The sequence below is a fragment of the Mytilus californianus genome, unplaced genomic scaffold, assembly GCF_021869535.1.
Source record: "Mytilus californianus isolate M0D057914Y unplaced genomic scaffold, xbMytCali1.0.p SCAF_8, whole genome shotgun sequence".
NCBI lineage: Eukaryota > Metazoa > Mollusca > Bivalvia > Mytilida > Mytilidae > Mytilus > Mytilus californianus.
The window spans coordinates 21913327-21975162 of record NW_026262734.1 but is presented as its reverse complement, the minus strand read 5'-3'; the positions used below and the strand labels follow the sequence as shown (position 1 = coordinate 21975162).

Here is a 61836-nt window from a genome sequence, read left to right as displayed (position 1 = left end):
TATAAAAACCTATAAGCATGATTTTTTTTTAAATCCAAAATATATGCCTATACATCTCTAATAACAAGACGAAATCCATTTTTCATAACATTTCATTCACTAATGAAATAGGAAATTCATTCTTTTGATACATTTATATTGTTATTGACTTCATCAGTATTGAACTAATATATATTGGATTCATATATTTGACAGCAAACGTACGATTTTTACGATTTTTTAAAGAGGGAATGGGGGATGGAATGACACATCCTGCATTTTCTCAACAAAAAAAGGATCAAGCCTGTTTATTTTAAATTTATTTTCCCCCTCCCCCCTTTCCGTTTTTCCCCAATAAAAATCAAATGGTAGCTTGCTTACCTCTGAATTTTTTTTCGTACATTCCTTACTTGCGAAGTTGCATTTTAAAAAGTCTCAAATATGTGCAACATTCATCTTTTACTTGGTTATTTTTTATAAAGTTATCAGATTCTTGAATTTTTGAGAAAGAAAAACTCGGCTGAAGGGAAGTGAAATAAAATTGTTTTAACTGTTACTTTGTAACTTACATTAACTTGTATATGGTCATTTAAGTTTCTAAAATGTTTAGTTTTGCTACTTCTTCTAAATGCAAAATGTACTTTTTCTTTCTTGAAACGTCGTACAAGTCAGATACAAAACAAAGGTAACAAAAAAATAGGCCGGAAACAACCTGCCGTATAGTTTTTCTGCACTTGTAGTCAGGTCAAGGTCCTCGGCTATCGACTCGGACCTTGACCTGACTACTCGTGCAGAAAAACTATCCGACAACGGTTGTTACCGGCATGTTTCTTTGTTACCTTTGTATTGTATCTAAAACTTGTAATGACATGATTGATAATTAACGTGAAGAAATCTAGCAAGCTGTATGAAGAGAATATTTACTTTTAAATAGAACATAGGTAAAATTGGACAAGGTAAGATAACACAAAAATATTAATGATAACGACAATTTTACATTATAATGTTTCAAATAAATAGACATTTTTTAAGCCAGACAAAAATCCACAAGTTTATGACTGTGAATAAAAGGAATTAATAAAATGTGAGTATTATAAACTTTAAGACAAGTTATTCAAATTTTCACCTGGTTCTTATCAACTTATATATATGGCGAATGAAGGACGGAACTTATGTATGCATTCAGTATTATTTGATTCGTTGTTTGCTTATCATCTTCGTCATAGCGGAGAATTTATCTATCTATCTAACAAATATAATTTATTGAACACCTTCAATTTATTGGGGTTTGTTTAATACTGATGACGGTTTACTAACAATTAGGCATAAATCGGGCAGTTAGTTTTCTTGTTTGATTTTTTTCACATTTTTCTTTTAATAGCTTGCAATGTGGTATGGGCTTTACCCATTGCCGGAGGCCGTAATATGATTTGTAGTTGCTCAATTCTATGTCAATTGGTCTATATTTGAGATGGAGTTAACTCATTGGCAATCATGCCACATATTCTTAGTTTTATATATGATGCTTTGTAATATGCAGAAACAAGTCAACAATGAATCAAACAAGTGGAGTCTGAAAAATCGGTCGATCAGAACAGAGTCTGAAAAATCGGTCGATCAGAACAAAAGGTGGAAAATTTGGTACAAATAAAGGCAACAGTAGTATACCGCTGTGCAATAGTCATAAATCGATGAAGCAAAAACAAATCCTGTCCCAAGTCAGGAGCCTGTAATGCAGTGGTTGTCGTTTGTTGCTGTGTTACATGTGTTTTTCGTTCATTATTTTGAACATAAATTAGGCCATTAGTTTTTTTCTTTTGAATTGTTTTACATTTGTCATTTCGAGGCCATTTATAGCTGACTTTGCGGTATGGGCTTTGTTAATTGTTGAAGGCCGTACGGTGGCCTATATTTGTTAATTCCTGTGTCATTTGGTCTCTCGAGAAGGGTTGTCTCATTGGCAATCATACCACATCTTCCTCACATCTTCCTGTTAGTAGCAGAGAGGTTGTATTTCAACGAATCACTCGACAATTCTAAAAAGTAGTTATAGCAATGGGTTCTAAAGCATGTAGGGAGATTTACATTCTCCTCAGGTTTGAATGCGTGTTAACTTTTGGTCACAAGAGTACTTGATTTTTTATTAAATCTTGTCGTTTGCATGGCAATTTGTATCTTAAAACGTTTATTCTATTGCATTGTGGCATGATGTAATGGCCTATGGTTGTACAAATTTGGCAGTAAGAAATGCGTCATTTAACAATCAAATCTGGATCAAACTTTAAATCACTTGAATTAAGCATGACATGATATAAAATGTATGATATTTCCACTCAATTTCAGATGATCATTCATTTCTTCAAGTTAATGGGTTGTATCCTACAAATGATTGGTCTATCAATCTATGTTTTGCTATCAATGTGCTTTCCTTCTATCAAAGAATCAGTAGCAGCAAAATTTAGAAAAGTAAATAAAGGAACTAATCTGACTGATGAAGACTGTGTAAACACAATTTATACACTGGCATTTTTCAAACAAATGTGGAGAGCGACGTATCTAGATGTTGTCAAAACTGCTAAGTTATATAGCAAACCTCCAAACGTCGAAGTGATCAAGATAGACAATTTTATGAAAACGAGACTGTTAGACTTCCAGCGAAAAGGAAGACCTTTGGTATTAAATTTTGGCAGTTGTTCATGACCACCCTTCATGGCTAAGCTTGAGCACTTCAATAATGTTATTGCTCGCTTTTCTGACATTGCCGACTTTTTAATCATTTATATTGAGGAGGCGCATCCCTCCGATGGATGGAAATTTGGAAATAATATAGAAATACATTATCACAGAAAGTTGCAAGATCGAATAGAAGCAGCAAAACGGCTATTATCATTTAGACCACAATGTTCCATTGTTGTCGATAACATGTTAGATGAAGCTAACATGCAATACGGCGGGCTTTCCGATCGTTTGTATATAATCTTAAATGACGTCATAGTATTTGAAGGTAAGAGAGGACCATTCGGATATCGTATTGAAGAAGTAGAGAAATGGTTAGAGAACTTTTATAATTAGTTCATTTGCATATGTAATTACTAGTGAAACAAAATAAAGTTCGAAATATAACATACGATGATAACTTCCATGAGGCTAAGAAGAGGGTAAAATATAAGGTTTTAATCATTTCAAATATATTGCAAACTCTGTGTTACATTTCATGAACATGTTTTGGAAATGTTTTCAGGTGACAGGGTTTCTCTATCAGTATGTCAAGTACGTTAGAGTGTTCATAGATCATCTCCAGTCAAAAGTATGAAGACAAATTTGTAAATAATGTCAGATTTGTTGGAAGTTATTGTTTTGAAATACAGATTTTGCTGAGAGGAATGTACTTTGAAGAAAATACTGGATTTGTTTTGCTTTCTAGTGCTTTGTATTGGATACTACTAGATTGGTTAATATATAATTATATCGCACCGTGTTTGTTGGTCCACATTCTTTAGTTGTTCAATTGTCGTCTTAACTTCTGTTGAGACAAACCGACACAGGAGAAACACTCTTTTATTGAACGCGATTAAAAAGAGAGGCGAAAGATACCAATGAGACATTCAAACTCAATAGTCGAAAATAAACTGACAACGCCATGCCAAAAAAGAAAAAGACCAAACGACAAACAACAGTATACAAAACACAACATAGAAAACTTAAGACTGAGCAACACGAACCCCACCAGTCAGGTCAATTTAAAGAAGATCCTCTGTGGGTCATTTTTCACTCGATAATGCCCTCTTCATTGTTAACTAAAAATGTTTATTACTCTAAATTCAGAAATTATGACTTGCACGTCACAATGAAACTTCTTGCTTTTCAAAATAATAGGCGGTCCATAGATTTTGAATTTTTGAATAACAGTACGTACGATGCAGTAATTGTTCTCTTCTCCATCGTCGTTTTTTTCGTAAATCAAATTGTCTTTATACATTCAATAACATAAAATGTATTCGACTTTAAGACGAGTTCATTAGATAGTTACTGAGGTATAGCAATACATTTTTGTAGGACAACACAATAATGGTGCTCCCACATCCGGTATTGCTCCTTTTGCAGTTCATGCGATTTGTATCGACTAATTGTTTCTTCCTTATGAGATGTTTCTTGAGGTAACGAAAATAGAGCACTATATTAAACCACAAGTTGCATTCAAAAGTCGATGCATTTATGTGTTCAATTCATCACCATTTGTTTATAATACTTCAAAACTAGTTCATCATAGACTAGTACATTACATGTGTTAATGGACTTAAGCAATTAAACAATCAATTTCAACTTCTTCTGATATCTCAGTGAAAGCTTCCATATAAGTCGACCATGTATGATATTATCCTCAAATTTCCAGCTGAGTTTTGGTTTATTATAATTTGAAAATTGAGGGAACCTATTTATTCCGCATTAATATTAATTGAAAAAAAGGATTGTGAGCTAAAACATACCATTGTACATTATAAAATAGTATTATTTTTAAAAATGACATGTTATATAATTTGTAATTAGTTATTATAAATTGTACAAACGTGATGTGACGAATTCATCTACATTTTTTTTAAATATACATGTTACACCATTTTTTTATGTTAAGAGCACATTTAGTTTTTCAAGGTAAGTTTATAAGAACAAAATTTTATAAAACTATAAATTATAACATCACTATGATGTTTGTCTACCGTGCTAAATGTAGTTACAATGTCAAATAGGGTTAAATACATAAGCTTTATATAGTCTACAAAATTTAGATATTTATAGCTTTGTAAAACAAGGACATAACTAAAGCTCTATTGAGCTTTTAACCGACATGTATAATATGCATTATATGTATAAGTGTACATGTATAAGTTTTAAAACCGTCGCACTGCAAATTTAGGATACTACTTACATCAAACATTAATTTATACTTGGATCTTGTATTTTATAGAGTTCTATCGATATTTAAATATAAAATAAATTAAATGGAAAAAACATCACTTCATATTGCTAGTTGGAATATCAATGGGTATAAATCAAAAGATTTTATTAAGTTTGAAGACCCAGAGTTTGTTAGTCTGGTCTCTGATAAGGATGCATTCTGTCTAAAAGAAACTCATTGTGATTTGCAAAATAGCCTAAAAATACCCGAATTTGTTGTGATTAACTTAATTAGGCCTAAATATCAAAGAAGTAGAAAGCGATCTGGAGGGTTATCTAAGTATATCAAAAACCATATTCGAAAAGTGGTAAAATTCCTTGAACATGAAACCAGTGATTACATCTGGTTAAAATTAGATAAAGAAAATTTTGGAATATCAAGATATATTTATATATGTTTCTTGTATGACCCACCAGCGGAATCAACTTATAGTCGCCAATTAGATGCTGACATTCTCTCACTGATTGAGAAAGATATTTCAAAACACTCCAAAGATGGGGATATAATATTGGATGGGGATTTTAATGCCAGGACCGGAGATGAACCTGATCTAACTCAAGGGGATAGTTCAAATCACACACACCTTTTTAATTCATTCAGCCCAGATTTAGATTTACCCTCTAGAAGTAGTCAAGATAATATACTTTCTCAAAGGGGAAAATATTTAATTGATTTATGTATTCAAGATAAATTAAGAATTCTAAATGGTAGAACATTCGGAGATCATTTTGGACACCTCACATCAACATAATGGTAGTAGTGTCATAGATTATTTCATTGTATCTGAATATTTAGTAAAATATGTTTCATTTTTTCATGTACATGATTTTATTGGAACCATGTCTGACCATTGTCAAATATCTATGATGTTAAATGTGAAAAACTCTGTCAAATATGATTGTGACTATGATGGCTGTCCTCTTGAACCTCTTTCACCTTCGTATATATGGACAGATAAATCTTCTGCTGAATTCCAAAATGTGTTGTCTTCATCAGAAATTCAGAATGATCTGTCCAATTTCATGAAATTACATGTTGATCAAACAGAATCAGGAATTAATTCTTTTATTATTAATTTTAATCATGCAGGTAATTTATGATGTAGCAAACAAAAGTCTAAGAAAGAAACATCAAAAAGAAAAAACCTAATTGGGAAAATCAATCTCTATCAGCCCTTAAAAAACAACTTATTGATAAAGAAAATTTTCAATTCAATAAAGATCCTTATATAAGATCATCTTATTTTAGTGCTTTAAAGCATTATAGAAAATGTAGGAAAACCACGATACGACTCTATAGACAAAATCTGGCCGTATTAAAGATGCACAGCTTTCATATAAAGACACATACATCCAAAATTCCCAACATTATACTTTTAGTTCATCTGGCATCTTTTCAGAAGCCAAAAATATGTTATATAAAAAAGGTTTAAAAGCTTTCTTTAAATGTACTAAATATTTTACTAATTATAAACCTAATATCTCCACTCTAATGCACATTTTTGATCACACAGTGAAACCCGTATTAATATATGGTACAGAAATATGGGGTTGTTTTAATTCAAAGAAGTTAAACAATGACTTAAAACTTAGTCTAAATTAATTTTATAGACTTTGTATAGATCTAAACAAGAGTACACACGCTGAAATGTCTCGCCTTCTTTACTAACCATTGATATTATGTCCTAAATATAAAGCTTTACTACAACTATCACATAAACTTAACATGATCCAAGAAAATGAGGTCAAGGTCATATAAACCAAACGAGAAATACATGTACACCTTACAATGATTCAATACACTAAATATAGTTAACCTATTGCTTATAGTTTCTAAGAAACAGACTTAACCAAGAAAACTAAACATTGACCAATGAACCATGAAAATGAGTTCAAGGTCAGATGAACAATGCCAGGCAGACATGTACAGCTTACAATCCTTCCATACAACAAATATACTAGACCTATTACTTATAGTATCCGAGATATGGACTTGACCACCAAAACTTAACCTTGTTCACTGATCCATGAAATGAGGTCGAGGTCAAGTGAAAACTGTCTGACGGGCATGAGGACCTTGCAAGGTACGCACATACCAAATATAGTTATCCTATTACTCATAATAAGAGAGAAATTAACATTACAAAAAATCTTAACTTTTTATCAAGTAGTCACTGAACCATGAAAATGAGGTCAAGGACAATGGACATGTGACAGACGGAAACTTCGTAACATGAGGCATCTATATACAAAGTATGAAGCATCCAGGTCTTCCACCTTCTTAAATATAAAGCTTTTAAAAAGTTAGTTAACGCCGCCGCCGCCGCCGCCGCCGTCGATCACTATCCCTATGTCGAGCTTTCTGCGACAAACGTGGCAGGCTCGACAAAAACGAGAAAGTGTATCTAAAATTCTGCAGATTTACATTAGGAGTGAATAAGCACGCAACAAATTTGGCCATATTTGGTAAATTAGGTTGTTATCCCCTAATGTTAGATATTTTAACAAACATGATCAAATATTGGAAAAGATAAAATTGAGAATGGAAATGGGGAATATGTCAAAGAGACAACAACCCGACAAAAGAGCAGATAACATATTTCAAATAATATTTTATTAACAAATGCATACTCTCTCTCAGATATATTATCAAAAGCTGGGTAGAATTCTTGGACTAGTTGTATTCATGCTATGTTGAAATTGCTTGATTTACAAGAGTATCAAGTACTCTCATCTAAAACAAACATTAAGAATATGGTGAAAAAGAAAGTATGTTTAAAATATTGTAACAGATGGAAGAAAGAATTATTCAATGATAAAAGATAAAATAAGACCTCTGGTAATAAACTTAGAACTTATCGATTATTCAAAACAAACTTTAATTTTGAGCCATACTTATTGAAATTACCATATCTTGAAAGATGTGTTTTAACAAGATTTAGAATTGGAGCTCACAAACTTGAAATGGGAAAAGGTCGTTACTTTAATATATATAAAACTAGAAAATAGAATATGCAAACTCTGTAATGAGGAAATAGAAGATGAGATGCATTTCCTTTCAACATGTAAAGCTTTGGTTAATGTTAGAAATCCCTTTCTTAGCAAAATATTTAGAAAAATAAAAATATTTCAAAATCTTGATAACAAATCTCTTTTTATTTGGTTAATGGGAAATGAAGATAAAAAAATTTTGATAATAATTTGTCAATTATTAGAGGTTTTAAATAAAAATGAGAATACAATATTAAATTAGATTATTTTATATAGATGTATAGATATATATGATCATATATGCATTAACGATAGTTATTTATTAAATTTAATTAACAATTAGTATGTTACATGTATGAGGTGTGCTGTCCAATAAAGGGTCCAGAATAACAAACAATGGGTCATATTACATTTTTTATTATTACAAATTACTTATTTCAGTTACTTTGATATTATATATTAATCAATTAAATCAAAATTAATCATGTTAATATGTACTTTGTTTAATATGGCATGGTATTGGTTGCAAAAATTTGATATTTTTCATTTAAATGCAATATTTCTTATTTAATTGGTATATTTCTTCATTTAAATGCAATATTTTTTTTTATTTGAATGGTATATTTTTTCATTTGAATGCAATATTTTTTATTCAGATGGTATAATTTTTCATTGAAATGGTATAATTTTTCATTCAAATGGTATAATTTTCATTCAAATGGTATAATTTTCGTTCAAATGCAATATTTTTTATTCAGTTGGTATAAAATGTCATTTGAATGCAATATTTTTTATTCAATTGGTATAATAGTAGTTTTTTATTTATATGCAATAATTGCATTATGGGAAATTCTTTGACGTCATAAAGTCAAATTTGCAACAACGTTTGTGTTTGGTCGGTAATTGTTTGGGTTTCTCCCCTTTCTTTCTAAACTTGAGTGACCAAGAATTAAAAAACGCGTCAGAATATCGCCCTGTAACTAAATTTGGCGTTCGTGCGAGTTCGTGCACTGGCTGTTAATGCCCATAGTGGCCAGGACGAGCAAAAAATGCGAGTGACAAGTAATAATAATTAATTTGACACACAACTTGTTCATGGATAGAAACAGATGACTGCGTGCATGGCAAAAACACCTCCAATGAAAACCTTTTCTGAAGAAACTCTCCTACAGTCTACACATTGAAATAAAAAAAAAATACATAGCTATCCCCCTCCCCCTTCTAAGTCCAGATACATGTAATCATGACGTTCTTTAGTGCTATATCATTTTTTACTTTTCTTGATCCTCAGAGACGTTGCAGGAAGGCACACATGAAAAAAGAATAAAAAGCATCCAGGACGTTACAATTATTTGGACTAAGCCCCCTCTTTTTTACTACATGTAGAAAAAAAAATCACCTAATTACGACAAAGAACCAGAAACCCACAAGTAGAGACATAAGCTGTTATACTCCGGAACTAATTTTTTAATAAAGACATTCAGGATAAATTGGAACCAGTTACTAACCCATGTTACAACAATAGTCCTATGACATAGGACTTCACTATATAAGGCGTGAACTTCATATCTAATACTATCTATAATATGTGCTCTTAGGGGGGGCAGGTTCAAATTTAGATATTTGTATACAGATGTTTATATGCGAGTATTGGCAGTAATGGTTATGGTGTGTGTATGAGGGTAGGGGTTTCAGATCAAAGATCGTTTCTATAATTCTATATCTTTTAGTTTTTACCATTTCACTTTATCCTTTGATCTCTATTATATTTGTCCTAAACATGCGTGACATATTTGCTACTGGACATAAGGCAACCAAAAGTCAATCAACGTATTCTGTATATTTCATCATTTCTTTATTATGTTATCTATAGGTTTGGTCCCGCCCCTTATCTATTTTTTTGCACATTAGGGACGACATCAAAAGTTCAATGTAGGATAAAAAAAACTTAATTCATATAGTTTTTTTTCACTGACCCCCTATCCCCCCCCTCTTAACTTAATTTGGGAAACATTGATTGACCAATAAGGATATATATAAAATCGATGTTAATTAAACAAAACTTGCAGCAATTTTGACACCCCCCCCCCCCCCCCCCAAAAAAATCTATTTGAATTAAGTGTTTTATCCTTCATTGATTTTCTGATGTCCGCGTCCCTTATCCTCTCTATGTAAACCCAATTCATGTCCTGATAAATGGTGACTCATGCATAGCATCATATGTGGTTATTAAAACAAGAAACATGTTCATATTATAATAATTAATGTATTCTAGGACTTATAGATAGATGTCATTAGTCCCAGGTCATGTAATAAAGTAGGTCTTATAAAAATACAATAGCATTTTAATTTTGATGATTATATATATGTTTATATATTTAATAATGCCATTTTTTTTTTAAAAGGGTAGGGGCAAGGCGTTTTTAAAACATATCAATGGGGCGCGTTTTTTTTTTTGTTCTTCAGAAGTGAGCCAGAAGAAGTCCATTTCTGTTTTTTTTTTTTTTTTGCATTGGGAAGATCTTCTGGCTCTCTTCCACCTCTTCTTATTTGATAGGTTGACGGCAGAGGCACATAACAAACATGGCGTCGTTTAGTCTAAATGAAATTAATAAATTTATGAATGCAGATATATTAGAATGTGAGCTGTTTTATAAACGTTTTTATGGCATGACAGCCCATGGAAATAATTACTTCCAAGGTCTGATTCAATACACCTGTGTCCTTACAGCAACGACAAAATTTTGAAGAAAATTGTTTTCTCCTGTTTTCCATTAATAACATTTTTTTGTTTTAGAATACGGCAACCATCATACATGTAGATAAACAAGGGGAAAGATACGTTGAACGACTCAGATTTTTGTTATATAACATCGATATCTATGATCAGGTCGTTTTTATATGGTTTTTAGGAGGGGTCTTCTAAATTAAAAAATAATAAAATTTCAGTATTTTTCCTAACTTAAAATGTATTTAAAAACAATGTTTGCTTTTATTGTTTCAAATTCTCTGCAGTATAAGTAAAACTACAAGATAATATCGCTTTAGATAATGTTGAAGTTGAAAAACTTCTTGAAATTCATATTGATAAAAATCTATCATGGTCAAATCAAATTGATAAAACATGTGAAACTATTTCAACCAGAATATACCTGTTAAAAAGGTTGAAACGTTATTTACCATTAAAGGGTCTTATTCTTTTTACAATAGCTATATATTACCCATTATTGACTACTGTTGTACAGTATGGGGTCTTACCACAAAATGTAATCTGGAGAGGATACAGATCTTTATAATTATTGTCTCAGGTCGACAACATAAGGGCTTCTTTATGTATCAAGACCTTATTCTGATTTTTTTAAAAGAACATTTAAATATTCTGGTCTTATTACCTGGAATAATTTACCAAATAATATTAAAGAAATAGATAATTTAGATACATTTAATATCAAATGTTCAAACTATTTTCTATCTGTACAGAATGAAGAATCTAATGTATTTTTTTGTTTCCATTGAATGCATATGTACAAATGTACTTAATCAATGCTATATATAACTGTATTATGTATTTTATTTTGTTTGTATTTTTTTTTTTCTTTCTTTTTTCATTTTCTTTTTGTTTTAATAGTTTTTGAAGGCCTCATGGAAGATTAACATGTCATTGTTAAATGTGTTACCTTCGTTAAATAAAGAATTTTATTATTATTATAAAACGGTCAAAATATCTTATTCTTGTAATCTTTTCATTGATATTCATATACGAGCGACGAGCGATGTGTTTGAGCTTTTGATTTTGCCATTTGATAAAGAACTTAGCAATAACACTAACTTGAAAAACGAGCTATTGTTCAATTAAATTTGATTCTACTAATATAAATCATTTATATTTAACCTTTCTCTTCAAAATGATTTTATAGCTTACTATGCTGTACGAGGTTTGCTCATTGTTAAATGCCGTATGGTGGCCTGTAGTTGTTAACTTCTATGCCATTTGGTCTCTTGTGGAGAATTGTCTCATTGGCAATCATGCCACATCTTCTTATTTTGACAACACCATGACAAAATAACGAAAACAACTATATGTGGTTCATAAGCGTTTCTCGTTTCTTGTTTTTTTTATAGATTAGACCGGTGGTTTTCCTTTTTGAATTGTTTTACACTAGTCATTTTGGGGTCCTGTATAGCTTGCTGTTTGGTGTGAGCCAAGGCTCCGTGTTGAAAGCCGTACGTTGACATATAATGGTTTACTTAAAAAACATTGTGACTTGGATGGAGAGTTGTCTAATTGTCACTCATACCACATCTTCTTATTTCTATATAGGAAAAAAAAACGGTATGAAAACACAACATGGAAAACTAAAGACTGAGAAACACGATCCACATCCTTAAACCAGGTGGGGGATCTCAGGTGATCCATTTCGGCTTCCATTTTTGTAGTAACTCCTGTTCTGGCAAAAATTTTGAATTTATCTTTGAAGTGGACGATAGTGCTTTGGCAAGTACTTCATATTTATATGCACTTATTTTTATATGTTTTTTTATTTTGTTTGTTATTGTTTTTTTTGTTTTTTTTCTCATTTATAAGAAAACCGTTATCTCTAGAGTCAAGTATCCAGTTCAAGTTCACGTTCAAATAGTTTCTTGTCATCTCTTGTAAATTTCCTGTTACAAAACTTTGATTTTTTCGAAAAACTAAGGATTTTCTTATCCCAGGAATAGATTACCTTAGCCGTATTTGGCACAACTTTTTGGAATTTTGGGTACTCAATGCTCTTCAACTTTGTAATTGTTTTGCTTTATAACTATTTTGATCTGAGCGTCACTGATGAGTCTTATGTAGACGAAACGCGCGTCTGGCGTATTGAATTATAATCCTGGTACCTTTGATAACTATCAGACACATAAAATTTTACCTTTATGATTATGCATATATTGTCTATGTGTTTATTCACTTGTAAATGCAAATTATGTGTCTGAACATCGTTTAACATCGCCATATTATGGATGTGCCTGTCCCATGGCAGGAGCCTGTAATTCAGTAGTTATTGTTTGTTGCATTTCATATTTGTTTTTCGTTTATTGATTTGTTTACATTAGTAATTTTTGGGTCTTTCATACTTACTCTGCACTATGAGTTTAGCTCATTGTTGAAGGTCGTACTGTGACCTATAGTTGCTTCCTTCTATGTCATTCGTTCTATGGTGGAGATTGACAATCATACCAAATCTTCTTATGTTTATAAACCACGATAAATAAAAAGAAAACAATCTCATAAATTAAATACGGTACAATAGTATACCTTACTGTAACATCAGACACAGACGCTGATCCTCTACAAGTGGATCTCAATAAACTGAAAAAAAATTGAAAAAAGAAATAGAAATAAAAAAGTGTCTTTGGTCCCGATTAATGCAATGTTTATAACAAAAGCAAGAAAACACCAACCTTGAATGTGACAAAATGTGCATGGCCGCCTAACCCTTTACTCTGTCAAGTCTTTGAAGTACATATGTAAAGTTCAGCCAAGAGATGGAACGTTCTATGTTTCAAACTTTCAATTTATATAATTTTCAAATGTACCCCTTTCGTATTAGTGCCAAATTGTGTCTGCTCCCTGCTCACCACAGTGAGGTGGAAGTTGGATTTTGAGCCAGATGAGTTGTAATATCACCTAATAACCCGTTTTAACTATGTACATGTATATTAAACAATCAGGTTAAGATTTAAAACAGTACAAAGTCATCCAATTGATTGAACATTAAAAGATAGATTGTGGCGCTGAATTTAAAGATAATATAACAGCCTTAAAAACCGTAACCTTATGATTCAATAAACTGTAAATTCATTTCCATTAAATGTTGTAAAACTTCAAGTCCCTTTCTTTCAAAACAAGAACGCTTTTCAAATTGCCGAATTGTAATGCAGTTGTATTCTTTTTTTAGATTGATCTTAAGTGACGTTTTATATATTTTATATCAAATAATAGTATTGATATTGGTAAATTTGATCTGTATTTAGACTGTACATGAAGAAAAATTTTATAAGCCCAAATGTATACTTGACTCAAAAATGTTAGCCAATATTTTTAATACGCTTATGAGACTGTCATACAAGTGGAGTGTTAAGCAAGCTTTAAAACCAGGTTTAATCCAACATTTTCTTTGATAAATGCCTGTTCCAAGTCAGGAATAAGACAGTTGTTTTTCACTTGTTCCATTGGTTGATAATATTTGAAATTGTCCGCTTTTATGGACTTCCCCTTTTTGAATTGACCTTGGATCCCAGTATTTTTTTTTTATACTTTTTCTTAGCCCAAACGTCTTGCGCCTAAATCAATATCTGAATTGAGTAAATCAAGAGAACATTTTAGACTTGAGAACGTTACAATATTCTATACATATCCACGATTACATCCCAGCTCCTTTGTTCTACCAGGGGTGATCTGATCACCCCTACCAGATCACCCTAACTTGAGTTTCTTTGTTCTGCATACTTTCCATTGTTCTGTAACATTTTGGCGGGAATGTCAAATCCACAATAAAACTTAGAAATATTTATACGGAAAAGACTAACTATCAAAATTTATGTAGAAAAAATCCAGTGTCTATGCTGGGAATCGAACTCAAGACCTTTAGCCTAGGCCGAGTTCACTTGAAACTCTAGAGTCCACTATAGAGTTTCAAGAGTATCACGTGAACGCACTCGAGTTGCTATTCGGAACAACTCTAAGTAACTCTAGGGTAAGGCCCTGACTAAGCCTCAAACAAGAGGCTCTCAAGAGCCTGAATCGCTCACCTGTATTTCAGAGGAGAAGATTTTTAAATGTTAGCAAACTTGATGAACAAATTGTGTAAAATTGTCTTTAAAGGGCAATAACTCCTTAAGGGGTCAATTGACAATTTTGGTCATATTAACTTTTTTGTATATCTTACTTTGCTGAACATTATTACTGCTTACAGTTTATATATATCTTTAATAATATTCAAAATAATAACAAAAAACTGCAAAATTTTGTTAAAACTACCAATTCGGTGGCAGCAACCCAACAATGGGTTGTTCGATTCGTCTGATAATTTCAGGGCCGATAGATCTTGACCAATTAAACAATTTTACCCCATGTCACATTTGCTCTAAAAGATTTAGAGATATAAGCCAAAAACTGCATTTGACCCATATGTTCTATTTTTAGCCATGGCGGCCATGTTTGTCGATGGATACAAACTTCGGATACAATTTATAAACAAGATACCCTAAGGAACATTTAGTTAATAAAAGTTTGAAGGTAATTGGCCCAGTAGTTTCAGAGGACAAGATTTTTAAATGTTAGCAAACTTGATGAACAAATTGTGTAAAATTGTCTTTAAAGGGCAATAACTCCTTAAGGGGTTAATTGACAATTTTGGTCATATTAACTTTTTTGTAGATCTTACTTTGCTGAACATTATTGCTGCTTACAGTTTATATATATATCTATAATAATATTCAAAATAATAACAAAAAACTGCAAAATTTTGTTAAAACTACCAATTCGGATGGAAGCAACCCAACAATGGGTTGTTCGATTCGTCTATAAATTTCAGGGCCGATAGATCTTGACCAATTAAACAATTTTACCCCTGCCACATTTGCTCTAAAAGATTTAGTTTTTGAGATATAAGCCAAAAACTGCATTTGACCCCTATGTTCTATTTTTAGCCATGGCGGCCATGTTTGTCGATGGATCAAAACTTCGGATACAATTTATAAACTAGATACCCTAAGGAACATTTAGTTAAAGTTTGAAGGTATTTGGCCCCGTAGTTTCATAGAAGATTTTTTAAATAGTTTACGACGACAGACGACGACGACAGACGACGGACGACGACAGACGACGGACGACGACGGACGCCAAGTGATGGCATAAGCTCACATGGGGCCCTTCGGGCCCCGGTGAGCTAAAAAGGAAAAAATCTTATTGGTTTGACGTCATTCAAGGGTTTCTCGAGTTTAACCCTGGCTCAGCGAGGGTTGGAACCGGGGTAAGAGGGGTTAACTCGAGAGGTTCGAGTAAACTCGGATTGTTGAAACCCGAGTTAGTAAAGTTAACTCTAGAGTTTCAAGTAAACTCGGCCATATAGACCCACGATTCATACCCCTACACCAGGACGACTGGATAGATTCTCGCTGTTAATTTAACATATTTAAACATTGTATCCGGGGCTCATAAAGGGTATATACTATATAGTAATATATAAAGTATATTCTAATGATTGTGTGGCGTTCTAAAACTAGATTTTATGAAGCGTAGATGGTTTTTTATCCAATCTAGAACAGCTGGGATGTAAAATAGTTATCCCATTCGGACTTTGTGTGTCAGTGTAAGATCACCCTCTGGCCTCCGGCCATTATCACTCTCGTACATATACTTTACCTGTACCAAAATTTAACTGAGTTCTTATAAGATTAAAATTTGAAATAGATATTCGTGTCATGTCATTTAACATTTACAATCGAACAAGTTGTGTATATTGCCAAATTAGCACATAGAAATTAAGGCACGGTAAGTTTTTACATAAATAATCTTGATCAAAGCTACTTTACACTGACACAAACTAAAGTCAATCTGATTACAGTAAAAACAAGCATTTAACTTATAAAAGATAGGAAATAAAATATCAAAATTTTGACCTGCATCTATACTAAATGAATTCGTTTTACGGTCAATTGTAAGACAGATTCTACCACTAGAGTTATTGTTTGATTAATGTTGTCTAAGGCCGTGTTCATATTGAACTAAACTCGTTGTGGTTCAAGTGTACTCTACACTTAAACTAAACTCTATTAACGTCCGCATTGATAAAAATCAATGTTTACATGTAGTTTAAAACAAGTTTTCACTACACGCAGTTGATAGTTAGACAATACTTGGTCATGTTTTATGAAGATTTAAAGCCCAAGGCGTAGCCGAGGGTTTAAAATGTTCATAAAACATGACCATTTGATTTTTAGTGTAAGTTTTTTTCTTTGCTGTTTGAATATTCATTTTACACATCTGTTGGTGTACGGCTTATTCATTTAGCGCAACAATTAATTTCGGTTTTTTGTAAACAACTATTTCTTGCAAAGTACAAAACATTCATTTTCATCATGTCTTGGACAAGGTTATTTTTACATTTAGTACCAGTCCTGATTTTTCATTTCCCAAATCACCCCATCTGTGATTGGGGATTAAAATTATGGTCACTTGGATCTTCTTCCGACCGGCCGTAAAATCCTTGCCAAAGTGGGGCGTCCGTTTGACTGTGCGGGATGTACAAGTACTCAGGCACGTCCGATCATAATGGGAACATTAAATCCGATGTCTCTAGTAGAGACGGTCAAGATCTTTGCCCGTTAAAAACACTCTCGCAAACTCTTTGAGGGTCCGTAAGTGGCCTGTTGCAAGACAACATTTATGTCCCTATAGCTATCCAGTATACACTCATTTTCCAATGGCAGTCCAAATTACCCCGACCTTCATCTCGGACGTCCTCTATTACAGGAACTACCTATTGTATATATTGTGAATTTGTTCTCGTCCTGAACATGCATGAAATATTTGCCACTGCACGTTAAGCAATCAACAATCAATCAGTTTGAAAATCCATTTTTCGCCTATTGTTACGCTGCTTTGGTCCGAGTAATCGTGACATCTTTAAAACTCTCAAAGTTCTCCAAATCAATAGGACGATTTTCTTAAGGTACCGACCATTCATCTTCGTGGGACAAACACATTTTTTTTTTGCAATAACATACAGGATCATTTTTAAACTCCATGTTAAAACTACACCCGCCCTTCTTTTTCAATGAATCAAACAATTGTTATCTCGAAACAAACATATTTTTAAAAAAGTATGAATTTAAACAATTTATCTCAACCCCCTTCCCCCTCCTCCTCCCCCCCCCCCCCCCCAAAAAAATATATAAATTAATTTACGCCTTTCCGATACAAAAGTTTACAGAGTAATTCTATATAATGTTAATGTAAATTACGTGTACGTGCTGGTGTAAACAATATTCATATGTACAGGTAAGTACATGTAAAACCGATGTACAGAAGAAACTAATTGTAAACAGGTCTACAGTACGCAACGTTTGGTGTGTTCACGGCCTAATATAAGTCAAGATGTAGTGTGATTAAGTTGCGTTTTCTTAATTTGACCCATCAGGTCCTACTTTCGCTCGGGCGTTGGTGCTTATTTATTTATATATTAGGACAAACCAGGCTTCCATTTCACCGTGTGATTTTCTGTTGGGAAGAGAAGTCTATCTTTCTATCCCGCATCCGCTCCCCTTTTGATCTCAAATGGCTGGAATGAAGTAAAGAAGTTAAAAGCTCAATAGTAATTTTAGAAAAGTAAAGCATATACATCAGACATAAGGTTTAAGGTGTATTTATTTGTTGCTTTTATTGATGACAAAATTATATGCATAGGCAAAATGGTGGAACAGGAGAGTTCATCTGTTTTAAGAACCTATACCCTGGAGAGTAAAAAATTGATCTATAAAAGGAATTCGAATTCTACATTGAAATAGCAATACACCTATATGAGACACATAAAAACGTGTAATACAATTGTTAATCTTGAATTTTTCGGGATTTTACCTGACACCTTGATATGAAATTTTACCAGTTTCGATTGGAAAAAATTATTTATTGAAATGTGATATCTAACATAATGATAATTTTTTTTTTTAAATGGACTTTCTGATCAATCTATATAACATTGAGTTTATTTTGTGAGTACACGGAACGAAAAAAAAACACGTTTTATGCTGTTAGCCCAAATTTTTATTTCAATAGATTTATTAAAGCATATCACCCTACGGTAACTTTCCATACTTCAATGTGCGGTTATACATATGTATAACAATAGACAAACAAGACAAGCGCAGGAATTTTTCAGTACGAGTTCATTGTTCTTTATCCTTGTACAATTTTAAATTTGCAGACCTTCTAAAATTCAAACTGACCACACGCACGATACACGGACGGTGAATGCACGGTGAATGCACGATACACGGTACACGCACGATGAGCGATGAGCGTTACACGGAGGATTAACGAAAAATGAATGATGAATGATGAACACACGATACACGCACGATGCACGATGAATGATGAACACACGATACACGCACGATGAATGATGAATGATACACGCACGATGAATGATGAATGATACACGCACGATGAATGATGAATGATACACGCACGATACACGCACGGTGAATGATTCATTGACGAATTAAAATTGAAATATCTTTTTTAACTCATCAGTGACCTATATTTATTATTATTGTTTTCAAATAAGCTGTACTTTAACTAAACAATTCTAAAATTTAAACGATTTTTGTAATTTAGTTCTTTTTTTATTTCGGTAGTACCTATGTTTCCTATTAGTTCAACAGAAAAAAAGTACCTTAACAAAAATGCATGCTTCTTTCGAAGGCAGATTGTGAACTTAAATGAACGGTGACCCCATTTTTTATTTTATTTTTCTATTAAGTATATGATAAAGTTCATTTATAGAAAAAATAGCAAAATCGGATTATCCTGTGTTTTAAAAAAAAGTGGATTTATACCCTCGAGCCCCCTTAAATAAATTAATTGTCGTATATCGTTTAGTGTAAAGTAAAATCACAAAAATACTTAACTCCGAGGAAAATTCAAAAGGAAAGTCCCCAATCAAATGGCAAAATCAAAAAAAACAAACACATCAAACGAATGGATAACAACTGTCATATTCCTGACTTGGTACAGGCATTTTCTTATGTAGAAAATGGTGGATTGAACCTGGTTTTAAAGCTAGCTAAACATCTCACTTGTATGACAGTCGCATCAAATTCCATTATATTGACAACGATGTGTGAACAAAACAAACGAATACAATAGGTAAAAATGTCACAAATAGGCCGGGGTAAATAGTCTAATTCGGTAGGTCACATTCGTGAAAAGGGAACGGGATTGTAGTCACGACGTAAGGAACATATCCGATATCATCTGTGAAACGGATATTCCATAACGGTCAACCAACTCGTGATGGCGTCCGTAAAATTTACAAAGTGATGATTTCAACTTCACCATTTGGAACTCTTGGTTTCAAAATGAAAATCCACAATTGGGAAGCTGAAATCATCTCTTTTGTCGTAAAGTTTTATTTTCAACCGACCCTCATAGTCAATATCTAGATAGAAGTCATAATCAAATGGCAAAATCAAAAGCTCAAACACATCAAACGAATGGATAACAAATGTCATATTCCTGACTTGGTACAGGCATTAACCTGGTTTTATAGCCAGCTAAACCTCTCACTTGTATGACAGTCGCATCAAATTCCATTATATTGACAACGATGCGTGAACAAAACAAATAGACACAATAGGTAAAAATGTCAAAAATAGGGGTACAGCAGTCAACATTGTGTTATCATCTTAATCACTATAAAAACAAACAAATGTAACGAAGAAGTACAAAAAGGCATGCATCAAATTTAAAATCCTCATTTTGCTTATATTATACGATTTTATTTATCTATGTAAAATCCACCCATAAAGGATGGAAGGTTTTAAGTACTGGCGTAAAATCGCGCGTTTGAAATTCGCACAGGTAGACATAAAATAATTTTGTCGTTCAAAGTATGAGTTGATACATAAATACAGAGTCATGTAAAATGGATATAACAAAAAACAGACTTAACAGTAAAAGTAATATTAATAAATAAAATAAAATAATTGTGTGGTACAAAGTATGACGATATACATAAGTACAGAGTCACGTCAAATGTATATCACAAAAAACAGACTCAACAGTAAAAGTAATATTAATAAATAAAATAATTTTGTCGTTCAAAGTATGACGGGATACATAAGCACAGAGTCACGTCAAATGGATATCTCAATAAAACAGACTTAACAGTAAAGGTAATATCAATAAAGATAAATAAAAGAATACTATAACACGTTATTAAGATGATAAACAACGTCAGTACGCAAAATCTATACTTCAAGACCATCGTGTATTATTTGTGAAGTTGATACGGAATATTTATCAACAAGTTATTGGTACCTTCCGATGAACTTTTCTAGAAAAAGGACGAGACGTTCTTTGACATACCCCTGGTTCATCAACTTTCTGCTCAGACACTGGTGACGTTTTACAAAGTCTGAGTAGGAGCTGCAAGCTCTTGAATACCGAATAAGTTGGGAAATGTATATCCCATATGCAGGTGAAGTTGGTATATTGCTACTAAGGTGGGGGAAATTGATAATTTCAAAATTAAAATCGTCTCGTTTGTCATAGATTCTGGTACTGAGATTACTGTGTATGTCAAATTCGAGGTATAAGTCTAAAAATGAGGCGGAGGAAGCCGTGTCTGTTGTTTCTTTAATTTCTAGTTCTGGTGGATATATTAATGGAACCCAATCAGAAAAGTTCGGATTGTTAATGGAAAGAACATCATCAATATATCTCAAAGTGAAATTAAATAACCTGGCTTCTTTGATCTTCTTGTTTTTGACAAGTGTCTGAAGGAACTCCGATTCCGGATGATATGAAAATAAGAAGAGGTCGGCAAGGAGAGGCGCACAGTTCGTTCCCATAGGAATGCCGACAATTTGTTGAAAAAGTCTACCTCCAAATTCAACAAATATGTTGTCAATAAGAAACTCCAGCATATTGATCACTTGTTCCTCTGTGTAGCATGTTTAACCCTTTTGTTCACTATTAACAAAATATGCCTTATTGTATCCCAAAGTAATAAATTTATAGCGTATGCTACCATTTTTATGATGAAAAGCATTGTGGATTATTTCTTTTAGACGGTTTTTCAATTTCACATGGGGAATGGTGGTATACAAGGTTGAAAAATCAAAAGTTTTGATAGAACTAATTTCAGAAAAAGACCGAGATTTAAAATTATCAAGAAGTTGTTAAGAGTTTTTAAGAATCCACATAAAAATTATGGTTAATACCACTACACGAGTAAACAGTTTCACAGTATTTCTGAAGACCCTCTTTCACTGCGGACAGAATTTTAGTCAATCTAATGGACAATTCTTTAGTGGAACATGCAGATGAGCCGGCAATGTACCGTTGTTTGTACGGAATTTTGTGAAGTTTAGGTATCCAATACAAACACGGTAAGTCCTCCGATTTGTTGTTCAATGCACTGTTCATTGAAGCCATGAAGGACTTATGATTCGCCAAAATCTCATCCTTGTCAAATGATATGTTTTTGTATGTGGGATTACCTGAGTGCTCATTTATTCCTAATTCTTTTAAAAGACACTCGTAGTAATACGATTTACATATAAAGACAATATTATTTGAAGCTTTGTCCGCAGGAACAACAACATACTTATCTTGAAGAGATGATAGACATTTCACAGCCTCTTTGTCTCTGAAAACGGACTTTATTATAGTGTGTCTTTCTATGTTGTGATGTTACACTATTGTTTCAGAAAAAGGGTGAAGGTTTGGTACCATTAAAACGTTTAAACCCGCTGCATTTTTTTGCACCTGTCCTTAGTCAGGAATCTGATGTTCAGAAGTTGTCGTTTGTTGATGTGGTTCATAAGTGTTTCTCGTTTTTTATATAGATTAGACCGTTGGTTTTCCCGTTTGAATGGTTTTACACTAGTAATTTTTGGGGCCCTTTATAGCTTACTGTTCGGTGTGAGCCAAGGCTCCGTGTTGAAGACCGTACTGTGACCTATAATGGTTTACTTTTATAAATTTTGACTTGGATGGAGAGTTGTCTTATTGGCACTCAAACCACATCTTCTTATATCTATTTGGTCGATCATTCACAAATTTTTTCAACTTATGAATGCGACGTTTTATCAGAGACCTGATTGTTTTGACCCATTCTGACAAAGTGTCTAGTTGAACTTCTTCTCGTTTAGCCCATGCTCTGGCGTAGTCCTCAATGGAATCCATAATTATTTTGAAGTTATGGTTCTAATTGATGTGTTGGGGTTCTCTAAACTTAGGATCATGAGAAATCACCTTTCGGAGATTTTCATTGTGAATTATGTTTAGATCCCCAGTAATAACATGACCAGAGGGGCCGTAATTGTAAGGCGAGTGGGAACAGTCACATGTCAGAGGGTTTTCTAGGTATTGTTCTAAATCAAGGTCCTGTAATGCTTGTTTATAGTTAAATATTTTGGGTGCAATTTCCAATATCAATGAGTGTTGTCAAATTATAAAAAAAAAATTTATAAATTGCTACATTTAAAAGAGTGGCCATTCCTGTTATTTTTTAAAAAGAGGGTTCTCAACCCAGGATAAAAGGGGTGGTTCCAACCATATGTCCCCATTCAAAAGCATTGATCATCAAAAAAAGGGTTCCAACACAAAGGACCAGTTTACGTTCAGAAATTTATGTAATATTTGTATGTTTCGAAGTTTAGTATGACGTCCATTATCATTGAACTAAAATACATTTTTTGTTTAGGGCCCAGCTGAAACACGACTTCGGGTGCGGGATTTTCTCGACTTATAATATGCCATTAAGGACTAGAAGTGTGGTGTTACTTGTACACTGTTTTCATAATATGGTAGAGATAGATTTTTAATACATGAATTCCAATTTTTATAGAAATGAGTAGTTGAACAATATTTTTTGCTGAAAATCAGTGATCCGACTGACACGAGCGAACTTACATAACAACTGATTAAACAATCATAATCCTTTTTTTTTTTACTTAAGTTATAATGTTCCTTATATTATCAGAATCGTATGTGTTACTTTAGAGCAAAAGATATAATTTTGTCAGAAAAATATGATTCGTACAAATTAATCAAAAATAGCTAAGAAAATAACATTTACCAAATAATGAGAAAATTTTAACATTTGTAATACCTAATACTTCATAATATTCTTCTGAAACGACTTCTCGTCCTGAATATGCATGACATTTTTGCTGCTGGACGTTTAAGCAACCAATAATCAATCAATCAAATTGTGCTCTCAGTAAAAATGAATTAAGCAATATAAGCCACACTTGTATCCATCACTCGGTGTCTGTTGTTTGTTTGTACATGCAGTAAACATACTGAATTTGTTTATATTCCTTATACAAGTTCAAGTATGTGAATATATTCATACATGAGGTTGTCATATTTTCGAACTCCCTGGCACTTCAAATTTCCAGGAGGTGAGATTCTCGGGGTTTTACCTCAAACTCTACGGGAAAATGCAATTTTTAATTCCAATTTAAAACCAAACGGTAAAAATATCACAAAGATTTTTTAAAATGCATGTCTAATATAATCAGGAGATTTGAAAAAAACGATATCAAATTGAATTTTAATTATTCAACTTAAAATAAATTGAGTTTTAAGTTTGTGTACCTATCTATGGTAAAACCCGAGGTTTTGCCACCGCTTCAACTCCAATATTCAAATAGAATCATGTGATAGTTGAAATTATTCAGTGCAATAATTTTGTGTCCGTCGTCGTCTGTTTTTCAAGTATCCACTGTTTGCTGTTCGTCATCTGTTGTTTATAGCAGTCAGGCCTCTCGATCGGTCTCACAATTTAAGCCCCCACTTAGGTAATGATCATTCGTAGGGGGAGGGGCTATTTTTTCTCGGGACAAACATTTTATTCCTTCCTTAAAAAACACTTAACAATTTTCTATATTTTTTCATTTAATTATTAACCGATGAATATCAAATGATTTTTAACAATTTAAACAAATATTTTTAAGGTAAATATATCTAATGTCTAGGTTATTTTCTTATGCAAATAATTAATTTTTCAATTATTTAAGGTAATAGTGTAATCAGTTAGGGACTTATCATTTTTTATCTGGGAGGGGGGGGGGGGGCTGGTCAAAATGCAGGGGGGATCAAGTTTTTTTCTGTGTGTGGAAAAGTGGGGTTCAAATTTTTTTATAAATTTAAAGTGGGGGGATTAATATTTTTTGCATATGGAAATGAGTAGTTTGCAAACTTCAAAATACAAAATGTGAAGAAGAACGGATGGTTACAACAGTCCAATGGAAATATATTTTTACCACCATTCATATCATGACAATTAAGTAAGACATTACATGACTTAGGTGATGTAGGAAGCTGCCATTTTTGTGTCATTTTGTCCCATATAAAATGCATTGGTGCTTCATAACCCGAATAATCCAGTCGTTATACCGTATATCGGGTTTTTTTCGCATGTGTTTAATTTTTGCTTTGTTTGCGGCAGCTTAAGAAACGCGAAAATTTGACCCTGCGTAAATTTCACTGCATATTCCCAGATTTATTGTTTTTTGAAAGTTTTATACATTAAACTGTTGATTATTGAGTCTTTTGTGTTGTTTGGTAGATGACAAGAAAGTGTATACTTAATTAAGGTATCTGTTTATATAATAATTGAAATTACTAAAAATACATGGCACACCTTTTGATCAACACAGCAATCAGTGACAGGTTAACAAATGTTAATTAGAGACGATCTATTAATTGGTGTCATAACCCGAAATATTTTGCAGATCTTTGCATCTATGTAAAATTAAAATTAAAATAAATCACATATATACACGGATATTTGTATTTTTTACAATACAATACAGTTATATTTTCAAGTGTATTTTCCCACTCAGCGAAAATTATACACAGTTAAAATTTAACCTGCCCATTTTGTCATCATAATTATCACGAAAAAAAACCTGATATACGGTATTTCACTCACATTTTGTTATAATCAGCTTAATAGTTTGGAAGAAATTAAGTATAAAGTAAAATTTACAGCGGTTTGTGAAAAATTTTGTAAAAAAATTAAAATCAAGCCGCATCATGAAAGAAAATAGTGTAGAGCAATAAATTCTCCAATAAATGATCAAATATTCATCTAATCTGCATACAAACAGTTGAATTTTGATACAAAAGTCTAAACAGATGAACAACACCACTAATGTGCCTTTTTGTTTTCATTAAAAGATCCCTTTGGGTCCATTTAAACCTCTCATTCCCTCAAAATTTGTACTGTTTAAGTTAATAAATCAAAATTTTGGGGTTACTATGATGATATATCACACATTTATGAATGAAATGTAATAATAAATGAGTAATTGAATTGTTCAAGCTAAAAGCATGAACTATTCCATATAAAAGTTTACCGACTCAATGGAGGTTTTTATAAGGCCTAACGTAAAACTTACGTTTACCCAAAAGAGGGACATATACTAGTATATTTTTTACAGAGTTACTTAGGAACAAGTTTTCTTTAATAGCCCAATATAGGAAATTAGAAAAGACTATTTCATGTTTGCAATATTTCCGTGAAATAACTCGGTAAGTGTTTTGCATGTTAAAATTTTGGCATGTTAATGTTTAATAGAGGGGGGGATCACATTTTTTAAATGTTTTTACAGGGGGGATCAAATAAAAATAGTGAAATATTATGGGGGGATCAAATAAAAATAGTGAAATATCATGGGGGGATCAAGAAAATTTTATATGTTTGATTTCAAAATGACCAGCCCCCCCTCCCAGGTAAAAAATGATAAGTACCTTATGATAGACCAGAATCACATAATCAACCCTGATCTCGAAATCATATGCGAATTTTAGTTTAAATCCCGCGATAATTAACGATATCATACGTGACAGGGGCTATCCAATTTACCCTTATATTTGGCAACACAATAATAAATACCGATAATACACATCTCTCTCTCTTGGTGTGTGCTGGAGGCAGGTATTAAAACAGGTGATACCAGCACACAGTATGTTTGTCACGGCGAACGTAGCTATTATGTATTGTACATGTACAGGGATTTTAAACGTGTAGAAAGACATGCGCATTAGATTTTTGTAACAAATGATGCAGTTGTTTTCAATATTAACTTTTTTGATACAGCTGTCATTACTTAAATTGATTAATATGCATGCGTTCATGTATACATTTACTTCCTCATAACATATTGTATTTCAACGCTCTAACATTTTGAGTGTCTCTAAGAACAGGTAATTCAACTATATATTCTTTAGAACATGTATTTGGTTTTATAATTAGAAAATGTGGATATATCCTTCGGACGTAGTACTAGTAAAATCCTTGTTATGTAAAACTTATCTGTTTACTTATTCTAATTAATAATGAATGAATTTACAATAAGATATCGTTATCGATAATTGAATAATATCCTGCTTTACCATAAAATAAGATCAAATTTGCTGAATGACCCCCTCCTAAATCATTAAAATATATCTAGTTGCATTAACCGTAATGTCTCACTGTAAATTAGGTACATGTATCTTATACAGAAACAGGGTTTACATTTTTAACATCTGTATTAGGGGATGACCATTTGATTTTCGGGGGGGAGGGGGGGTATTTTAGAAAAATGAATATCCTGTCCTAGTAAGAGCTGAAAATAAATAATTTTGCCCACGGCAAGATGAAAAAGAAAAATCTGCATCACAAAATGCAGGAAATAATTGTGTACCAAAGTTAAATAAATTTTCGCGCAGACAAAAAAAAATAGAATGCGTATCAACTGGGACATTAAATCGTGATTGACAGTATAATATTCCCAGGTAGCAACAGATGACGATGAAATTCAATCCGAAAAAATCCTTCTGGCTTCCGTCAGAATACCAAATCGTCGTCCCCTTTGCAGCAACTGTATGTAGAAAGGGTTTACTCCTGGTTTGCCCACTTTTAATTATACCAATTATCTATTAGTAAAGAAAACAAAAAAGACAAAAGGTTTAATGAGCATACAATTGTATAGTCTGTTCCAACTTAGGTATATAGTTTATTAGTGTTTTCTATATATAAGGTATTTTATATTTTGTAATTCCATTTTCATTTATATAGAAAAATAATAAATAAATCAAATATCTTTTCTCTCAATAACTTAATATCAAATCAATCGATTCATTTAACATACATATGTGTACAACAACATGTAATGACAAAACAATGACATTCAGTTATAAAAGTGTCTTACTATTCATTAGTTTTTAAATGATTTTCATGATATAAATACACCAATACAAGTTGTCTTTTATTGCAAATATAATTTAAATAATATAATAATCAAGTTTATAAATGCTGTTATCTGCTCTTTGGTCGGGTTGTTGTCTCTTTGACATATTCCCTATTTCCATTCTCAATTTTATTGCATAATGAAATAAACAAAGCACTAATGTAAAATAAGTCATATGGGGCACCATATGTATAATGATGGGAAATACAATCTTTTATATATATATATATTTCAAAAGTCACAAAACTTAGTTTGATTTTAACAAAAAATGAATTCTAGGGGTTCTTTGATATGCTGAATCTAAACATGTATTTAGATTTTTGATTTTGGGCCCAGTTTTCAAGTTGGTCCAAATTGGGGTCCAAAATTAAACTTTGTTTGATTTCAACATAAATTGAATATATGGGGTTCTTTGATATGCTGAATCTAACCATGTATTTTGATTTTTTGGCCCCGTTATCAAATTGGTCCACATTAATGTCAAAAGGGTCCAAAATTAAACTTTGTTTGATTTCATCAAAAATTGAATTATTTGGTTCTTTGATATGCTGAATCTAACCATGTATTTAGATTTTGGATATTGGACCATAATAGATAAATTAAAAAAATTTAAGTTCTTAGACCACATTCATTCTGTGTCAGAAACCTATGCTGTGTCAATTATTTAATCACAATCCAAATTCAGAGCTGTATCAAGCTTGAAATGTTGTGTCCATACTTGCCCCAACTGTTCAGGGTTCGACCTCTTCGGTTGTATCAAGCTGCGCCCAGCAGAGCATTTTATCTTTATAATACTACTGTAGACCACATGTCTGTGCCTTTCGCCAAATACACTGGGTAAAGTGGAAGAAGCAGCCTTTCACGGTTACCCCTGTGAACACTGTCTGTGCTGCGTTATTGGTTTCTGTCTCGTAATCAATAAATACCGTTTCTGGTTGGAAGTTGTAACTGATATTGTTGTGTCAAATGTTAAGCTTGGCTTCTGAACAGTTGCATTTATATTCTATTTGTTAGAATTAATTAGATATTTTTATATTAAATTTCAGAACAGTATATTTATTAGAATTAAAAAAAAATAAGTTGAATAAATAAAAAGAAATTTTAATGACATTTGTTCTAATCTTTAGTTTCATTATTTTACATATTTACTTTTTTTCAGAATTTACCAGCAATTAAAACTATTTGTTGATAATTTGTAAAAATAATAAACATATTTGTACACATATTTGTTTATTTTTTTTTATTTTATATTTGTCAAATGCAATACATTTTCCTGCTCAAAACTATATAAAATATAAAATATTTTGGCAATTTTTCCTTGATTTATTAGCAGAATATAGTATCTTTTATAAAATTTTACAGGTAAAAAAATAGGTAAAATATTTGACTATAATTCAGAAATAAACTATAATTGTTAAAACAACAATTCCCCCTATGTTTACATATTCATGTAATTAAAAGTGGGCAAACCAGGATGACACCGTAGAAAGGGGTACGTTATTATCAATTGTCACCTGGTGAGATTGTAAAAGGTAAAACTAGGATTCCACATGGCTAAGGTGTTAATTGACTTCTTAATTTATCAGTGACGTAATATATGGATTTGAAGTGACCCCCGCTTATTTTTCTAATTTATTCTTTCCGCTAAGTGAACGACCTCAGCGGGAATCCAAGCATTTCTTCGTGACAATTAAAGGTACAAAGTAAGGCGGCATATTAGATCGTCTATTACTAAAACCTACAACACAACAGTAGTCCGTTTAAAAATCTTTTAATGTGTCATTGTTAATAAAGTTGTTTCGTCAATATATATTTTGATTCAAATGATGCTTGTGTACATATAAACGCAAACACTTAATCAGGTGATTGTTTTTCCAAGTCTGCATTGAGCGTTCCTAGAAATTTATAAAGTGTTGTTTTGTGAGGGGATCAAAATGTAGAGGTGTGAATGAGTGTTTTATATGTGCAATAATTTCGGCCTCCAAACTTTAGTGCAAATCTGCAGTTGTTTCATGTATTTGATATGCAAATTATCACAAAACTAAAAGGAAAAGATGGATGAATTAATAGTTGATCATTTAACGTCCAGTGGTATCTATTATAGATTCATTATTAGGGGGAGAACAATAATTATGAACATTGCCAATCATACCACGTCTTCTTTTTTATAAGAACGTACATGTCTTTCTATGTTGTGATGTTACACTATTGTTTCAGAAAAAGGGTGAAGGTTTGGTACCATTAAAACGTTTAAACCCGCTGCATTTGTTTGCACCTGTCCTAAGTCAGGAATCTGATGTTCAGTAGTTGTCGTTTGTTGATGTGGTTCATAAGTGTTTCTCGTTTCTCGTTTTTTATATAGATTAGACCGTTGGTTTTCCCGTTTGAATGGTTTTACACTAGTAATTTTTGGGGCCCTTTATAGCTTACTGTTCGGTGTGAGCCAAGGCTCCGTGTTGAAGACCGTACTGTGACCTATAATGGTTTACTTTTATAAATTTTGACTTGGATGGAGAGTTGTCTCATTGTCACTCATACCACATCTTCTTATATCTATGTGTAGATTTTCGTCTTTTACTGTAAACGACAGTGTCCCCGGGAGTCAAAGCCGAAATTAAACTGTGTAAATTTCTGAAACATATATTTCATTATTTAACCAATGTAAGCAAAACAAATAATATCGTTTTGAGCTATAAAACCAAGGCAATCCTTTATACTAGACAAAATTTGCTGGATCTTGATAGATGCATACGAAACTTCAATGAATTGTTTGTATTTTTCAAAATAACTATTATATCCGATACAAATGAAAAAAAATCTATCGGATAACAACTACCGTGTTTTCTATATATGAGACAAAATTTATCCCTATTGGAGTCAAAGTTGTACTATGGATTCGTAAAGGACAAAACATATCCTCAGTAACGGAACAAAAAATACCCCCATGGTAAAAAAAATCCGTCATTCTTGAATAATCCTAGAAGGTTAACAAAGTGGTATAAATATTGTAAATTATTTTTTCGGATATTAATCTTTTAGGCATACATTAAAAACGGTGTCCCGGATATGCAATCATGAACACGATGAAAAGTGAATCCGAGAAAGTGTTACATGTTTATTCTATTCAAATAAAGACTTGTTACGATAATACCATATATTTAACTTTTTTTAATCAGAAAATAAAAAAAGACTGTTTTTTAAACCCGTAAACACAATTTCAAGTTAAAAAAGTTCCCCAATTTCAAATTATTCTTAAGGAATACGTGATATATTTGCCTGATCTTATACTTTTTTAATTACAAAATGCCTTTAAATACATATAATGTTTATTTTTATTTAATTTGCCACAAAACGTATTTAGCTTAGTTTAAATGAAAATAAAGAACAGAGAATAAAACACTGTTGAAGAGAAAATACATAATTTTTATTCGCGTTAAATTCGTCTCAGTTTGTTAATTCAAGTTTGACATCTAACATCTTAATCCGCAATTCACATTTACCCGACAACCTTGTATATTGTATTTTCTTAATGGAATACCCTCATGTGCATGTGACCATCAGAAACTGAGACAAATAGGATATTTGTAATGATATTTATCAAAACTTAAATGATTGAAAAAATCTTAGTAGAATATGTATTTGCCAAATAAGCGAAGAATTATAATCTAGCAGAGTTCAACATTGGAGAAATGACTCAAGTTGAACGTTAATACTGATAAGATGTCCAAAATATATGTACATGTATATTGCGATTGGTTCTGTAGTATATCAATGGTATTAAACGCCCGTTGAGGGACAAAAATTTGTCAGCTTAAAAATCTAATTCTGGTTTTAATTTTCTTACTCAAGTATAGATTTAAGTAAAGTTTATAGTTACAATATTTTTAGATTCAATATTTTATTATAGTCTCACCACATACAAACATAAAATGAGATTCACAGAAATAAACATAAAACATTATAACATTTGCATTGTATGCACCAATCTTAAAAAAAGATTTATGAGAGACTTTTAAGACACAATATCTACATATAAACATATTTTTACTCATTTACATTTAAAATTTACAGTGTCCATCTATACTAAATGAAAATAAAACATGTGTTTCTTTAAGAACTAGTGAAATAAAATACCGTTTCTTTTCAATAAAATATTGTTGATGTTTTTGGCAACTATAGCAGCAACATTGTCGTTATTAAATACAAATATAAAATTTTCGCTATCTGATTATAGGTTTAAATGTGCATTAAAACGTTTAGCTTAATGTATCATGATTTGTCTTAAATCTACATATAATGGGCATTTTAAAAGGACACGAAGTTCATCTTCAATAGTACAGCTACAAAACATTTCATCTCGTGGACTTCTTTTCTTTCATACCTTCCAGTTTCTATTTTTAGTGGAGCTACCCCACATCTAAATCTTGCAAAAGCACTTCTGTTTTTAATTGACAGAATATTTTTTAAAAATAACAGTTGTTCAACAGTATATGTTTTAGCCCATGTCGCTCAGTTGAATAGAAATTCTAATTTTAACTGTTCTGTCGTAGAAGTGTCATCATGTTATTGTTTGTACGTAGAACATGTATCATTATATCAAAATGTGTCAGTCCCAGCCAAGACTCACTGAATAAACACGAAATATTTACAGACGATAAATAAATTTTACACAAAAAGTCATGAATCTGTATGAACGTTATGTACGATGAAGTTAATTAAGAGTTCACAAGAAGGTAAGTAAAAATGTAAATTTTATTTAAAGTCGGAACATATATACACTATAACAGATAAAATATGAGCTTTGATGAACTCTATAACCGACTATCATCTAAAAAACACAATGAATGAACGTTACAATTAGAGATGAACGATTGACGAATGCACGTTACACGGTTATATACGATTGATGAACGCACAATAAACGGTTAAGAATGAATGATTGATGAGCGCACGATACACGGTTAAGAATGAATGAACGATGCACGCACGTTACACGGAAATCACACGGAATGAGGAATGATGAGCGCACAATTGGTACACGCACGATACACGCACGCAACACGCACGATACACGATGGCCGCACGGAAAATTGGTCAGTTTGAATTTTAGAAGGTCTGTTTGAGCGGTTAATTTTAAGGCCACTGGTTAAAAAAAATACGTTGGTAGGTGATGGAAAATGTGTCATATTAGGTGACCAACAAACCCCTGAGTGAGATGTTACTTAAGTTCCAATGAACTTGATTAAGTTGCGTTTTCTTAATTTGACCCATCAGGTCCTACTTTCGCTCGGGCGTTGGTGCGTATTTATTTATATATTAGGACAAACCAGGCTTCCATCTCACCGTGTGATTTTCTGTTGGGAAGAGAAGTCTATCTTTCTATCCCGCATCCGCTCCCCTTTTAATCTCAAATGGCTTGAATGAAGTAAAGAAGTCGTTAAAAGCTCAATAGTAATTTTAGAAAAGTAAAGCATATACATCAGACATAAGGTTTAAGGTGTATTTATTTGTTGCTTTTATTGATGACGAAATGATATGCATAGGCAAAATGGTGAAACAGGAGAGTTCATCTGTTTTAAGAACCTATACCCTGGAGAGTAAAAAATTGATCTATAAAAGGAATTCGAATTCTACATCGAAATAGCAATACACCTATACGAGACACATAAAAACGTGTAATACAATTGTTCATCTTGAATTTTTCGGGATTTTACCTGACACCTAGATATGAAATTTTACCAGTTTCGGTTGGAAAAAATTATATATTTTCCAATATGTGATATCTAACATAATGATAAATTTTAAAAAAAAATGACTTTCTGATCAATCTATATAACATTGAGTTTATTTTGTGAGTACACAGAACGAAAAAAAAACACGTTTTATGCTGTTAGCCCAAATTTTAATTTCAATAGATTTATTAAAGCATATCACCCTCGTAACTTTCCATACTTCAATGTGCGGTTATACATATGTATAACAAAAGACAAACAAGAAGCGCAGGAATTTTTCAGTACGAATTCATTGTTCTTTATCCTTGTACAATTTCAAATTTGCACGTAATACTTGCCACTGGATGTTAGAAACCCATCAATCCTAATCAGACGTTTTATTCATTTGTCTACCTCTTATCGAGTGTTTTTTGTCAATGTGTTATCATTTCTCCCCCTTTGGCTGCATAATTGAATTTTTGGTTCTGAATGCTTTTCAATTTCGTACTGTATAAGACCTGAAACTTTTGATTCGATCGTCACTGATGAGTCTAGTGTACATGAAACGCACGTCTTGCGTACAAAACTATCAACCTGGTATCTTTCAAGGTTTTTTTTTACATGTTAGAAACAAATTTCTCGAGAAATATGAACCCTTCAATTGAATTAATTAGATGTAAGAAGATGTGGTCAGGGGCGGATCCAGCCATTTTTAAAAGGGGGGTTCCCAACCCAGGATAAAGAGGGGTTCCAACCATATGTCCCCATTCAAATGCATTGATCGTCAAAAAAAGGGGGGGTTCCAACCCCCGGACCCCCCCCCCCCCCCCTTCTGGATGAGTGCCAATGAGACAACTCTCCATCCAAGTCACAATTTGTAAAAAAGTAAGAATGATAACACGTGTAATGTGTCTATGGATATACTTTATAGATGTATTTCCCTCAGTTTTAGTTTGTTACCCGGATTTGCTTTTGCTTAATCGAATTATGACTACTGAAGGTATAAAACCACTAATTTATAGCCCCATTGCTTTCTATGTTAAATTCTGCAATTTCAAGCATAAATGGCTACTTTATCTTAAGTTCAAATAAAGTGGCAGTTATTTCATGTCAAAACTGTACCTTATGCTGACTTGTGCTGAAAAATTCAACATACCTTTAATTGCATATTAGAGCGTACTGGTTCCCGGAAGTTTGATAGTACAAAAACAGGAACTTCTGATCTGAACAACAGGCCAAATGAGCCCTCCTATTAAAATTTCCTATACTTCTTTATTATTCAAATAAAACTTTCAACAAGGTTCTACAGTGACCCCAAGTCCCCAAGCTTTCATTTGATACTAAAACTACCCAAATATTCCCACTATTGACAAAGATACAGCTATGCGTAGGAACTATTTTGTTTAAAATATGTACTATTTTCTTGTATGTTCTTTCCGACCGGGCCTGAATTAGTGGTTCTATACCTATAACAGCACCAAACTTGTTATATTGACTTCTGCTTGACTTAATTTCCTTCTATGATCTATTTCTAGCATAGAAAAACACATAAAGCTTTTGTCAAAACACTATATCACTGAATTCAAGCTCAAATTGGACTGGTAGTAACATATGCGTTAAACAAAGAAAACTACATATAGATACTAATAGTGACAGATATGACACTTTTTCAATTTTTACCAGTTCTGATTTGTTAATATCTACTCAAATAACAGTGTTCTTACCTATATGTCTTATTTTTATCAGAGATTCTTCCTTGAATACAAATACAGTGGTCCGAACATAAAATATAATTGATAATTTTGTCCCCCCTTTTTTCTACATGTTGGAAAAGGAGAGTGATTAGGTAAAAAAAACATACTTTTATGTATAAACATGGATCAACAAAGCAATTTATGTATCTCCAAGCTAGACAACTTGCTAAAATGATTATAAAATGCATTTCAAGTGAGATTTTGGAATTCCTATATAAGTATACACCAATTTTCCTTGAAATAAATAATTCACCAAGAAACACAATAAAACATGAACACTCACTAGATAATTTGACCAAAAACAATATTTATACTATAAACTAGTCATAATATACAAGTTTCATTGGTTTCAGTGTTAGATAATCCAAAAATTTAAATTTCAGGTAAAATCTTAACTGTGTGCATGCTAAATGACCAAAAAAGGCTAAAATACCTTATTGTAGCAATTTGAGGGCTGTAATTTGACACTAACATAATTGTTACATAAAAAAAATAATGTAACATGATTTCTGACAACAAATGTGACCAATTTTCACTGTAAAGGGTATGATTTCTAAAAATAGAATTTCTCATGCCTGTCAGTAATAGGTATAAAACCACTAATTTATAGCCCCATTGCTTTCTATGTTAAATTCTGCAATTTCAAGCATAAATGGCTACTTTATCTTAAGTTCAAATAAAGTGGCAGTTATTTCATGTCAAAACTGTACCTTATGCTGACTTGTGCTGAAAAATTCAACATACCTTTAATTGCATATTAGAGCGTACTGGTTCCCGGAAGTTTGATAGTACAAAAACAGGAACTTCTGATCTGAACAACAGGCCAAATGAGCCCTCCTATTAAAATTTCCTATACTTCTTTATTATTCAAATAAAACTTTCAACAAGGTTCTACAGTGACCCCAAGTCCCCAAGCTTTCATTTGATACTAAAACTACCCAAATATTCCCACTATTGACAAAGATACAGCTATGCGTAGGAACTATTTTGTTTAAAATATGTACTATTTTCTTGTATGTTCTTTCCGACCGGGCCTGAATTAGTGGTTCTATACCTGAACAGCGGTATACTACTGTTGCCTTTATTTATAGACATCTATCTATTGCTGAAGTCTGTATGTTGCCATCTAGATGTCTTTTTGGTCATGTATGTCGTTAGGTCGCTGTTTTATTGGCGTGAACTCCCCATTTCCTTTTATTCTTATACATATACTCTTTCAATTACAGGGGCCTCGGTGGCCAAGTGGTCTAAGTAGTTCTACTACTGTAACCACTAGCCAGTCAACACTGAGGTTGTGAGTTCGACTCCAATCTTAATTGACTAGGATTATCAGTTTTCCTATCGAAGGTCGGTGGTTTTCTCCGGGCACTCCGGCTTCCTCCACCAATAATAACTGACCGCCACGAAATAGCCCAAATGTGGCGCTTAAAAGTGGCGTTAAAACACCAACAATCAATCAATCAATCAATCTTTCAATTACAGATGTTCCTTCACGTCTTCAAGGTCATTGGTTGCATCCTACAAATGGTCGTTCTGTCGATTAAAGTTCTGTTATCAAGGTGTTCTCCATCTATCAAAGAATCAATTGCAGCAAGATTTAGAAAAATAAACGAAGGAACTACACTCTCTGACGAAGACTGTATGAACTCCATTTATACAATGGCCTTTTTCAAACAAGTATGGAGGGCGATGTATTTAGATGTTTTTAAAACTGCTAAGTTACACGGCAAACCACCAAACGTCGAAGTGATTAAGATAGACAATTTGGTCAAAACGAGGCTTTCAGACTTTCAACGGAAAGGAAGACCACTGGTATTAAATTTTGGCAGTTGTACGTGACCACCGTTTATGGTTAAGCTTGAGCACTTCAATGAAGTAATAGCTCGCTTTTCTGATATCGCTGATTTTTTAATCATTTACATTGAAGAGGCACATCCCTCTGATGGTTGGAAATTTGGAAATAACATAGAAATAAATTATCATAGAAACTTGCAAGAACGCATTACAGCAGCTAAACGGCTACAATCTTTTGGACCAAAATGTTCAATTGTTGTGGATAACATGCTAGATGAGGCTAATTTGCAGTACGGAGGGCTCTATGAGCGTTTATATATTGTTTTAAATGACGTCATCGTATTTGCTGGTGAAAGAGGACCAGCAGGGTATCGTGTTGAAGACATAGAGCAGTGGTTAGAGAATTATAATAGTTAGACATGTATTTGTATATTTAATAAGCAGTTAAACAATATAAAAGCAGTAAAATATGATGGTAAGAAGAGAGTAAGACGATTATGTTTTATCATGTACACTATCGTTTGTGGCATAGACTGCAAACTGTTCAAGTTTTAATTTTTTTTTTTGAAAATGTTATCAGGTAAAAGAAATCATTAAGAAACACTTGTACCATTATGAAAATATGCCATGTAGACCGAAAAATACTACGAAATAACTCTTTTTAAAACTATAACACGCTGGCTTTTTATTTCAAGCTGGAAAATTGGTTAAATAAGTATTGACTGCATTTGATGGAAGTAGCATGCAAATATCTGCTATGTAATTGTATTTTTTTCTTATGAATAATATAGAATGAGCTGTGTCAGATAGAAATCGACCTTATGCAAATAAATACAAATACATGTTGTACGCTGTATTTGATGGAGAAATGTGCCTGGAAATGCTTCAACCGTTTCTAAATATGGATATTTTGCAAGAATGTTTAAATTCAGACCAACAAGTTACCTTAAATGCCAGAATTTTATTTTCTAATCAATCACAGTGAAATGCATGTATATGTAACTATCACCTCTTGCATAAGATCGATTTCTATCCGACGCAGCTCAAATGTTATTTTGACAATTAGTAAGGCTATAGTCTGTTTATTATGACATATTTAAAAATCATTTTAGTGATCATTTCCAGTCTAACGTATGAAGACAAATTTGTAAATAGTTGTCAGATTTGTTGGAAGCCATTCTGCTGGATATGTTATAATAAAATTGTTATGAAAAACATCGTTGGTTTTATGAATTCCAATGTGAAGAAAAGACTGAGTTTACTTCTATTTTTTCTACTTTTAGAAGGTTTGTATTGTGTCTAACTGGATGGTTAGAAATATAATGATATCGCCTTTCTTCTTCAATTATTTTACGAATTGTTGCTTTAATCAGGCTGTGCGTAAATGCAGAAACAGCGTTTCTAATGAAAGTGATAGAATTTGTCGAAAATATGTTAATCAAGAACAAGATCTTTATATGTTATGAAGTTGCTTTTTTCGTAATGTAGATATTGCCTCATCTGAAAGGATTGACTTCAATTGCTACGTAACTGCACGCAAGGTACGCTGAGGTTATAAGAAGGTTCTTTGGTTGCCAATTCTAACAAGACTTAATGTTAAGTATGATTCAAACTAACAAAACTTCCAGTAGGTGATTCGTTCGAGGAAATCAAACACATAATTATTTTTGAAATTTTGTTTACAATGCAAAGTTATATCAACAGCTACCTATAATTTCTACTTTTACTTTTGTTCATACGAAATGTAAATAATACCTATAATGTTTAACGTGAAATAACTCCATGATCTGCCATGCATTTCTTTGAAACTTTCAAGTCAATTTAATTCCATGAGCAGAGGTATGAGAAGAAACATTACTCATGATATGTACTCAACAGTTTATAAAGGTCGGTAGTTCTCTTCAGGTACTCTGACTTCCTCAATTAACTAAACTGGCCACCATGATATCACCAAGCAGGCTAAAAGTGACGTTAAACACAACAAATCAATCAATTAATTATGACAACTGATCAATAACAACTTGTGTGAATCCTATTTGTTATATAAATTGCATGATTATGATATTTACTGTACAAGAACATAGTTTATTTATTATTTGAAATTGGGCTTTTAACTACCTTTCAGTAACTACGAGTACTCTTATACCAGTGTATCTCTATTAAACCATTTCAAATTGATACGGTCATTTTGAACTAAACATCTCTTAAAATTCTGAACAATACCTTTGTAAATTATTTTCAGTCTTTCATGTCATTTTCATGGCGGTAAATTCGCTTGCAGTCAATTACGATCTGATCAGTCTACGTTCAGAAGGTATGACAGTTGTTTATAGGTTGCACTTTGTAAATACAGATGTTTCACAAACCACGCCTCTTTTGGGGAGATATATAATATTCATAGATATTTTGTTTTGTTTACGTACTGGTTCCCAGATATGATCTCTATACTTCATCTCGTAGAGACATAACTTGGGAATGTTACCAGCATAAATACCCATGGATAGCGGTTAAATTGAATTCTGAGGAAGATCCAAAGTCAAGAGAGGGGTAATACATAATTTTAGTATAAGTTTAAACTCTTATAATTTCGGGGCATATAAATGTTGAAAATATGCCGCACAGCCCTATGTTTTGACCTTTGAAAAAAATAGTAGTGCATATAAACTTTCCGTTCTGGGATATAATTTTTTACGAAACTTCATAGTAAAAGTGGCACAGTTTAAGCCGTAAAAGGAGTTTCTATGGAAATTGCATCGTCTATATTCACAGAAGTGCAACCTTTAGTTCCATTATATTGACACAATTAGATGAGCAACTATAACTGATATATTTGGTTTACGTCACAATATATGGGATCCAACAGGCAAAACTGTGTAAACATACATCACACTGACTGAAAGATTCAAACAAAAAAACAAATAAATCTGTCGAAGACGCCCACAAAAAAAGACTTTGTAGTCGATGGTACACACAGTATAGTAAAACATAATGACATATACACTGTCCCGATAGAATATAAATTAAGTAAAAATTAGCCCAAGGGTATACAAAATGAACACACAATTATAAAAACCTCATCAGTCCGAATCGCCTTTGGACCCACCTGCATCCGGAACGCCTTGAGAAACGAAGCATCCTATACTTTGTCATTAATTAAAAAACGGAATGTTTTATTGTATTCTCTCAGGACTACAGAGTTTTACATTATTTTACATTTTAAAGACAAGAGAGTAACAATTTCTTATATGTCATACCTTCATAGTAACCCAATGCATCGCTACTGGCAAGATCTAAATGAAGTAAAATTTAGTTTATGAACATTGAAAATGTACCTGTCTTTATTTCATTTTGATGCTCACAGACTTTTACATGCTATCGCTACAGTAGATGCAATAGAGACCACAGATCATATTCTACTGACACGATTGCAATATCAATAGTATTTCAATGGCAATCGGAAACGTTGACCAAAATCTGCTATACACCATTGCAATATCCCTAATATTACAATGCTAATTGGAAAACGCAAAAATCTGCTGTACACGATAGCCAAAACATTTGTTTAAATAGCAATCGAGAAAACATATCAATCATCCTATTGTATATGCCGTAATGATAGCCGATATTATGGTGTGTTGCTGCAAAAAGTTAAATGTATTCACCGCTGAAACTTTATTTTTAAGCAAACTTGAGGAAAGTATAACCTCTCGAAAAATTACGAGTTGTTATAACAAACTTTAACTTAGAAACAAATCTGTTTGTCTCGTCAATTAAAAATGGATCGATAAAGTCACATAAATCTTTTTTCCAAAATTTAAATGATTTCATTGGATGGATCTCGTATTCTCAGTTGAGATAGATTTTAATCGTATGAATTATGGAGATTGATTTTGGATGATGACGTCCGCACCGTCATTAACGCATTAAGTCTTTGTTATCGGGTTTCCCTATACGTTACTAAGTTACCTGAAAATTTAAAATATAAATAAGTATTAACAAAAATACCGAGCTCCAAGGTAAATTCAAAAGGGGGAATGTGCATAAACCCTAACAAAATCAACGTAAGACTATATCACGGGTAATGTTGACTTTATCAACCAACGGAAAGAAAAGAAAACAGCTGTCATATTCCTGGCTTGGTCATAGCATTTTACGAAGAAAACGGTGGATTAACCATGGTTTTATAGCTAGCTCAACCTCCCAGTTTTATGATAATTGTTTATATAAATCTGATAGTTTTATTCGACATCAAGTGAAGAATTCTGAACAAAACAGTGTTAGAGACCAATAAGAACTTTTGTAGTGAATTTGAAGTCCAACTTTTGTTACCGTTAAACATAAGAAATGTCATGTTTCTAGTGTTGATAACTTTCATTCACTGAGGTCTGAACAAACTATCAGTCTATAATATGATAATAACACCATTATAGCGCTTACACTCCTGAGAAATGCTTCTATAATTGCTTACATCGACTTTATTTGAACTTTGGTGGATAGTTGTCTCATTGGCTATCATACCTCATCTCCTTATATTTATTTTTATATTAAACCCCAAAAATTGAAAGCCATGGATGAATGAATACCTGAATACCTGTAATTGCAATTACTATACACAAGAATATGAGGAAAAACGATCGATACAATAACATATAAATATGGCTTATGTTAGGATGCCTAACTTTTTCTACCTCAAAGGAACAATCTCTAACAAACTGATATTTATTAAAAGGATATATGTATGTTAGAGTTTTGACTAATAACGTATGTTGCTAACGACTTGGGTAATGGTTCAGACTAAATTGGCAAAACATTTTTTACAAACATTACGACTGTTTGCTCACTTTTACAGGTTAAAAATTAAATTTCAACCAATCAGATTATGAACTGTACATGTAAACCTTCAACAAATTATATTTCAAAGATAGGTTTAGATTACATGTATTCGATTAAAAAGATATCACTGAACTTTTACGATCAATTGAATGATGCTGCATGATTTTTTGCATATGTTTTGTTTTTTTATTTAATGACACATGTTCTTCTATACTTCTTAAGGTTATTCGGAGGTAAATTGGTACAATTCACAACATTTATTTGTTATGGTTCAAGATAACATCTTTGGTATTCCAAATAGCGTGTTGTAAACTTGTTTTTGTCTTTGTTTAAAATGATGGTACTGATTAAGCAACTCTGATTTTGTTTGCAATGAGTGGAACAGTGGTGGGGACTAATCTTATAGGTAATGGGTGTTGTTTGCATTGAGTGGAACAGTGGTGAGAACTAATTTTAAAGATAATGGATTTTGTTTGCACTGAGTGGAACAGTGGTGAGGACTAATCTTATAGGTAATGGATGTTGTTTGCACTGAGTGGAACAGTGGTGAGAACTTATCTTACAGGTAATGAATTTTGTTTCAAATGAGTGGAACAGTGGTGAGAACTAATCTTACAGGTAATTGATTTTGTTTGCTAAGAGTTGAACAGTGGTGAGAACTGATCTTACAGGTAATGGATTTTGTTTGCACTGAGTTGAACAGTGGTGACTAATCTTACAGGTAATGGATTTTTCAACAATTCCCATCACGTGATGACTTTTACCTTATCTTGCCTGTTCTGTTCATCTACATGACTATGATACCCTTTAAAGAAAAGAAGAGCTGAGAGCCCAGACTCAATAGTGAAAAGTAACGTTCTGTTCAATAGCTTTGTATAGTCATTTTTGTACTTAAAGTTATTTCTGACATTCTTTCAGGGGACTAGTTCTCTAAAATACCCAAGTTATCCTGAGAAAAGCAATACCAAACTAGATTTGTAATTGCTAGCAATAACGGATGGCACCCTCGTCCCCCAATTGCCAGGAAAACGGCAGCCATTTCGAAAATTCCAAAGTTGAACAGCACATCTACACATGCCAATTAACATTGTTGTCAAATTGGGATCATTTTGAAATTTTTGCTGTTTCCATGGTAACAGCGGCCATTTTGGAAATTCCAAGGTTAAATTGAACATCAGCATATGCCAATTAACATTTGCGCGGAATTTTCTTTACTTCGGAGCATTTTGAAATTTTTGACATTTTTGCTGTTTCCATGGTAATGGTGACCATTTCCAAAATACCAAAAACAGATGCTACATGGGCACATGTTACATATACATAAATTTTAATTGGATTTGATGTAATATTTGTTAAGAAAATGCTGATTTAATGTAGTTTCCCATAGAGGCAATGTTAAACTCTTCCCCTGTTTCCATGACAATGGCCGACATCTTGGAATTTCTAAATACTGTCTGCACATCTAGGCATACCAGGTAACATTTCCATTAAGTTTCAGCCAGTTAGGTCTTATAATATAAAATTTAAAATTTGATTTTTTTTCGCATTTCAGCAATTTTCATGGCAACGGTAGCCATCTTGAAAATGCCATACCCCGATTGCTGATCTGTACATGCTGGTTAATATTATAGTATAGTTCCATTACAATTGGTTAAAACAATTCCAAGATATAAGCTGGTAAAAAAAAGTGGAAAAAAAATAATAAAAACTATGGCACCCTCGTCCGCCAATTGCCACTATAGTTGCAGACATTTTGGAAAATTTTAAACAGTCAATGCACATATATGCATGACAACACATTTTTCTGTAAAACTGCAAAAAGTATGAAGAATTATTCAATTTTTTCCCATTCTTGCTGTTTTCATGGTAACGGCGGCCATTTTGAAAATCCCAAAGTCAAATATCAACTCTTCTTATGCCAGTTAACATTTCTGTAAACTTTCAGGAATTTTGGAGCATTTTTCAAACGATAATTATCATGGTTATCAGAATCATTTAGTAACTTCTTAAAAATTGGAAATATTACGATTTTTGTCCATATTTCTGGAAAAATACAGTTCAGTAAACAGTTGAATAATTTACACAAAATTTGTTTTATTAAATTTCCTCTGAATACACCAATCTCGAGTCGTTTTTTATGAGTTATGGCATAGACGACGTCATCGAACAATCAGTTCGTACTGTGACGTAATGACATGAGTATTGTGATTTAGGAAATTTACGTTAAACATTGGTAAATTGTTCAGTCCATGGTCAACATCGAGTTCACAGCTTGGACGGCAAACACTGCATACTGACAGATGCGCAGTTTGGTTTTCGACCAGGATACGAGAATACTGACGCAACCTTAACTCTCCATTCGTTAATTTCAAAGTCACTTAGATCGAGTAGAAGAATATACTGTTGTTTTATAGATTACAAAAAAGCTTTCGATAGCTTGTCTTACTTGAAACTATGGTTAAGATTAGTTAAACTTGGTATTACTGGTAAATCTGTGTGAAGTCTGATAGCGGGGTGTAAAATACGAATATAAATGCCAAACACATGGTTAAATGAAAACAAATCTACGGCTGCCATGAATAATGCACACGATACTGTTTTGGCTGTTCCGTTTTACTCCCTGTGTAATAATTTTAATAATAATATATTATTCAGTAGTAAATAAAACAAAGTTATATTTTTAGCCTAAAATATCCTTTATTTCTGATTCTGAGGCGTACAAGAAGCCTGAAAACGCCATGTATGTACATTTGACGCCGGAAGCATACGTATGACGTCACCTTATTTTGTTGCCAAAGACGATAACATTCTTTTGGGGAATTTTCGTTTTATAAAATTTCACACCAAAAAATTACTGAATGATTTTACCTGGTCGTATGAACAATCTGGGCGTAACGCGGAACAGCCAATTTTGTTTATTTTAATGCGTTTGCCCAGTAAAAAATAGATATACTGTGATTATACTGGTTGACGATATATAGGTCGTCATATTTATCCTCCCATAGCTTCACTGAAGAAAACATAGATATTTCAACATTGATAGAAATATGCGTTTATGTCATATGTGTAACAAACGTTTAATTAAGACGTGTGTCACTTTTGTTTAGTTAGTGAAAAATATCATGCCACTATAAGAAAAATGTATATTAAAACTTATAAATAGAAGACCATCCAGTTTCAAACTTGTACAAATATTGTCTTTCTGTTATGTAAATGAATTTTGCTAAAATGATCCGTAAGTATTGTATATTCTCTGCTGTTGTGATTTCATATTGTATGTGAGTTAATTATTAACTGGACACTGGTGTTATTATGCTTTGAAAATTTGCTAAATGCATATATGCTCTATGAGCTGTATTGCTAACGAATAAAGTTGTCATTATCCGAGGAAGGTCTTTAAAAAGTACATAATTTTTTATGTAAAAAAAATCATGAAAAATACCGGGCTATAATTTTGTTTCGTCTACAAAAGGATAAACACTGACGCTCGAATCGACAAAGTAAGAGGCCAAATAAAGTACGCAGTTGAAAATAATTGGAGGCCAAAAATTCCGAAAGGTTTTGCCAAAAACAGCTAAGGTAGTCTATTCCTTGGGTAGAACATTCTTAGTATTTCGAACAATTAATTCAAAGTTTTGTTAACATTAAGTTAATAAATATGACAATATCAATCATAATGCATGATGACACAGAAGTGCTAACTACTGAGCTTGTGATACCCTCGGGGAGGAAATATACAAGTATCTTAACTTTCATGCCTGTATTTTATTTTAAAATATTGAAGCAAAACTTAATATATATAATTATATTAAAGGTACGAATTGAACAAACATATTGAGTATAATTACAGCTGATGTAGGACATGAACACAATATATAATTTAAAATATTCGTTACCATCATATTTAACCGTTTAAACATAAAAGCATACATACAATAAATTTTAAAATCAAACTGCTGTTTTAATACATTTTAGAGTTTTAATAATTTTTTTAGATATGATTAATTTGAACCGAAAATTAAGGAACATTAGTTTCTGACAATAAGTTATATTTATTAATTTCTTTGTTTTCAGATTTCCCGCCAGAATCTAGACATGCCTTTAAACCATACTATGATGTTTGATAAGGTTTGTTGAGTTGAATTGAAATTAGGCATTTTAGATTCATTGGAAACCCCTTATCTTTTTAAGATATGCCCTCAAAATTTAAACGATGTTTTATCAATGAAAAATATAATGTGTACATGTCTCTCCGGCAGGTTTCATTTGACTCGTGTTTTGGTCTGTTTTTTAAATACTATAAGCAAAAGTTCTATATTATGTGGTGTATGGAATCGTGTCTGTTTGGCAGCGATCAACTGTCACTGCCGTCATTGTCATGATTCATTGGTCAACGTTAAGTTTCCGTAGTTTGAGTTTGATCCTGTTCTCAGATACCATCTGTAATAAGTTCACTACAGTTTGTGTTTGGAACGAATGTTAGGTGAACATGTCTGTCTGGCAGGGTTCATCTGAGTAAGACCTAATTGTCATGGAACATCGAAAATGTTTAGTTTTTGAGATACTTGTAGTAAAAAACTTAACTTTAAGACTTTCTACATAATATGAATCATTGACTCGTATTGATCAGTCTTTAGTTTTATATGTAGTGGTTTGTCTTTTTGTGGTTTCGTTTTTGCCCTGATATTTTTGGTTTATATTCGACATATGATTTTTGATTGTCCCTTTTGTCTCTTGTGATCCTTTATTTACTTTACATGTCAGTTTGTTTTCCATGTAAATTGAAGTTGCAACAAGGATTAAATTATTCAATGTAGCACATTTTGATATTTGAATAGTAATGTTTGTCTAATTATTCTTTTTTCTTAGATATATATCGTGCATTTAAAAAGAAGAATAGAAAGACGACAAAGATTGGAGAAATTAGCCGATCAAATGAAACTGGACTTTACATACTTTATTGCTGTTGATGGACGATAGGGAACTAAGTATTAATTAGTTAATGATAGAGATGAAATTACGGCCCTTTTCTTAAAAAAAGGTGTGATCAGTTATATCGAGTCACATTTTTTTTAATAACAATCTGTTAAATATGAACTGCAATATATAGTAATAACTGAAACTCGACGGCGCAAACATATTATGTGCTAATATATCCACTTCATTTGAACTCTGGTGGATAGTTGTTTTACTTAGTATTGGCAATCATAACACATCTCCTTATGTTTATAAGACAAAAACAAAATATTGTCACATTAACCTTCGACGGATTGGGATACTTATGGGATGAAAGTATTTCAAATTTCGATAAATATACGTTAAACAAGCGGCGCAACAAATCTTTTCAATTAATTTATTTATTGATATTTTCTTAACTTCCCCTGACAAACTGTTTTTTTATATCGTCATACTTTGTACCACACAATTATTTTATTTTATTTATTAATATTACTTTTACTGTTAAGTCTGTTTTTTGTTATATCCATTTTACGTGACTCTGTATTTATGTATCCCCTCATACTTTGAACGACAAAATTATTTTATGTCTACCTGTGCGAATTTCAAACGCGCAATTTTACGCCAGTACTTAAAACCTTCAATCCTTTATGGGTGGATTTTACATAGATAAATAAAATCGTATAATATAAGCAAAATGAGGATTTTAAATTGGATGTATGCCTTTTTGTGCTTCTTCGTTACATTTGTTTGTTTTATAGTGATTAAGATGATAACACAATGTTGACTGCTTTACCCCTATTTTTGACAATTTTACCTATTGTGTCTGTTTGTTTTGTTCACGCATCGTTGTCAATATAATGGAATGTGAAGCGACTGTCATACAAGTGAGAGGTTTAGCTAGCTATAAAACCAGGTTCAATCCACCAATTTCTACATAAGAAAATGCTTGTACCAAGTCAGGAATATGACAGTTGTTATCCATTCGTTTGATGTGTTTGTTTTTTTGATTTTGCCATTTGATTGAGGACTTTCCTTTTTGAATTTTCCTCGGAGTTCAGTATTTGTGTGATTTTACTTTTTGCAAGTGACAAATATTTCTCGCATATTTGTAGAACCAATGATAAATAATTCTCACATAGTTATAAGACTAGAGCTAATTAAACTACGAATCAAAAGGCCCAATGACCTTATATATATATACCCAAGTTAACATTCGGGTGATGTCGTTTCAAAAGATCAGCATGCAAATACAAACATAAAACAGAATATACATGCCAGTTTCCTTGCGCATATTAGCTGACCTTTTTTCATACAGGACTTTCAACATAATAACTTTCAAGTTGATTCATACTTTAAATGTGCTTTTGTTTGTGTTTGGTCTCAAACGCTGATGATATTGGAACCTTTAAATTCTGATTGAATGTATCTACCATTTATTCTTAACAGTGATTTTTTGGGGATTATTTACGCGAATGAAATTATACATATAATTTATCAATCGACATGATGTCCTTATTTTTTTTTTTTTTTTTTTTTTTTTTTGTTAAATCTTTGTTTGAACTTTTACAATCTTTAATTTCTGCTTTTAAGGATACAAAAACAGTTTCATTTAAAAAAGAATTATTTGATGGTTAGTTGATGAATTCAATAAAAAGAGATGTATGAAGTTTGGTTAAATAACTAACCAAGAGCACACTTTTAATAAAAAAAGAAAACCAAACTTTATCCGTATCACCATACAGAAAATTCGACATTCAAATCAAAACGAAAAGATCTTAATTGCCTTGAGTCTAGACAAATAGCAATCTCAAGCAAGGACCGCACATCATACGGTCATCAAGAATAAACAAATATAAACAGGTGTCCATACAATAAGTCAGGGTCTAAAACGTCTTTAATCTAGAAAATTATATAGTTAGTGAATTAACAGAAAACTATCAAAGATCTGCCATCAACACAAAAACCTCGGAAATGACAACAAACATTTAGAAATGCATAGTGACAATCACAAATCACATTCCAGATTTATGAAAAGCACACGAACACGTGGCAGGGTCAACTAGTTTAGTACAAACTCAACCTTCTCCCTTCAAATGAATAAATTAACAAAAGGTATATAAAAAAAAAACAAAAACAAATAAAAGCAATTAGTATATAAAATAACGGTATTATAGATAAACAAACAAGACAATTAAAAATAATAACAACAACAACAACAATACTTTATTTTAAGAGAGTTACACAGTTAGCTATATAACTAATCTTCCCTGAGGCCCTCATCATAGAAAAGCATAAACAAAAAATGCAATCATATACATGGCATACATTAGTGTAGAAGTCAAGTATGATGATAATGTGCAATACAACTTGATAAAATGTTAAGAAAAAATAAACATGATGAAACAATCAGTATTCAATATTTTTTTTTTTTTTTTCAACAGGTTGATTTCAATAAAATGATCTGTTATTTTGTATTTGAAAGAATTAACATTTGTAATATTTCTTAATGATATTGGCAAATTATTCCACAAGAATGGGCCAGAATACATAAAAGATTTCTTGAACAATTCTATTTTTGGTTTAGGGAGTATGAGGTTTCCTTGAACAGCATTTCTCAAGGGGTATGGATTTCTGTCTGAAACATAATGAAACTTGCTAGTAAGATATGATGGGGCATCATTTTTGATGCACTTAAATGTCATCACAAACTTGTGATATTTTATTCTCTGTTCAACTGTCGTCCAGTTTAAGTGTTTGAATAAGGACTAAGAAGGAGGGAAAGGGTCTGTTTCTAGTATTATTCTAGCTGATCTTTTTTGTAATTTTAATATCCTATTTAAACCTTTCACTGCTACAACTACTCCACACTATACAACAATAATCAATTAGTGGTAAGATATAACCATTATAGAATAATTTTCTGCAGTCTAGATTTAGAAATTTCTTAATCTTTAATAGTAGATATAGCCTAGATGACATTTTTGAGCAGATCAAATCAATTTGGTTTGTCCATGTGAAGGAAGGGTCAATTTTAATGCCTAATTATAAGAGACTTTCGCATGTGGAAGATTGTATCACTTGATTGTTCATAGTTAAACAACTTTCACTGTAGTGTGGCACTGCTTTTTGCTTTGTTCCAATAATCATATATTTTGTTTTATTTTTATTGATGAACATATTGTTATCATTACACCATTCCTCAACACCATGCAAATCTTCTTGTACTTTTGACTGCAGAGTTTGTAACAACTACCAGAAAGATGTAAGGTTGAATCATCAGCATATAAATCAGTGCAACAATTTTTCATATAGATAGGAAGGTCGTTTATGTATAATATAAACAGATGGGACCCTAATATGGAGCCTTGGGGGACACCATACTCGATATAAAATTTATCAGAATGAGCATTACCAATTTGTACTTGTTGAGTTCTTTCATTCAAAAATAAAAAAAGAAACCGCAGCATTATCAAATCCATAAATTTCTTTCATAAAAATAAGTTTTTACAGAGAATATCATGATCTACTACATCAAAAGCTTTCTTAAAATCCAATATGACTGCTAATTTGAATTACTGTCATTCATATACTGTACCCATTTATCTATGATATTGATAAGGGCAGTTTGAACAAATAGTTAACTGTACAAAATATTGATGCAATTAAACAAACAGTTAATTGTACAAAAGACAGGCTAGTCTTATTTTAATCTATAAATTTGCAAATTGGTATTTATCTAAAACATATTGTTACCTAAACCCTTTGTTTGGTCAACAGCAAACAGCACCATATACATATAAGATATACAATTATTTGTTTTATAATTTGTAGAAATTTGAATCCTGAAAAACTGGACAAACTTGGAGTACAAATATTACAAGGCTATTCAGATATAAAATTAAATAGGTAAAATATACCATATCATAGAGCCATTGGTAGTAAATACTTGAAGAATCTAGGGTATGGATGTCAATCATAAAATGTTTCAAGAAGGTTGTATCCTAGAGAGAATGAACGTGAATTGAAACCACGGGACAGCTTACAGTATTAAACCTCATCTTGGGTTTTAGAATAATATTTGCAACCAATCAAGACAAGAAAATCAAAAGAGATTTTGTTGTTTGAAAGAATAACACACAATATATCAAGATCTAAATCTCCCCGTAGTGAATAAATATGTTTCTTTAATTCTACCTGAATTATCCTTTTCCTGACCTGTTGATCATTTTTATTTAATCAACGTGTGGTTCGTTTGATCTCAGTTCTTTATCAGTTAAAATTTGATTATGACGTCAAATTTTCTTGCTTTCCTTTGAAATTCCTATTGTGACGTCAGGAAAAAGGCGACCATGCATGATAACGTCACATAGAACGAACACATCTTTTTGCAGATCATTCGAAATGAAGGATTAAGTTGGTCTGCATATCATCTAAAAGTCATTAGAGAAATAGATTCCACCAGCAAATCACGTGCAATACGATCGACAGTTAAATTTTAAATATTTAACTGTCGCGAGTGGACAATTATTGTATCACACTCGATGCAGTGGTATAATCTATACGTCTTGGTGATATAACGGGTTAATTGCTACTCGCCGATTTGTTATATTTTGTTTATATGACAATTAACGAGATATAAAATTTCCGTCTATGCATGTGATGCAGCAAATTTAGGTATTGGACGATTACTTTAGAAATGTACGTGTTGAGCAAACGAAAATCATACTGTACGCATTGAAAAGGATTAGAAATGTTCAAGTTACAACCTGTTTCTACTAGCAGTGATATATTATAATGGATCAAATTGTAATAAAGAAGAATCGGTGTGTTCGGTCACCTTTGTTCCTACAAAACAATCTGTGATCAGTTTCACAAAAAAATCGTACAACTAAAGTTGATCGTAATTCATGACCAATTCAGTATACTTACGATCAACTTTAGTCGTTAGATTTTTTTGTGAAACTAATCACAGGAATGTATTTCTCTACAATTGCTTTAATGACACGGCTATGCATTATATGAACTTTTCTCTGGTTTATAACCTTTCGAGAAACACGTTTGTGTTTAATCATCAAACAGACATTGCATGCAATAGTGTTTTAGAAAGGATTGCATGCCTTGATTTTTCATTCCTGTTTTATATATTTTATTTTAGGAATATGACCTATGGTGAAATCGGATGTGTACTTACTCATTATTATATATTGTAAGATGTAAGTTAACAGATATTTTGCGTTTGCTTGGTATGAATATTAGGCCTTACAGATATTGCATTGAGTTCTTTAAAATAAAATTGAGAATGGAAATAGGGAATATGTCAAAGAGACAACAACCCGACCAAAGAAATATTATGTATGTTTGGCTTGCATCCGCGGTTTTTTTACATTTTGAGTGCTGGCTCTTGTGCGCCTATTTTGAAAAATTATATTTTATTTTACTGAAAACATTTCAATATCATATTTAAAAACTTTCAAGGAAAGCTTCTTATTATCAAAATAGCTTCATAAAATATTTATTGGAAATCTTCAAAAAAGGTCACCTGTATTATGTAAAAACATGCCTTATCTCTTACAAGTCTCCTTTCTTTGACCCCGAGGGTGACCTTTATATACAGATTTGATGTATAGAATTCTTAGCTAAAATTGGATGAACTATTCCGCAAAGTTGAAATTTGTTCGTACATTTATCTTGATCGTTCAAATTAAGAAGAACTAAAAAATTTAAAAATCAGGGAAGACAACAGAGTTGCAGATCAAATGGGCCCCAATTAAAAATTAATTAATTACGTGATTTAAAATATTAATAAAATTGAGAATGGAAATGGGGACATTTTCGAAACGATGAAAATTAACAAGTGTTACTTGACTTTCCGTTTTGATTTTTTTTATATATATATATATTCATAGATGATAGTTAAGAATCACCAAACAGTTCTGATAGTAGAAGATGACGCAATATTCGTTCCTATGTTTCGCAAAAAATTGTCCAGATCGTTTGCTGATATAGAAGAGTTTGTTCCTGATTGGGATCTTTTGTGAGTATTAATGACTCTCAGGATAAAAGTAAATGAATGTATGAGAACCTGGATGGGGGGCCCTTCATTTCTTAATTTTTTAAAATATTTATACCATTGTTCTCTATTCTTTATATTTTAGCACCCCATTAATCTCTTCTTTTTTTTTTTTGCCTATTTTGTCCCTATTCTTCATTTTGTTTGCCCTTTATTCTGCACATTTTGTCCATTATTCTCTATTCTTTAAACCCCATCCAGACCCTCATATAAATCTGTGCTTACCCTTAAGTTGTGTATATTTATTAAGGATGTTCTTGAAGTCTCCATTAAGCTACAATAAACGTGCATACCTATGATTGCGTTGGATAAAAACCGCAATTTTTATACGTGTACATGTAACAAATTTCGTTGTAAAGGGGTCTAAATACAGCACAAACAACATTTTCCAAAAAGACCAAAAGAGTGAAAAAATATATTATAACAAAACGCATTTGACCTGCAGGTCGAACAACTCATGTTCTTAAACCCTGCTGACTGCCATTGGCGATTGCCAAATAAATTGATCACAAGGTGTAACAAAATGGATCTCTATATTAATTTAATACGAAGTAAAAAACAATAAATTTGCGGCAAAGATGGTAAACCACAACAAAAGGTGCTAATTTTTTTACACCATATCCGGATTTCGACAATGAATGTCTCTTCAGTGATGTTAGGGATCAAAAATTATTTGGAAGGCCATTTAATTTACCTCAATTTAGGATAGACTCTTGAATTTTAAAGAGTAAAATAGGATGAACAGATTATATAAACCTGTGGGAAAATATAATACAAGCCCAAACGAATATATAAACAAGTCTAAATTGAAAACAACGTTCATACCTATGATTGCGTTGGATAAAAACCGCAATTTTTATACGTGTGCATGTAACAAATTTCGTTGTAGAGGGGTCTAAATACAGCACAAACAACGTTTTCCAAAAAGACCAAAAGAGTGAAAAAATATATTATAACAAAACGCATTTGACTAGCAGGTCGAACAACTGATGTTCTTAAACCCTGCTGACTGCCATTGGCGATTGCCAAAAAAATTGATCACAAGGTGTAACAAAATGGATCTCTATATTAATTTAATACGAAGTAAAAAACAATACATTTGCGGCAAAGATGGTAAACCACAACAAAAGGTGCTAATTTTTTTTACACCATATCCGGATTTCGACAATGAATGTCTCTTCAGTAATGTTAGGGATCGAAAATTATTTGGAAGGCCATTTAATTTACCTCAATTTAGGATAGACTCTTGAATTTTAAAGAGTCAAAATAGGATGAACGGATTATATAAACCTGAGGGAAAATATAATACAAGCCCAAACGAAATAAATATAAACAAGTCTTAATTGAAAAAAACGTTCATACCTATGATTGCGTTGGATAAAAACCGCAATTTTTATACGTGTGCATGTAACAAATTTCGTTGTAGAGGGGTCTAAATGCAGCACAAACAACATTTTCCAAAAAGTCCAAAAGAGTGAAAAAATATATTATAACAAAACGCATTTGACTAGCAGGTCGAACAACTGATGTTCTTAAACCCTGCTGACTGCCATTGGCGATTGCCAAATAAATTGATCACAAGATGTAACAAAATGGATCTCTATATTAATTTAATACGAAGTAAAAAACAATAAATTTGCGGCAAAGATGGTAAACCACAACAAAAGGTGCTAATTTTTTTTACATATATATATACAGTGCAGCTGTGCTTCAATAAAATCTGGTTAAAAACGACGTCACTATCTATCGTGTCTGGACAGTCTGCACACCTTGTTTAAATGACTCAGGGGTGTCTGATCGTGTCAGGGAAGAACGAATGTAAACATCAGTCCTGGCAAATGGTACCAGGAATCTGTCATTATGTCCCCGGAGGTGGATGTTAGTGGCATGAGATGATACGATGATGGAGTTTACGATTCTGTACATCATGATGCCTTTGCACTTTGCTCTTCTCTCATGCAATATCTCCCAGTTCAGAGTTTGTAGCATTGATCATACGCTCCTGGTTCTGTTGTAGCCATTAAGGACGAATCGTGCAGATCGTCTTTGCACTGATTCTAGTTTGTACATGTAATCCTTAGTTGCAGGATCCCAGATGGTACATGAGTATTCAATTAATGGTCTTATAAGTGTTTGATAACAAAGAGCTTTAGTTTGGCTAGGGCAGCTTCTGATATTTTGTTGGAGGAATGCTCTAGTTTTGTTAGCCTTCTTCATGATGTTGCTAATGTGTTGGTTCCAGTTGAGGGTTTTGTGTATTGTGACCCCCCAAGTATTTTGCTACGTCGACTTCTTCAATTACATTGTCCATGTATTTTATAGTTCGCTGGTATAATTTTTCTTTTAGTGGTAACCCTAAGCAGCTGACATTTCTGGGAGTGGAATTCCATCTGCCAGTCTGCTTCTCACTGTTGTAATCCGTCCAGATCTTTTTGAAGCTCGTCAGGATTGTCTGTGCTTTTTTATTTGATGGTACAAAACACAATCATCCGCAAATAGCCTGACTTTTGATGTTGATACATACTCTGGTAGATCATTGATGAACAGCAAAAAGATGTTTACTAAAAGGTAGACAAAACATTTACTGTTGATAAAATGTTGACATATCTAAACAGTAAGTTTATTTTCTACTCCAAGGCTAGCGTCTCTTGTAAACGTAACGCTCGTCTAACGTACCAAGTTATAAGCCTTGCATATATGATGAGAATTAACGACCTCGAAGTCAATTTCAGTGCCGGCGAATATTTTCCCAGGGTATCATCAGCCTGGTAGTCAGCACAGTATCACTTATACATTTATTTTTACTGTTTATAAGAGTTTGAATTATTCGTAAAACTAAGTTTTTTTCACAAACACATATGGCCTTAGATGACAATTAGCAAGATATAAATTTGGCACATGTTTTACTAGTTTTTTGTATCTTCGTGTTTACTGTTTTATTTGATTGTCACTGTGATTTTTATGTAGACCATACACGATTCTAAAGTTCTAAATTATAAGCTTGGTATATTAGATGAGTTTTGTTTAATGAGAGGTCATACTACTGAACCCCAATTAGAAAAGTGGGAATTTGGAGGTCAGGTCATTTCAACATGAAACCCAAAACAAAAAACAATTTTTATGACCATGTACAATACAAAAATAATGGTATCGATAGGATGTATGACTAAAAGTGTTGATAACTGGAAAGCAATGAAAGCATCTAATAAAAGTAATAAAAAGTTTAAAGGGACCGGGAGAATCGGTGCATGAATTTGAACATGCTGATAAAATATCAGGATCAAAAGAGAAACGAACAAGGAAAACATGATTTGTGCAAATTAAAGAAACTAACCGATAACCTCTAAATTAGGTATCTCCCTAATTACCACACTATTGTACATTTTGTCCAAATATATATAAATTTCAACAATTAATGAGCTCTACTAACTATATTCTTCTTGAAAAACTATGTAGATTTATAACAATATAAATGTGTGGGTCACTCACTGGTTAGTTTGTAATTCAATACATATGTCTGTACTGTTTACATGTGCTTTAATATTTAATGTAATTGTTTATATATGATATATATTCTCTGTAACTATGTAATTTGTAGAAAAATGAGAAATAAAATTCATTCATTCATTTATTCTTAATTTAAAGAAAGATAAATGTTCGAATGAATCAGCATGGCTCTCATGCAATGTCTCCCAGTTCAGAGTTGTAGCATTGATGATACGCTACTATTTCTGTTGTAGTCATTAAGGACGAATATGTTATCCTTAGTTGCAGGATCCCAGATGGTACATGAGTATTCCATTAATGGTCTTATAAGTGTTTGATAACAAAGAGCCTTAGTTTGGCTAGGGCAGCTTCTGATATTTCGTTGGAGGAATGCTCTAGTTTGGTTAGCCTTCTTCGTGATGTTGCTAATGTGTTGGTTCTATTTGAGGGTTTTTTTGTATTATAACCCCCAAGTATTTTGCTACGTCGACTTCTTCAATTACATGTTCATGTATTTTATAGTTCGCTGGTATAATTTTTCTTTTAGTGGTTACCCTAAGCAGCTGACTTTTTTTGGGGTTGGAATTCCATCTGCCAGTCTGCTTCTCACTGTTGTAATCCGTCCAGATCTTTTTGGAGCTCGTCAGGATCGTCTGTGTTTTTTTTTTTTTATTTGATGGTACAAAACACAATCATCCGCAAATAGCCTGATTTTTGATGTTGATACATACTCTGGTGGATCATTGATGAACAGCAAAAACATGTTTACTAAAAGGTAGACAAAACATTTACTGTTGATAAAATGTTGACATATCTAAACAGTAAGTTTATTTTCTACTCCAAGGCTAGCGTCTTGTAAACGTAACGCTCGTCTAGCGTACCAAGTTATAAGCCTGAGATTAAACGACCTCTCAGTCAATTTCAGTGCCGGCGAACATTTTCCCAGGGTATCATCAGCCTGGTAGTCAGCACTCATGTGTTGACACAAAGTATCATTTGTACACTTATTTTTACTGTTTATAAAAGTTTGAATTATTCGTAACACTAAGTTTTTTCCACAAACACATATGGCCTTAGATGACAATTAGCAAGATATAAATTTGGCACATGTTTTATTAGTTTTTTGTATCTTCGTGTTTACTGTTTTATTTGATTGTAACTGTGATTTTTATGTAGACCATACACGATTCTAAAGTTCTAAATTATAAGCTTGGTATATTAGATGAGTTTTGTTTAATGAGAGGTCATACTACTGAACACCAATCAGAAAAGTGGGAATTTGGAGGTCAGGTCACTTCAACATGAAACCCAAAACAAAAAACAATTTTTATGACCTTGTACAATACAAAAATAAATGTATGACTAAAAGTGTTGATAACTGGAAAGCAATAAAAGCATCTAATAAAAGAAATAAAAAGTTTAAAGGGACCGGGAGAATCGGTGCATGAATTTGAACATGTTGATAAAATATCAGGATCAAAAGAGAAACGAAGATGGAAAACATGAGTTGTGCTAGTTAAAGAAACTAACCGATAATCTCTTAATTAGGTATCTCCCTAATTACCACACTATTACACCCCAGTTCTATTGTTATACTTCATAGTTTCTATTTCTGAAACAAGCGTAAATTGAATAGATCTATTGTTACGAATAACAATGGATTTTGACCACAGGGTGTGACGAGCGGGGTTTCTGGAAACCCCTGCTTCTACATCCCGCAAACAAAGTCCATTGTTATTCGTAACAATAGATAATTGATTATTTTTTTAAATAGCATGTCATAAGAAATTACTAATAATGTTCATTACAAATTGTTTCATGATATTAAAAAACACATTTTAGGAAATTCCAATAACCATCTATATGGAATACAAAAATAATCCTTCAATACTCTTTTGCTTGAAGGTATTTTTTTTATCCCAGTCATACGTCTCTATTCTAAAGCATTGATCTTTAAAAAAAATGGGGATTCTAACTCCCGGACACCCCCTCCGGTTACCCAGTGGCCGATCCGGGGGGGATTCCGCGGGTTGGACCCGACTTTTATTTAAATGATCAATGCATTTGAATGGTTGCCCCCCCCCCTTTTTTTTCTCTTGAGTTGGGAACCCCCGGCTTGATCAGCCCCTGATTGCCCCAAAAAGGGAGTTCCTCTATATTAAATGTTGTATGTTGAGCGTGTCTGGTAGTAGGGTTTCTAATGCAGACACACCTATCCCTTAGTATGTTCGAAAATGAATGTTTTTTTTTATTCTCGAGAAGAGGGGGGGGGGGGCTTTTGTTTTTGATAAAATCGTAAGATATAAAATACAGTTATGATTACCTTTATTAAACTGATACAGGTAAGTACTTTGGGTTATAATATTGCCTTTATCTTTAGTCTCTTCTACCAAATCCAACGCTTGCCACAAAATGTCGTCCGTCTTATACCCGTCCATATTGACAACTGTATACCAGGAGCATGATGTATTTTTTGTTTGTAATAAGAATACACGAAACAGTCAACCTTGACCTGCTGATCCATATTAGCACATGGATTTAACGGGAATATGCGAAACAACTTCGACATTTGTAAAATATACTCACTTGTCAAAGTTTGAACGAAGATAACCAAAGTAAGGTTACTAGTAGGGTTTCATGTAATAAAAAATATTCTTATAAATCATGGATTGATATTTTTTTTTTTTTCATTTAATAATCAATGTTAACAAATATAGGGTTTAGAATGGGGTGTAAGTTAGTTATACACCTCGGGATACGGTGTGTCTGGATAAGAAACCCCTACGGCCTCCGGCCGACGGGGTTTCTTATCCAGACACACCTATCCCTCGGTGTATAACTATTACTTGTACATTTTGTCCAAATATATATAAAGTTCAACAATAAATGAGCTCTACTAACTATATTCTTCTTGAAAAACTATGTAGATTTATAGAATTATAAATGTGTGGGTCACTCACTGGTTGGTTTGTAATTCAATACATATGTCTGTACTGTTTAAATGTGCTTTAATATTTAATGTAATTGTTTATATATAATATATCTTCTCTGTAACTATGTAATTTGTAGTTAATAAGAAATAAAATTCATTCATTCATTCATTCATTCATTCTTAATTTAGAGAAAGATAAATGTTCGAATGAATCAGCATGGCTGCGTTTCGATGAAAAATTACAAAACAGAAATGTGACATTGGGTTGTCGATAAATTATACCTCAAACTGACGACAAATACCAATTCTTTAACCGTTATTTTAACACTTACGTTATCATGGTTATATAACATTTAATTTTTTTTGTCAGAAATGAGTTGTCGATTACCTTCTTCTGCTCAGAAAGTAAATTGTTTGTGTCAAATGTGTTACCTAAGTAAATTGTTTGTGTCAAATGTGTTACCTAAGTAAATTGTTTGTGTCAAATGTGTTACCTAAGTGACCGTAGATCACCGTAATTATAACTTAAACAAACAAAGATGATTTGCGTCGTAAAATTCGCCCTTCTATAATACCTCAAATTAAATTGTAAACAGTGTTAGGATGGTCGATATTTTTCTGTATACTAAATATTTCATTTGTTGTTGTTTTTGGGGCGCAAGCCCATAAATGAAACTGCTGACAAATATGTGGATGGAACGCAAGATGCTATGTGGCCAGATTTTTCCTATCGGGCGTTAGCATATGCCATCACAAGAGAAGGTGCGAAAAAGATACTGAAGCAGAAACCTTTACAGAAACTAGTACCAACCGACGAGTTACTATCAATCATGTACAATAGACATCCTATGTAAGACCTTTTAATTACAACAGTGCTGCTCTTCTTAAAGCATACAGCTTTCGGTTCTAATACATCCTTTAAATAATCGGCTTTAAGCGTTCCTGATGAAGGTAAATCCAGAAAAGCGGTTCGAACGCATGAAATTTATAACGTGTTGTTTTCATTTTATAAAACATCTTTACCGTGAAGACTATTACGTCTACATTACTGCTAGTTCAATTTTTATCGAAAATCTAATATTTGCAAAGGAGTTTCAGTGATTGCCTTTGTCTTTGCACGGTCCATTCATTTTTGTCGAGCCTGCGACTTTTGTCGCAGAAAGCTCGACATAGGGATAGTGATCCGACGGCGGCGGCTATACGGCGGTGTTAGCTAACTTCTTAAAAGCTTTATATTTTAGAAGGTTGAAGACCTGGATGCGTCATACTTTGTATATAGATGCCTCATGTTACGAAGTTTTGGTCTGTCTCATGTCCATTGTCCTTGACCTCATTTTCATGGTTCAGTGACTACTTGAAAAAAGTTAAGATTTTTTGTAATGTCAATTTCTCTCTTATTATGAGTAATAGGATAACTATATTTGGTATGTGCGTACCTTGCAAGGTCTTCATGCCCGTCAGACAGTTTTTACTTGACCTCGACCTCATGTCATGGATCAGTGAACAAGGTTAAGTTTTGGTGGTCAAGTCCATATCTCAGATACTATAAACAATAGGTCTAGTATATTCGGTGTATGGAAGGACTGTAAGGTGTACATGTCCAACTGGTAGGTGTCATCTGACCTTAACCTCATTTTCATGGTTCATTGGTTATAGTTAGGTTTTTGTGTTTTGGTCTGTTTTTCTTATACTATAAGCAATAGGTCAACTATACTTGTTGTATGGAAGAATTGTAAGCTGTACATGTCTGCCTGGCATGGTTCATCTGACCTTGACCGCATTTTCATGGTTCATTGGTCAATGTTTAGTTTTCTTGTTTAAGTCTGTTTCTTAGAAACTATAAGCAATAGGTCAACTATATTCAGTGTATTGAATGATTGTAAGGTGTACATGTATTTCTGGTTTGGTTTATATGACCTTGACCTGACATTTTCTTGGATCATGTTAAGCTTATGTGATAGTTGTAGTAAAGCTTTATATTTAGGACTATCAACATAATATCAATGATTAGTAAAGAAGGCGAGACATTTCAGCGTGTGCACTCTTGTTTTTTTTAAACCGCGAACAATGCATGACTCGAGCCAGAGCGAAATCATTGTGTTTGTGATCTATAAGCCTAGCGAGACTTCGGAGCCATTGGTCATAAAACGTTACTTAGTACTCAGAGTACAAAATTTGTGCTCGAAACACCAAATCCAGTATTTTGATTGGTTGATTTTTTAGTCTGAGTACGATAATCATGCTCAAAATGTTTAAGACCGCTAGGCAAGAACTCTTCTTTCGAATATTACCGTTACAATCTGGTTTTTAAACAAAGCTTTTTACTGAATCTCTACGAAATCGTTGTAG

At 32.5% G+C, this 61836-nt stretch overlaps 2 protein-coding genes across 3 annotated transcripts; both read left to right on the top strand.

Moving 5' to 3' along the window:
* Positions 1 to 2322: 2322 nt before the first annotated feature.
* On the top strand, positions 2323 to 3303 carry LOC127711813 (thyroxine 5-deiodinase-like). Its single transcript, XM_052217968.1, has one exon. The coding sequence runs from the start codon at positions 2323 to 2325 to the stop codon at positions 3049 to 3051; it is 729 nt and encodes a 242-aa protein (XP_052073928.1). The 3' UTR covers positions 3052 to 3303.
* Positions 3304 to 16394: 13091 nt separating this feature from the next.
* Positions 16395 to 38424, top strand: LOC127711812 (thyroxine 5-deiodinase-like). 2 transcript variants are annotated; one of them, XM_052217966.1, is made up of 2 exons: positions 16395 to 16465; positions 36896 to 38424. In XM_052217966.1, the coding sequence occupies exon 2, from the start codon at positions 36896 to 36898 to the stop codon at positions 37622 to 37624; it is 729 nt and encodes a 242-aa protein (XP_052073926.1). In that variant the 5' UTR covers positions 16395 to 16465; the 3' UTR covers positions 37625 to 38424. The 2 variants fall into 2 exon arrangements, with proteins under 2 accessions (XP_052073926.1, XP_052073927.1); XM_052217967.1 differs by lacking the exon at positions 16395 to 16465 and adding an exon at positions 32444 to 32681.
* Positions 38425 to 61836: the final 23412 nt, after the last annotated feature.